General features: G+C 37.7%; 4 protein-coding genes and 1 non-coding gene across 5 annotated transcripts; 4 read left to right on the top strand and 1 right to left on the bottom strand.

The window, feature by feature from the left end:
* Positions 1-12,857: 12,857 nt before the first annotated feature.
* Positions 12,858-19,023, top strand: LOC116110196 (pyruvate kinase 1, cytosolic). The gene is made up of 16 exons (XM_031396414.1): positions 12,858-13,066; positions 13,155-13,251; positions 13,445-13,542; positions 13,639-13,794; positions 14,147-14,224; positions 14,415-14,546; positions 14,675-14,755; positions 14,883-14,954; positions 15,074-15,163; positions 15,575-15,719; positions 15,929-16,017; positions 17,003-17,098; positions 17,235-17,302; positions 17,463-17,562; positions 18,234-18,293; positions 18,524-19,023. Exons 1-16 carry the CDS (start codon positions 12,998-13,000, stop codon positions 18,674-18,676), a joined length of 1,584 nt encoding a protein of 527 aa, XP_031252274.1. The 5' UTR covers positions 12,858-12,997; the 3' UTR covers positions 18,677-19,023.
* Positions 19,024-27,924: 8,901 nt separating this feature from the next.
* TRNAR-UCU lies at positions 27,925-27,996 on the top strand. Its single transcript has one exon. It is a non-coding gene; the product is annotated as a tRNA-Arg (tRNA).
* Positions 27,997-28,220: 224 nt separating this feature from the next.
* On the bottom strand, positions 28,221-30,162 carry LOC116110197 (lateral signaling target protein 2 homolog). The gene is made up of 2 exons (XM_031396415.1): positions 30,015-30,162; positions 28,221-29,854 (listed from the first exon to the last, which is right to left on the bottom strand). The coding sequence occupies exon 2, from the start codon at positions 29,850-29,852 to the stop codon at positions 28,428-28,430; it is 1,425 nt and encodes a 474-aa protein (XP_031252275.1). The 5' UTR covers positions 29,853-29,854; positions 30,015-30,162; the 3' UTR covers positions 28,221-28,427.
* A 1,575-nt stretch (positions 30,163-31,737) lies between these two features.
* Positions 31,738-33,524, top strand: LOC116110174 (pyruvate kinase-like). Its single transcript, XM_031396396.1, has 3 exons — positions 31,738-31,855; positions 32,008-32,160; positions 33,304-33,524. The coding sequence occupies exons 1-3, from the start codon at positions 31,738-31,740 to the stop codon at positions 33,522-33,524; spliced, it is 492 nt and encodes a 163-aa protein (XP_031252256.1).
* A 31,051-nt stretch (positions 33,525-64,575) lies between these two features.
* Positions 64,576-65,127, top strand: LOC116110173. The gene has a single exon (XM_031396395.1). It carries the CDS (start codon positions 64,576-64,578, stop codon positions 65,125-65,127), a length of 552 nt encoding a protein of 183 aa, XP_031252255.1.
* Positions 65,128-72,089: the final 6,962 nt, after the last annotated feature.

The following is a 72,089-nucleotide window of genomic DNA, read 5'->3' as shown; positions in this document are numbered from 1 at the left end:
CGAGCAAATGTCAAGTTTGGTGAAGAACTTTGCTCCCCCAAGTTGATCAAACAAGTCAGAAATATGAGGAATGAGATACTTGTTTTTTATGGTTACCTTATTGAGAGCTTGATAATCTATGCACATCCGTAGACTTCCATCCTTCTTCTTTTGAAACAAGACCGGTGCTCCATATGGCACCTTGGACGGTTAGATATAGCCTGCATCTATTAAGTCTTTTAGTTGCTTCAGGAGTTTCTCTAATTTCGGCTTCGCCATTCGCTGAGGAGCTTTGGTGGGTGGTGTAGCTCCTTGCTTTAGCTCAATTTTGTGATCCAACTTCTTCCTAGGTAGAAGCTTCCTTAGAAGCTCTTTTGGCATGATGTCGACATACTCCTCTAAGACAACTTGATTTTCCCCCAAACTTTAACTGATATGGGATCATGATCTCTCTTTAGGGTGGCCAAAAACGTAGCCTCGCCCTTCTTCACACCTTTGGTGACTTGCATTGCTAACAAAGGACTGTGATTCAACTTGCACCGTTGCTTGTTGTCTTACCATATCCACCATGCACTAAGTCGTCCCTTCAAAGAGACATAACTTGTTCTCGGATGGAAAGGCCACAGCCTTAACCTTATTTAAGAAATCAATACCAAGAATCATATCATAATCATCCATAGGAATGATGGAGAAGTTTACCTAACTGCTAAACTTGCCTATGCGTAGCATGACTCCTTAAACCACGCCAAATGATGGTCTAGCCTTAGAATTCACCATCTTGAGCCATCCTCCTTCCTTAGAAGCCTTGACCTCAAGTCTCCTAGCTTCTCCCTCTAAAAGGAAATTGTGTGTCTTCATAGTATCGACCAACGAACGAACCCCTATCCTATTCACGAAGGCATCCACGAATGTAAGCCCTTTTGCTTGGGCCTTTGGTTCCTCCATTAGCTTTTAAAGCATTAAGTATTTGAAGAGAGCTTACTCGTGCCTCTTTTTGTTGATGCTCATAGGTGTCTACCATCACATTGAGAGGACTTATTTTCGAGCATTCACAAACATAGTGTGATCCTCCACAAAAGAAACACTTGATATGCTCATTTTTCTTATCGATTTGCTTCCATTTTCCTTGATATTCTTACAGTTTTGAGGTAGAGGCTTTACCTTCGACTTTCTTTTCTCCCCTACCGGATCCTTTGTTGTTTTTCTTCCATTTGTTGTAGGAATCATCCTGCCTCATAACCTCAACAATGGATTCAGCAGCAACCACGGCTAAAGAGAAATTCAGGACATTGTGGTGTTTTAATTTGGTTTTGATCCATGGTGATAAACAGCTCATGAAGTTGAAAAACTTGTCATCCTTAATCATGTTAGGAACTTCAAAAATAAGGCTGGTGAAGGCGTTGACATACTCCTTCAACGTGCCTTTGTGTCGAAGATAACGAAGTTTCTCTTTCGCTTCAAAAGTAGCTTTTTCGGGATAAACTGTAACTTAATATCATTTTTAAAACCACTCCAACTATTAAGGTGAACATACCTTTCTTTATTTCTTGGCTCCTTCATCTCTACCACAGGAGTGCATCGTCGATCAAGTGCATCGAAGCCGTAAAATTTTTGACGTCGTCATCTTCTACCCTCAAATGCTTGAGATACTACTCTATATTCTACAAGAATGTGTCTAGCTCCTTGGCATCTCTCTTCCCACTTGAAGGATTTGGGTTTAGGAGCATCGGCTTTAGGTGCTTTGAATATAAGATGGCATTAGTTCACCACTGCCTCCTTTCAGAGTTTCCAATTGCCACGAATCTCATTCACTTTCTCCCGCATAACCCCAAACTTAAAGAAGACTTTCTCAAGATTGGCATACATTTCCTTTAAAATGGAAATCTTAAGTTAAGTAAGAGTAAGGGACAACTCACCTTTAAACATATCTTTTGCTTCGTCGAGGTCCTCCTTTGTTACTGTACTCTCGCCCACATGAACTTGAATATCCTCAATGGCTCTTTCTAGTCTTGGGAGTTTCTCTTCCAAGGAATTAGCATGTGCCTCAAGAGTATTGGTGTCTTCAATCCGTGTTTGGCTCTTGCTTCTCTTTTTGGTGGATGGTTCTTGTGGTGGGACTTCCTCTCGACCACGGTATGGATCTCCAATTTCTGACATGATGACTTGCAGAACTTCGGCTTTGATATCATATAGAGTTTAATTGAAAAACTTGTGCGGCACTAATAACTCAAATTCACGTGATGGGTGAGTACTAGTTCAGCCTAACTCAAGCGGAAACCTTAAATCACAAATATGACATTTTCGAGCTAAGCTGAGCCGAGTTTTTGGCTTAACGAGCTCGACTTATGAAATGGGAGGGTGAAACGAGTTTAAGCCGAGCCGAGTCGCTGATTTCTTGGCTCGGCTCGACTCGTTGAAGGGAGAGGGATAATTCAAACCTGGCTCACGAGCCGAGTTCGAGTCGGCTCGGTTAAGGCTCGTTTGACCAAATTCATTAATTTATTTAACTCAAGCTAAACCTTTTTTAATTTTTTGGCTCTATTCACCAGCACCCAAATCAGCAAAATAGTAGAGAGCAACCCAAACAGAAGACCCAAAAGAACAAGGATATACAATCTTTTGTACAAGCCACCACCTAGCCAAGATAAACAATCCTAAGGAAGTCACAAAGCACCCCAAAGCAGCAAAGAAACCAGCAGCAAGGTGCCTAAACGAGAGGCATAAAAAAGACCCATATGAGGAGCAGATCTGCAGCTTGCTAGAAAAAAAAATAGCAGCCCTATAAAAGGAGTAAGTTTGCAGCTCACGAGAAATGCAGCAAAACAAGCTGCTGCACAAACAAAAACATCAGTAGCCCCAAAAAAGCAGATCACAATACACTTCTTTCTTGAACAATCTCTTCACTTTCTTTCAAAACTAACTCTTTAAACTCTTTCCAAAAAGAAAAAAAAAATGGCAATCTTTACCTTTAACACTAGAAATATAACCTTATTTATATCTTGTTTCTTGATTTTTTCTCTCTTTCCGAGCTCTTTGTTTATTTTCTTCAATCCATGATCTTCTCAGGTCAAGAGGGTTGCCTCTTGGTCTTCTTCCTATGGAAGTGAAGTCGTATTCACATTCTGAAAATGGGATGCTCGAGGTCGTTCTTGAAATGCTCAGCCAAATATGAGAACAAGGTTTTCTTCGAAAGTGTTGTTAAAGCTAATCTCAACTATGGCAGTCTCAACAGAGTCGTGGGTTTGTCTCAAGAATAACTCTTCCTTTGGCTTTCAACCTTTAGGCATTTAGGGATTTCAAGTTTGAGGCATTTAGAGATTTTGATTGCAAGGGCCTTTTTTCGGGTTTTACTAATTGTTACATTGGGGGTGATTGTTATATTTACAAAGGTTTAGTAATTAAAATAACATTTTAGTCCCCTATAGTTTTTGACATCTACTAAAATAACTTTGCTTATGCGAGCCAATTTAGGCTCACGAGCCGAGCCACATGCTAATCGAACTCGAGTAGCTCGGCTCGGCTAATATAATGAGTTGAGCCAAGCTGGCTCTCGAGTAGCTCGGCTCGGCTAATAGCCCTAATCACAAAAAGCAAGAGAGAAATGTAGAGAAAAAGTATAAAATTCTATGTATTGAGAATCTTTACAAGATTGTGATGAATGATTTACAAGTGAGATGAATGGCCTTATTTATAGGCTAATGCCCCTTAGTTGGCATAGTAGTTGGCATATAGCTTGCAATGAAGCTTCCATGCAATGTGTAAAAGAAATTTTGGGCTTTTTGGGCCAATTAGGCCTTGTCTTTCAAGCGGCCCGTGACATTAGGCTGCCATGATGCAGTTCCAAGCCCAAGCCCAGGCCCTTCTGCAGACCCAGGCATGTCTTATAACCCTTACACCGACACTGTACAAAAAAAGTCATTTTTGATCATCATACTCCAACACCACCAGTGTCGGTATAAGCCAGATTGCGAAAACATTGGACTCAAGTTAAAATGACACCATCAGTGTATTTTATTAAATACGATGTTAGCCTCCTGCCATTTTAACTCTACATAATTTTGAACCATCAAGTTGTCAAACAACAATTTGTTGACGTCGTGACTTAGATACGACATCGGTATCATGTTGGTGTTTGTTAAGAGAAACAACAAGCCTTTGTGTCGTTTGAGGTTTACAACAACAGCCTGAGGTCATTTTAACTCTATGTAATTGCGAACTACCAGGCTCTTAGATGACAATTTGTTAATGTTAGCTCTTATAAATGACACCATGTTCATGTCGGGGTATCTTATAGGAATATTTCAATTTATTCTGAATTCCTCAAAAGTGACAATATAAGCATGTCGTTTTACACCTCTTATTATTTAGATACCATTACTCAACTGTGATAATTTTGTTGCATCATTTTATATCCTCTTAATTAGAAAACAAAAACACAAAATTCATGAAAGAGCATGCCCATGTATTATTTTATTTCATTTTCAAATCTTTTTATTCTATTTTTTTTCATTATAATATGAAGAAAATGTATTTTTTCCTTTACTTAGTAAAACATATATTAGACAAAAAATATCAAAGGTTTGCTAAATACAAAGGATAAAGTATTACTATTGGATCTCAATTGTTATTGTTGTCAAACCCTAGGGGTAATTATGTAATTTTATATTTTCTGTCTACATTAATCTTTCAATTCGAGACAAAATCAGGACAAAAATGGACTATTATTTGGATGCACTTGTCATACCAAGATATTTTAAGTCTGAGTTTAATATATCGAATAGAAGAAAAAAAGAACAAAGTTAAATATCTTATTTTGCATAATATCATTAAAGATATTTTAGTCATTAATGTTTTCAAAATTAGATCCAAAGTATGCTTTTAGTAATAAAAAAATAATTGTAGCTTTTGTGTCTCTTGGCAATAGTAGGCTTAAAGCAAAGATAATAGTTATCAATACGAGATTTCTCACCAAATATGGAATTCCTGAAATGTCCTCTGATATTGTTGATTTTGGGTTGACTAGTGCGGTGGGTAGAATCTGGGACTTTAATATTTGCTATAAAGTCCAGATGACCCTGCGATTAGAACAGTAGAGGTCAAGGGTAGGCCTGCAATCGAACCGAACATGAACGAACAGGTTCGTTCGAAAATCGTTCGATAAGTATGTTCGATTGTTCGTGTTCGTGTTCGTGTTCGTGTTCGTGTTCGTATTCGAACGAACACATGATGTGTGTTCGTGTTCGTTCGATTAACAAAAAGCTCGTTCGTGTTCGTTCCACTAACTTGTTCGACTAACTCGTTCGACTAACTTGTTCATTCAACTAACTCGTTCGATAATTCATTCGATAATTTGTAAATACCTGTTCGACTAACTTGTTCGATAATTTGTAAATACATGTTCGAATAACTCGTTCAATAACTTATAAATACATGTTCGAATAAAAAATGTACACTAACTTTCCAATTCATGCTCTAAAAAACAAATATGTAACAATTTATAATTCATACCCATTTAATTCAATATTTGAAAATAAACCAACTCTTTATCTATATTTATATTTTAAACAAATCAATAAAAACTCACTAAATTAAAATAACTAATCATCATAAATAATAAAACTTCAAAACAAATTAAACAGAACAATAAATCGTTCAAAACAAATTTAGTTCCATATCAAACATGACACAAACAAAAGGAATTTGTTTACATATATATATTTATTATCATTACATAAATTATCCTAAATATTTTAAATATTTACATATATATTTTGTATCAACACTCATAAATTTATAGTGGAATAAAAGTCTATTGTAATATATGATCAATACATATGTGTGATTAATTTGTTGTATATATATATTTTGTATCAACACCCATAAATTCATAGTGAAATGATGGCCTATTATAATATATGATCAATACATATGTGTGATTAATTTGTTATATATAATTGTTAATTGTGTATATACAAAATTATTATCATACATATATTAATCATAGGTTAAATATGTTATGAAATTACCAAAATTATAGGTTATCATATATTTATTATCATTACATGAATTATCATAAATATTTTAAATGTTTACATATATATTTTATATCAACACCCATAAATTTATAGTGGAATGTAAATCTATTGTAATATATGATCAATATATATGTGTGATTAATTATATATATATATATATATATATTATCTTTACTGTCTACATATTTATTCTGTACCAACACCTATAAATTCATAGTGATATGAGAGTTTATTGTAATAAATGATCAATACAAATGTGTGATTAATTTAGGTTTAATTAAACTATTATATTATTAAATTTGGTATGCTATACATCACTTGATTATACAATATGTTATGTTTATCAATTTACCATACTATATTTATTATTTATTAATTGAAATGCTATCTTATAATATTTAATTATTGATTACATTTAGAAAAATATGAAGCTATTATGTTATTGGATTTACTATATTATATATCACTTGATTATACAATTTATTATGTTATTAAATTTGTCACGCTATGTATCATAATAATTTATTACTTTTTAATTAAAATTCTATATACTTATATATTTAATTATTGATGACATTTGGAAAAAAAAATTCAAACATATTATATATATAAGAAAAACAAAAGCATCATAATATTTTATTATTGATTACCATTAAAAAAAATTCATCTAAACTAAATCAAACATAATATAAAAATGAAAAAAAAAATTTTAATTATAATAATGCATAACATATTTTTCGAACATAAACGAACGAACAATCGAACGGATGGATTAGTCGAACGTATAGTGTTCGCGAACATAATCGAACGAACAACCCCTGTTCGAACTCGATCGAACATATTATCGAACAACTATCGAACTGTTCGCGAATATTATTGAACAGTAATCGAACGAACAACGAACGTTCACGAATTGTTTGGTTCGTTTGCAGCCCTAGTCAAGGGTGCGTCCACAAGTTTGTGAGTGTTGATACTTTGACACTCAAGTTAGCGGAGTAAAACATCAATAGCAAATTATAAGTGAATAGCTCGATTAGGATGGATTAGAATATGAATAAACCTATTGAGGGATGCTCCTTATATAATGATGAGGAGATTGTCTTAGATTTAGTTTCCTCCTTAGTATAGGAGTCCTTATATGGTGGGATAATAGGATATCTCTATTTTATGATAGAATCCAATAAATATTTGGTCACGATCTTTCTTTTGATTCTTGCCCCTTTTAATATGATATATCTCATTATAATGACTATTATAATATTTTGGGAATATATATTAATTTAGGTTGATGTTTGGAATACTCTGACATTGATATGACCAATTTGTCGTTGCTAAATTCTAGCACTATAGAAATATAATACCTACTCAGCATTTTCTATGAACAGAAGAATGTGGTATGAAAATATGAATTATTTGTATTGGATGAAATATTTATTGTTCTTATTGTTTTTATAAAATTTACTGTTATATAATTAAATTTTTTATTTTCGTAATTATGTTAATGTCATTTTTGACAAATTGGTGGCAAATATCTAAGATGAAGATGTTGATGAAGTAAATTTATGTTATTCACACATGTAAAAACTATAACTTCAATTTTGTTTAAAGTAATAAATTTATACTTGGGCTTAGGCTTGGGCTTACAAAACAGCGGGTCCACATCTTGGAAATAGACCCTTCTTGTGTCTGGGCTCGGGCTTGAGTCTTAGGATTGAACCCAAGACCAGGTTTTTATATAAAAAAATATATTTAAAATTTTTTTTATTAATATATATATATGTTTTATAACCTTAGTTTTTTAACTTCTGCTATTAACCTATTAACCAAATAAAATCTTTGCTTAATTATTTCTATCATAGTTATCTAATACTTAATTATTTCAATTACATTTATATCGTACTAAATTATATCCTACTTAATCATTTATAACCATAATTATATAATTTCCTTTCTTTTCAATTTTAGGGAAGAAGAGTTGAAATTTTGATATTTAGGCTATTAAGTATTAAACCGTAATTCTGTTCATAATATATTATGCTTAACTTTTTATAACATTTATATTGTGCTTAATTATTTCAATCTCAATTATATCCTACTAAATTATATTCTTAATTCTTGTACTATAATTATTTTTTTTTTCCTTTCACTGTTCGAGAAAAAGGTTTAAAAAATTGGTAGTTAGGCATTTAATAATTTATAAAATTGGAAATTGGAAATGATAATATGATTGAATAATATATATAACTTATCTAGTATATATATAATTTTAAAAAAGTGTACCGTTTTTATTTTCTTTTAAATAAAAATTCCAATAGTTCTGGGACCCATACCATACAGGTCTTGGTCAGACGGGGTCATTTCTCAAACATGTATCTGGTTCATCGTACAAGTCTTACTCGGGCCGTTAAGAGTTATTTCTTACAATAAAGCTATCGGACATTAGGGCTCCTTTGATTCACAATTTTGTGTTTTTTTTGAGAAATTTTTTTTGAAAAAAGTTAATAAAAAAATTAAATTGGGTGGGTATTACGATGTAGGATTTATAAATTGTAAGATACCCCCTATGTTTATTTTTTTACAAAACACCCCTTATAATAAAACATTAAAAGTTAACAAAAATACCCCCAATCCACCCTCAAATACGGACAGTCGGCCACCACCACCGGAGGGTGGCCGAAGTCGCCGTAACAAAAACATTAAAAATATTTAGGGGTATTTAATTGAATTAATAAATTTAAGAGGTTTAAAAAATATTGAATAAAGTTGAATAATATTGTGAGTTTTTTGGTATTTTACTGTTTAACTTTTTTGGGAATACTAAAAGTAGTATTCCCAAAATCCAACCAAACGAAGCCTAGTATTTTTGCACCGAAAATATGTTATGGCCTACGTGTCCTTTCACTCACACTAGTAATTCAGACGCATTATTAAATATTTTTCTAATAAATCGTTGTCCATCAATTATGAACAATCGTTCACTTACATAGACTCCCGTCCATATTATATGGATGAGATCTATTACTACGGATGAATATCCCTATTTAAAGGACGCTCGTCCATAAGTAAAATAGAATAAATTTTTTTATAAAAATTAGGAACAGTCGTTCATCCGTTATGGATAACCATCCCTTTATTTTGGACAGATGTCCGCAAATAAGAGATGTCCATCCTTAACCAAAATATGAAAAAAAAACTTTGGAAATAGCCATCTATAAATTTTAGACGCTCATCCCTTATGTTTAGACACCCATAAGAAATAGACGACCGTACATTATTTTGGTTTTAAAACAAAAGAAAAACTTTGTAAGGCCGTCCTTTAACCGTGGCCGGGCCCGTCCATTATTTTGGTTTTAAAAACAGAAGAAAAACTGTGAACCAAAGAAGCTATTTCACCGTTTCCAGTTCAGCTTGCTTCTTCTTCGCTTTTGATAATTTAACCTCCTTTAGAAGCATTTGCTTCTCATTTGTATCCAATTTAGAACCAAAGAAGCTATTTTACCGTTTCCAGTTCTGTTTGATCAACATACTGTCCTTGCACCAACTTATTCAGGATCGGTGTATATGCAGTGAGTGCGAGAAACCATGCATGCGAGGCTACAAAGTAGTACTTTGGTATCTCAAGCTCATCAGCGATCTTAAAAGATTCAGCTCTGAAGAGGTCAAAAATCATCGCAGTTGGGAGAGATTTCAAAGTAGATATTGCTGCACGTAAAGCTGATTTGCTTTCATGGATCATGATTGCAAGTATGGTGACGAGCACGGTATCAGGGCCTAGGAGGTGCGAGATATCTGGCGGCGGAATTTCGATAAGTTGACAAAGTTTTGGACTCATGGCAGCTTGGATCATCTTTGATTCTGCGACTGATGTTTGAGAAGCAACAAAGATTGTTACTTCAAAGTTGTGAAGGGTGACAAGGCGTTTTCTAGGTTCCAGAACAGGGATGAGGTGCCCCAAACCGAGATTTGATATTAGAACTGCATGTGGCTTTGAGATGGAGGTCTCCATGGCTCAAAGTTTAAGGATTCACTGGAGCTGGAGCTAAATTCTTTACCAAGGAAGGATACAATTATTATGGACCTTCAGCTAAATTTGTGTGGTACATATGTAAGAAAATATTAAATGATAAGAGTCAGGTTTTTGTATTATTCAGAGCTAAACATGAAAAAAGTTAAGAAAATACTATTTAAAATGAGAGACCTTCCTGATTCTTTTCATAAGGACGGCAGTTCGTCCACACTCGATGGACTGCCGTCCTTATGAAAAGAATCAGGAAGGTCTCTCAGTTTCCTTCAATCTTTCATTCAACTCCGAAATAGCTTCATCTTTCTGTTTCTCAAACACCCTCAATTCATTAATAAGAGCTCCAATATGTTGCTGGAGCTTCTTCCTCTCATTAAAAGAATCAGGAAGGTCTCGAAACAGGAAAAGAAAATCACTTGAAAATCTTCTTGATTCCAACTCACGTAGGAAGAAGAAGGACGTTACAAAGAGACGGTCTGGCTTTGGTTTTAGAAGTCAAAACTCTCACTAAGATAATCTCTTACTTGTTCTTGCTTCTGAGCAGAATCCACTTTTCATAATACATGGGATTGACTAAAGATAAGGTTTTGAAATTGGTGGATCTTTCACGTGTCTCTGGATCGCAGAAGAATTGAGAGAAGCTGCAAAGCAAGAAGCTCAAGGTCATTCTATTGAGATTTGGAAGCACAAACTGCTTTTATTGAACTTGTGTCGAACCAACGGCAACTTGAAGCATAATTGGGCCGAGCACTTAGGCAAGTTGAAGCTGCGAAACAAGAGCTTGGTTCAGTCTTGGTGCTGAAGGACGATCTTGTTGGCTCAAAAACTATCAATGGAAATTCTAAAGATGCGCAAGGATTTGGACCAGAAAGATAAGGTTTTGTCAGCAATGCTGAGGAAATCTAAAGTGGATACAAATGAGAAGCAAATGCTTCTAAAGGAGGTTAAATTATCAAAAGCAAAGAAGAAGCAAGCCGAACTGGAAATGGTAAAATAGCTTCTTTGGTTCACAGTTTTTCTTCTGTTTTTAAAACCAAAATAATAGACGGGCGTCCTTTCATTTAGGACGCCCGTCCACAATATATGGACGGTGATCCAAAGTTTTTCTTTTGTTTTAAAACCAAAATAATGGATGAGTGCCCATTCCTTACGGACGTCTGCCCAAACGTAAGGGATTACCGTCCAAAATTTATGGACAGCTGTCCCCAAAGATTTTTTTTTTTTTTTTATTTTCATATTTTGGTTAAGGACGGGCGTCCCTTATTTGCAGGCCCCTGTCCAAAATGAAGAGACGATCGTCCATAACGGATGAACGACTGTCCCTAATTTTTATAAAAAAAATTTATACCATTTTACTTATGGACGGGCATCCTTTAAATGGGGACGCCCGTCCGTAGTAAATGGACCCCCGTCCATATAATATGGATGGAAGTCCATGTAAGTGAACAACCGTCTATAATTGATGGACGATGGTTCATTAGAAAAATATTTAATAACGCGTCTAGATTGCTGGTGTGAGTCAGGGGACACGTAGGTCGGTACACATTTTCGGTGCAAAAATGCCGGTGTCCATAGCTTTATTGTATTTCTTAAGTATGTATTGGATTTTGAATTTTAATATACCAATCCAGATCCGAGTGTAAGGGGGTGTTTGTCTAAGCTTATAAGCTAGTCAAACTAGCTTAAAAGCTCTAAAATTAAGCTGACCTGTTTGTTTATAACTTTTTTGAGCTTATAAGTTGAGCTTATAAGCCAAAAAAAATAAGTTGGGGGGAGGTACATTTTTTCTTTTTTTTTGCTTATAAGCTAGTTTGACCAAGTATATTATCACATTATCCTTGTTTAATTTTAAAATTCCATAGTATACCCTTATTTAACGTAGTACATTTTTTAGTCATTTTATAATAAAATGTACTTATAAGCCACATTTTATCAAACACATCAATTACTTATCAGTCACTTATAAGTATTTTAACCAAATACGTAATTGTTTAAAATTTCAAATGCTTATAAGCTAAAATTAGCTTGTACTTATAAGCTAATTTTTATAAGCTAAGACAAACACCTCTTAAATCCACATAGATCTACGGACTATGAGACTCAGATTTTTGCTAAGTCTAAAAATAATAAAATAAACAAAATTTCTAAAATAACAAGTTGATGAATGACCAAAATTCAACTCTAAACCAAGGGCCAGGCCGTGCCTCAACTCAATTGTCAATTCTATTGCCTTGGCATTTCAACGTAGGCAAATACTTGTTCTCCCTCCAAGTTCAACCTTTGGCAATCCCGAAGGGCCGAATCAAAACGACAGCCCATGGTATTTATTCTAAGTAGTGGACCAACCTTTACATAGGCGCTCACGGTCTCAGTTTCCTTTCCTTTTTACTTTTTATTTTTTTCATTTTCGTGGGGCGGAGACACTTTCCGCTTTGGCAATCGAACAAACAACCACCCCTTCTCCACGTTGAAAGTTGAAACTGCACCAAACTACACACCCCAAAGCACGTGTTTTTTTATTTTATTTTAAAAATCCCCCACCCCCCACCTCACTCTGTTAACGCTTCACACTTACTCGCTCCTCTGAATCAACCACACATTCACCTTCCTGTCACGCGCTACACATGCGCTTGGTTTTAACCTACCCCTTCCCCACGAAACTCACACTCCAAACCTCGGCGCCGCATGGTTGTTGATGTGTCGCGAGCCGTTAGATTTCCTCCCTGCTTGCCACGTGTACTTTAAAAAATCTGATTTCGAAAAATTGAAAATTGAAAAAATCATAATACGGTACTAATTAAAATTAAAAATTGTATCAGCCGAGTGGGAAATAAAAGTAGAATATAAGTGCAAGCATATCTTAAGGTCACGCTTTAACATCGAACAAAAACAATCAAAGCCTTCTTCTTCTTCGTCGTCGATTGATTCACGCGAAAGTCTGCGTTTGGTATTCTCTGAAAAGATGCATTCAAGTCACTTGCTTCTGGAAGAGCCGATTCGGATGGCTTCAATCTTGGAGCCATCCAAGGCCGTAAGTGATATGTATCTGGATTCGTTTCTTTTCTGTGATTTTTGTTTTGATTTTCGATCTAATATGAAATTCTGTATTCTTTTCGCAGAGTTTTTTCCCTGCAATGACGAAGATTGTAGGAACACTTGGCCCTAAATCTCGATCTGTTGATGTTATATCCGGTTGCCTCAAAGCAGGAATGTCTGGTACGTTCTGGAGTCCCTTTCTAAGTTTTACAAATCAAAAGATTGTGTTTTTTTTCTTTTTAATGTAGTTTGTTGCGAGTGTTACAGTTACAAGTTGTGACGTATATTGTTATCAGAACTTGTTAAATGTTTCATTATTTTTGGTAGTTTCTGGTGTTTGTTTTTTAGTGAGTGAGGTTTATGGTATTCGCAGTGGCTAGGTTTGATTTTTCGTGGGGTAATCCTGAGTACCATCAAGACACTTTGGAGAATCTGAAGGCTGCTGTCAAGAGCACTAAGAAGCTTTGTGCTGTATGTTTGAGATTATCGAAACAGTGGTTCTTATTGTTAGTCTGTTATGTAAGCAAGTACCGTTGCGAATACGACAATTTGTTGTTTGGGTTTCAGGTTATGCTGGATACTGTGGGTCCGGAGTTGCAGGTTATCAATAAAAGTGAGAAGCCTATTTCACTTAAGGCTGATGCTTCTGTTGTTCTCACTCCTGATCAAGGACAAGAAGCCTCTTCACAATTGTTGCCCATCAATTTCGATGGACTTTCTAAGGTTCCACATTTTTTGTGTTTAATGTTACATTCATATTGTACAATGTTGTGATTTATACTTGCAACATTCTACTTCACATTTATGATATCATATTTATTATGATTTTATATTGAATTTACTCATTAATGCTCCGCATGGCAAGTGCCCTGTTGCTTTCTCAAAGCAGAATGTTTGTTGCAATTTCTTTAAACATGCGGGTTATATTATTGAGAAAACGTATGTGGATGGATAGCAACGACACGGAACTTTGAAACTGTCTGTTTTTTTGACTTTGTTGATGGATTTTCTAGTTGCATGCTCTGTTTATGTGCCATGAATGGGACAATTAAAATCTTTTACTTGGTTTTTACAGGCAGTTAAGAAGGGAGACACCATTTTCATCGGTCAATACTTGTTCACTGGAAGAGAGACTACCTCTGTATGGCTGGAGGTAAGAAAAATAGAACCCAGATGGCTATGGACCTTGGAGTAGGCCTTTTTTGTTTCAATTTAAAAGTTCTCTTTGGAATTCAGTATGTCGTATTGAGTCAACTTTTACTGGTGAAAGTTTTTCTACAATAATTTTCGGAAAACTTGTGATTGCTTATGTTGACTCATAAGTTTCAATTTGTGTTGAGCAGGTTTCTGAAGTGAAAGGGGATGATGTAGTTTGTGTGATAAAGAACACTGCAACTTTGGCTGGTTCATTATTAACTTTGCATGCCTCTCAAATTATTATTGAATTGCCAACCCTCTCTGATAAAGACAAGGAGGTAAATCCTGGTTTCTGTTTATAAGATCTAGTGGTTGATGTAATATGCTTAGGGAATTTTCTCTCTTGAGTATAATGTTTGGCTTGCTGCACAAGCTTGTTAATTTGGTGCTTCTCCTTATGGTTCAGGTTATTAGTTCTTGGGGAGTTCAAAACAAAATTGACTTCCTCTCCTTGTCATATACCCGCCATGCTGAAGATGTGCGCCAGGTAATCTGTTTAAACTGTTCTGCTATTATATTATTTATTTATTTCTAAAATTGATGAGTTTGCTGCATTTTTCTTATTTCTACTTTCTTTATCTGAATGATTTTTAATTCTTTATGTTCTTATGCAGGCTAGGGAGTATCTTTCAAAGTTGGGTGATCTCTATCAAACTCAAATTTTTGCAAAGATTGAAAATATAGAGGTTTGTGGGGCATACTGTTTGATTATAAGATTGACTTAGTTTTCTGGATGACTTATGATTAGCTACTTTAGTTCAGTTTAGTTTGAGTTATGTTTCTGTATTTATGTTGTCATTTCTAGGGTTTGACTCATTTTGATGAGATCCTTCAAGAAGCAGATGGTATTATTCTTTCCCGTGGAAATTTGGGTATAGATCTCCCACCCGAGAAGGTCCATTTCTTATCTTGACTGAAAAATGAAGTGTTAAGTCTTAAACTTCCTATATGGTGGTTTCCAAGGTGTATTAGTAAATTTGCTTTAAGATCCCCCGAAGTTGCATTTATCCGGAGGGTCGATCATTTCATTTAGATTCTAAGCACTGTAGATAGAAATCAAATCTATTTAGAGTGGGAAACAAAAATGCCCTAATTTTTTTTCTTTTATTATTTTTGAAGTACTCATTAGACATCCATTTAGATTGTCCTGTAGTGAAGAGGGGTTTTGAAATTGGTCATTCTAATAGCAAGACATCTAAAAGTTTTGTGGACATGAATTATAAACAAGTGAGAGATGGTCTTTTGCAAGTCATATCTTGTGTGTCTGGTAGATCTCACTGGCAACAGATCTCTGTGTACTTTGTAGGTGTTCTTATTTCAAAAAGCTGCCCTTTACAAGTGTAACATGGCTGGAAAGCCTGCAGTTGTTACTCGTGTTGTGGACAGTATGACTGACAACCTAAGGCCTACTCGTGCAGAAGCCACTGATGTTGCAAATGCAGTATTGGACGGTGCGTTGGTATCTTTTAACTCAATCTTGTTACTTTAAAATCTTTTAAAATTTTGTAACTCCATTACATTCATATCAAATATTATGGATACTCTTCAATTTTATTGTTGATTTGGTATTCAATGTATCTGATTTTCTGCCAAACTGTTTACAAGAACAATGCAGGAAATCAGTACCTTATTCTAAGTCCTATTTTTTTTATACATGCAGGGAGTGATGCAATTCTTCTTGGTGCTGAGACTCTACGTGGCTTGTATCCGGTTGAAACCATTTCAATTGTTGGTAAAATTTGTGCTGAGGTAAATAATCATAACTCAGGATGGAAACTCCTAAGATAAAATTTCAATTATGAACTTGTGATTGCCTCTTAATAAATTGAATGCTTGACTTTAACATCTGGAATGTGCTTGGTATGAGTGGTTCTATAGTCATGATGAGCTGGTAAATCTTTTGTACATTTTCTTGTTTGGTTGGCTGATGTACATTTTTGCATGGTAGAGATGGAAGTGTTCTTCAAACAATTGGTTTATTTGTTCCTGAAATTATACCCCATAGATGCTTTATGATCATACTAAACATTTTTTATATTTTTCTTTCTCCAATGAGCACATGAATAACCTTTGCCTTGTTTCCAATATTAGATCTCTCTTGTATGGAGTCCTTCCTTTATGCGGCAAATCAACAGCCTTTGCCTTGTTTTCAATGAAAGAGAGAGATAGAGAGAACCACTTGGTTTACAGTAATTTTATGCTCTTCCGTTTACATCATACAACTTTTAGACTGACCTGTTGGACTCTGTTCACCAGATCAACATGGAAACAATTTCAGTTATTGCACTTCAAGGAATCAATCCAATATGTGATGCTGTTGATGTCATAACCATAAGTGCTGTGAATCGTTTATTGTTTCCATCTGTAAAACTGTGTAAAATTCTTGAAATTTTTTGTGTGGATGCTTCATGCTTATATTTCAATTTTCGCACTTCAAGGAATCAAACCAATAAATGATGCTGCTGATGCCATAACCATAGGAGCTGTGAATCGTTTATTGTTTCTATCTGTAAACTGTAGGTAATTTATTATATTTTGTGTGGATACTTCATGCTTATATTTGTATCTCCTATGCTGCAGCATTTACGTTGATTTACTTTGCTGGGCTTGACATAAAAATACACACTAATATTACATATGTGGTGGAATTTGTAGTATAAATAGTAGAATTTATCTTTCTGTTTTCCTTTGTGTGTTCCATGTAATGTTTGACCTTTTCTTATAATGCATACAGGCAGAGAAGGTTTTCAATCAAGACCTATATTTTAAGAAGACTGTCAAATATGTTGGAGAGCCAATGACGCACTTAGAATCTATTGCTTCCTCAGCGGTATTCACTCTTTGGCTGTTCTTTAAGTATATGCTTTAATTTTTTATATTTTATGTTTCTATGACTCCAATCCCGGTTGAGAATTGAAGTAGTTGGATATTTCAAAATGTGTTCTTATAGGTCAATTTTTCTGTAGGTAAGGGCAGCCATTAAGGTCAAGGCATCTGTTATTATATGCTTCACTTCGTTAGGAAGAGCTGCAAGGTACTCTTTTTCAATATGCAGGCTGAGGTTCAGGGCCATCAAATGCTTGATTGATTCTATAATTATTTATTTATTTATTTATTATTATTATATATATTTTTTTTGCGGCTTTTCATATTTTTTTCTGCAATGTTCGTAATACATTAAACATGTAATGCAGGTTGATTGCCAAGTATAGGCCAACAATGCCAGTTCTATCAGTTGTAATTCCCAGGCTTAAAACAAATCAACTAAAATGGAGCTTTAGTGGAGCGTTTGAGGTATTTCCTTTATAGTTCATTCAATGCATGACCTTCATTTATTAGTTCTACAGTTCAGAGAAGAACTTTTTGTTTCACCTATAATCCTTTTGATTTATTTGAATAATTGGTTTTCCTATGGAGATTTTGATACAGTAAGGAATCTCTTCCAATTATTGCAGTGTCCTATATCAAATTTTTTCAAAAATATGTTTTTCTTAACTTGCATTTAGAGGTAATATAACCGTTCAAGGCTTGGTGGATGGACTTGATATCTGATAACCTGTGTGACTTCTATGTCAATATTTGAATGTGTAATTTGCTGATAGAATCTGTTTCAAATTTTTAGAGCTTAAAGAGTTAATGAATCTTTGTTGTTATTGCCATTTTACCTTCTATCATATTGTCAGATCAAATGCTCCGTTTATCCTGTAATCTTCCGTAATATATGTTGGGAAAGTCATTTTACATTAAGATTTCTAGGTTCACTAAATTGAGGATTCTTAACTGTTAATCTTTCATGTACATTATTTGAGGTTTACTTATTGATTTTCCTGGAAACTATTGTTCTATTGAAGGAGGTGTTATTTATTCATCTTTTCCTTTTATTATTTTATGGTAGAACTTTCGTGGTCTATTAGTCTCTTAGTATTCAAGCTGATATATGCTTATAGTTTACCCTTAACTTTCAGGCAAGACAATCTCTCATTGTGAGAGGCCTCTTCCCCATGCTTGCTGATCCACGACATCCAGTAAGTTCTGTTTCTTTTATCCTTTGTTTTTCAAGCTGTATTCTTTGTTAAATTATAACTCGTCGGGGTTCAAAGTTATTAATTGGATTCTGTTATTTCTTTCTTCAATTTCATTTTTTTATTTTAAGTGGCAGGCTTTGATATTCCTGTATATTTCTATTTCTTGAAAAAATTCCTTTATATAGTGTTTTTCTTGAAATCTGATATCATATAAATAATGGACATTGCAGGCTGAGTCTACAAGTGCAACAAATGAGTCTGTCTTAAAGGTTGCCCTTGACCACGGAAAGGCTTCAGGAGTTATAAAATCGCATGACCGAGTTGTTGTTTGCCAAAAAGTTGGGGATGCATCTGTTGTTAAGATTATCGAACTTGAAGATTAAAATATGCGTTGTACCCTCATAACGTGGTATTTTTGTTTCTCCAAATTTTTTGAAAGCGATGGTGGTAGACTATGTTGGTAGCACCTGTGAGGTATATCTCCAGGTTTGGAGTCAAGTTTATGATGGAAATGTATTGAGAAAATACACTGGTGATTATCAAACTTTGTTCGCTGTGATAGTTGCGGAAGATTTCTCCGCAACTCCCAATTTTAGGTTCAAATATTGGAAGTGATATTTGCAAAATGATTCCATAAGTTTGTTTTGTTGGTATTTATACCAAAGCACATGGTTTTCATGTGGGATAATTAGTTGATTTACTCTATTGCAAAGCTCAACTTCATCCTTAATCCCCTCGCAGGACTTGAAAAATTATGTTCGGTTGGTTATGTTCTTATATTGTTCAGAAGGTGAAGAATGTCATTTCATTTAATTACTTTGTACACTTTTGAAGTCTTAGATCTTTTGAATGTAATTGTCAATGTTTTAATAATCGACCCGGGCTGAAATCTGGTAAAGTTGTCGGGTCTTGGGTTGACCGGTTTGATCAGTTGATAAAACCTTTAAAATTTAACAAATACACTCTTAAAAATTTGTTAAGTTCTATAGGTTTGGAATTTAGCAAACACACCCCAAATACAAATCGATCGACGACTAACGACACTTCAAATGCAATCCTAATAATCCTTTAATCCATTCCTTAGAAAATTTACCCAAGATTGGGTTGAATTCAGTTCGATTTTAATCAAGTCTCATAGACATCGGCGTTGATATTCTAGGCTAGATCTCATCGACGTCGAAGTCGACAACCCTCCCCGTCACCCCAAAAGGCCAAAAATACTCCTTTCTTCCTCTCGACCAAAACCCACCTTATCCCACATTCGTTAGCCTCGCTAATCGTCGGCAAAAGCCAGTTGTTGTCACTTTTTTTTTTTTATTTCTGGTTGATTCACTCATTGGAAATCAATTCCATTGCCACCATTGCACTCATTGACACTTTCTCTTCAAAAGTTCCAACATCTCAGCTTTCAATTGTTCATCGATCATCATCCCAAATTTTAGAGTTTTAAGTGAATAGAGAAATTGTTAACCTGACCTAGTGAAGCTCTCAGGTCCTAGTTAAACCGGCCGGGCTGGGTCGGGTTTTAAAATGGTGGTAATTGTGGAGACAAAATAGTTCACCAGTTTGCTCAAAGCATGATTTGTTAACTACGCATATTTTCTTGTTGCCTGTACCTCTGATGTAATAGGATTAGCAATTATTTCTTAGTTTAAAAGCATCATATTGACGATAAATGACATTTATTTAAAATTAAATTTAAAGTATAGATATGATAGTATTCTTCCTATTAATTGTGACCTCATGTCTGATGATAATGACCTAAGAGGCAGTGAAATATCAATTACTTCTTGTAATTTTAGTGGAGCTATTTAGTAATAACTCAGGAAGGATAAAGTAAACAGAGTAAATAACAAGGACCAAAGTGAAAAATTGAGAGATGTGACTGATATAGCATAAACTCTCGAATATTTGGATTTGCTTTCACTTTCAATTAATAACTATCCTTACTCAAGAAAAACCCTATAGGTAAAAACCTAGTAAAGAAATACAATTGTAACATGAAGTTGAACGTGCTTCATACTGTCTCATCAAAAATCTTGTTAGGAAAACCCAGTGGGACAAAACCTGATAAAGGAAAAAAGAGTACAGTGCACATATGTCCAGTACAATTTACTTGTCTAAAAACTCCTTCTAATCGTTGCTCTTCTTGATCAATGCTCCCCCTCATAATGGTAGAATTAATTTTGTAACTTATTGAGCCATCGCATACTATTGCTATACACTAACTTTTCAAATGTTGATGTCGGTAAAGCCTTAGTGAATAAATCTACAAGATTATCACTGGAGCGTATTTGTTTGACATCAATCTTACGACTTTGCTAGAGTTCTTGAGTGTAAATTTTTTTTGGTGAAATATGCTTGGTTCTGTCTTGTTAGCCATACACATTCTCAACTGGCTTCATGAAGCGCAAAAATCTTAGAGTGGTTGGAGGAAGTAGCAACCAATGTCTGTTTTATAGAGTTGTAACGCCCACATGGAGGTACGTAATTTAATTTATGTTCTTATTCCTTTAGTTGATTTTTGCTAAGGTTATTTTAAGGAAAATGTGAAGAAAATGCCTTAAACTTGCATTAAGGGTAAAATGGTCTTTTCACTCAAAATTAGTTGAAATTGTGGGGAGTGAAAAGAGATAGAATTTCATGGAGAATGCAATAAAAATGAGGGCATTATGAAAATTGACTAAAGGACATAGATAGAATTTTAAAGAAAGTGCAAGGGCAAAATGTGAAACTATATATAATTTTTATGTTATATCAAATTGAAGAGTGAAACCCTAGCCACTCTTACCCATATGCACGCCACTTTCACCTCCATATTCTCTCAAATTCTTCAATTCTTCTTCAAAGGAAATTCAAAGGTTTTGGGTGTTTTTGAGTGGATTTTCAATCTTAAGCTTCTATAGGTAAGATCCTTGCACTAAGAAGTGAATTTTAGTTTTTAAAGTGTTGATTTTAATGGTTTATGCTCATAGGATTTAAGATGAAGAGAGTTTGATCAAAGGAGATTCTTCAAGGGTTGAATTTGCGCATATCAAAGGTAAGTAAATCCTACCTTAAGTGTGATTTAAGTTATGTTGTATAGAGAATTTTCTTTGTGCATATATATATGTGTTATATGTGGAATTGTTGATGGATTTGGTATTGAATAATAATTAGAACCTATCCATGAGAAGTTGGGTTGGTGTATGTGATACTTGATGAATGTTTGGTTGAGATTTGGAAGAGTTGAAGTGAAAATTTTGAAGTGTGTATTTTGGGCAGATTTGGAGTTAATTATGGAGGAGTTTATTCCAAATTTTTGGTGGTCTAAAATAGAGATAGAAGTGTAGCCAAATTAGTGTTGATTTATGCAGATGAATTGTTTGATGAAATGCCAAGGAGAAGTGCATGTATGAGTATGATTATGTGTTACCTTGGGATGTGTTTGTAGATGGTAGAGAATGACATGTTTGCATTCCATAATGCATAATTGCATTTAAATATGTAAATTTAGAAAGAATTATAAGCATGAAACCATCTACATGCATATATATATTCATAAGAGCATGAAAAAGCCCTAAAATATGTTAAAGAGAAAATAGAAATAAATGAGAATATTAAAGGTATTCAAATCTGAAATTTTACCTAAAGAAGTGTAAAAAGATAAAAAGAAGAGAAGGTTGTTGCGATGGGGATCCCGTGAGTGACATAGTCCCACATGCACGCCGCCTTTAGTGAGCGGCCTCAGAATTCAGAAAAAAAGAATTGTACAGTCCGTTAGAAGTGCATGTGGATGAGGATTGTACCCAGAATTAGAGAATTCACTCACACGGCCAAGGCTCCAAATCCATGCCTCAACCGAGTCCGATCGGCAAGAATAGAAAGAAATAATAGAAAAGAAAGAAAGAATAGAAAAGAAAGAAAGAATAGAAAAGAAAGAAAGGATAGAAAGAAAGACTGGAAAAGAAAGAAAGAAATAAAGAAAAAGAAACAGAAAAACAGAATAAGAAAAATAGAAAAGAAAATGCATAATTTATGCATTTGTGCATTTGCATCATGAATATGCATAATACCATGCTCATTATCATGGGTAGTGAAAAATTTAGAAAACAGAGAGAAAAACAGAGAAAGAATAGAGAAAGAACAAAGAGAAGAACAGAGAAAGAATAGAGAAAGAACAGAGAGAAGAACAGGGAAAGAATAGAGAATAATCGGGAAATGTGATGTAAGGAAAGAAAATTCGGAATTTTTAGCAACGGAGAGAGAAGGGTAGCATAGCGGGTTTACTTACTTAGCAATTAGTGCTCACTCCGTTGTTTTTAATGTTTTTGCAGGTAATAGGTGAGTTGCGGTCGCACGAAACATCACGCAGTGGACGGGTTGGGCTACACTGTCACGTTGCTATTTTGAGTATATTTGTATATAAAGAAAAATTAAATATGGGCCCATACTTTGTTACTCATATATGTGTATTTTCTTATATATGTTGTTAATGAGTTTTATTAATTATTTTACGAGTATACTAGCTAGAAAGAAAGCATTACAAGAGCGCCATGATATTGTAGTACCATTATGAGTGAAAATATATCCCATCTGTGAGTGAGCTTTGTGAGGATTAGAAAGGTATCCAACATTTGTATAGCCAACTAATTTAGGATCATTAACAGATTTCATTGGATAAAACAATCCCAAACTTTTGTTTCACTGAGGTAACAAAAGACTTGTTTGTAGGGCTGCAAACGAACCGAACAGTTCGCGAACAATTCGATGTTCGTTTGATAACTGTTCGACACTGTTCGCGAATAAACTGTTCACGAACAGTTTGATGTTCGTTCGATAATATGTTTGATCAAGTTCGAACATGGGCTGTTTGTTCGATTATGTTCGCGACCAATCTGTTCGATTGTTCGTTCGTTTATGTTCGAAAAACATGGTATGCATTATTATAATTTATATATTTTTTTTTCTTTTTTATATTATATTTGATTTAGTTTGGATGAATTTTTTTTTTATGGTAATCAATAATAAAATATTATGATACTTTTGTTTTTCTTATATATATATAATATGTTTGGATTTTAATTTTCCAAATGTCATCAATAATTAAATATATAAGTATACAACATTTTAATTAAAAACTAATAAATTATTATGATACATAGCATGACAAATTTAGTAATATAATAGATTGTATAATCAAGTGATATATAATATAGTAAATCCAATAACATAATTGCTTCATATTTTTTCAAATGTAATCAATAATTAAATATTATAAGATAGCATTTCAATTAATAAATAATAAATATAATATGGTAAATTGATGAACATAACATATTGTATAATCAAGTGATGTATAGCATAACAAATTTAATAATATAATAGTTTAGTTAAATATAGTATGGTAAATTGATGAGCATAACATATTGTATAATTAAGTGATGTATAACATGACAAATTTAATAATTTAATAGTTTAATTAAATATAATATGACAAATTTATGAACATAACATATTGTATAATCAAGTGATATATATCATGACAAATTTAATAACATAATAGCTTAATTAAATCTAAATTAATCACACACTTGTATTGATCATATATTACAATAAACTCTCGTACCACTATGAATTTATAGGTGTTGATACAAAATATATATGTAGACAGTTATTCGAACGAGTTGTTGTATATTTTTTATTCGAATAGGTATTTACAAGTTATTGAACGAGTTATTCGAACATGTATTTACAAGTTATTGAACGAGTTATTCGAACAGGTATTTACAAGTTATTGAACGAGTTATTCGAACAAGTATTTACGAGTTAGTCGAACGAACACGAACAGACCTTTTGTTAATCAAACGAACACGAACAGTCATCCTATGTTCATTCGAGTTCGAACACGAAATTGAACAATCGAGCATGCTTATCGAATGAGTTTCGAACGGGGCTGTTCGTTCGTGTTCGGTTTGATTACAGGCTTACTTGTTTGATCCCATTCCAATGTCGGCGAGTTGGTGCAGAGCTAAATCTTGCCAACAGATTCACTGCAAATGCTATGTCGGGTCTTGTAAATTGTGTCAAATATAATAATACACCTACTGCATTTAGATACGGTACTGCAGGACCAAGTACTTTTCATCATCTTCTTTAGGATGAAATGGATCATTTTTAGGAACAAGAGATCGAACAACCATTGGGGTACTCAAGGGGTGAGATTTATCTATATTAAATTGCTTTAAGATCTTTTCAGTATAATTTAATTGATGGAGCAAACTCCATTTGAACAATGCTTGATCTGCAGACCGAGGCAATACTTTGTTTTCCCAAGATCTTTCATTTCAAATTCTCTTTTTAAGTACTCAACAACTTTTGTGACCTCTTTAGGAGTCTGCAAGAAACCTTGAGCCACTAGTTTGACCTTATACCTAGAAATCTTATTTTTCTCATTTCGTTTCTATGTGAATACCTACTTGTATCCTACGGGTTTCACATTTTCAGACATTTGGATTATATGTTCAAATACATTACGTTTTGCTAAGGAAGTTAATTCTGCTTGAATTGTCTCTTCCCATTTTGGCCGATCATGTCTTTGTCGACATTCATCAATAGAACGTGGCTCAAACTCATCATTCATAATTTTAGTAGCTACTGCGCATTGGAATATGTTATCGACAATAGTTGTCTCACGATTCCAGCTTTCTCTAGAGTGGGCATAGTTTTTAGAAATTTCTTCATTTCTATGTTCTTGTATTCCTTTAGAGATTTCTTCTTCTTTAGGGACTATTAACTCTTTTGGAGTTAGTTTAGAAAATGTGGAATTGTCAATTATTCCAGTATTGTCAATGTTGGCACCTATTTGATTATGTGCCTTTCATTTCCTAGGAATAGTATCCTTGGCTCCAACAGGCCTACCACGCTTCTGGTGTGTAACAGATGAATTGATCGCTGCCCGCATGGATTATTCATTAGTAACATCAATCCTTGCTGGCGTATTGACAACATGAATGTATGATCTCTTTACTTTTGCTACATCTGTAAATGCATCAGGCATTTGGTTAGCAATATTTTGCAAATGTGTTATTCTTTGCACTTCAATTTCAGATTGAGATGTGTGAAGATCTAAATGAGGCATATAATTCCCTTTCCAGGAAAGTTTAGGCCTTACTTCAGGAGGCTTTACTTTTTTCTCTAAAGATGGAAATGTTGTCTTGTCAAGATGGCAATCCGCAAAATGTGGGTAAACAAATCGCCCGTCAGGGGCTCAAGATATCTGATGATAAATGGTGAGTCATAGCCAACATATATTCCCAAACGAAGTTGGGGTCCCATTTTGATGCGTTGAGGGGGTGCAATTAGAATTTACACAACATAACCAGAAGTTCTTAAATGGGATATATTAGGCTGATGTCCAAATACAAGCTGTATTGGAGAGTATTGATGATATGCAATAGGTTTAGATCAATTAACGCCGCAGCATGTAAAACAACATTAGCTCATGCAGAAGTCGGTAATTGCGTACGTAATAGTAAAGTTCTTGCAATTAATTGGATATGCTTTATAAATAACTCTGCCATACCATTCTGGGTATGTACATGTGGTACTGGGTGCTCAACATTAATTCCCATTGTTATACAATAATCATCAAATGTCTGAGGTAAACTCACCAACATTCTCTAGACAGATTGCTTTAATTGGGTAATCTGGAAAGTGTGCCCGTAATTTGATAATTTGTGCCAATAATCTAACAAAGGCAACATTACGGGTAAATAGTAGACAAACATGTTTCAACCCAATGCCGAAGCATCAATCAGTACTATAAAGTAGCAGAAATGTCCACTTGGTGGATGAATAGGTCTACATATGTCCCCTTGAATTCTTTGTAAAAATGATGGGGATTCTACGCCAACTTTAGTGATGGATGGCTTAAGTGCCAATTTGCCTTGTGAGCAAGCAATACAAGCACTCTCATCAGGTGATAGAATCATCAGGTTCTTTAATAGATGCCCATGTGAGTTTTCTATGATCCTACGCATCATAGTAGATCCTGGGTGACTAAGACGATCGTGCCAAATTTTAAAAAGTTCAGGATCAGTGAACTTCTGGTTTATAACTGCATAGACTTCAACATTCTTAAAAAAATGTGTAATATAACCCTTATGAGAAAGCAGGGAGTTTCTCTAGTATATGCTTCTAGCATGAAATATTAGCAGTGATGCATAGAAACTCTCTATCCTTTTCACTTAAAGTTTCAATGTGGTATCCATTAAGTCGTATATCTTTGAAACTAAGCAAATTTCTTCTGGATTTGCTAGAATATAAAGCATCATTGATACTTAATTTAATTCTGCTTGGTAACACAAGTTTTTTTCTTCCGAAGCCCTTAATAATGTTTGTAGATACTGATATGGTATTTATTTTAGTCTTAGTAAAGGTCAAACCTGAGAAATATTTTATATCCCAAAAGATGGTATGCGTTGTTGCATAATCTACTATACAAATGTCTCCACCATTACTGAATATCGATGTCTCAGTTCGAAGTCCATCCTTAAAAAAAAAAATTTACATTAGTAATGATGTTTATAGAACTTCATCTTCATGATATGGAACTTCAGGTCTAATATTTGTCTCTGTTTTACAAACTTCATGTTTGTAATTGGTATTTAGAACTTCAAGTTCTAAAACGATATTTATTTATGGAATTTCAAGTTCGTTTATCAAATATAATATGGAAGTATAATTGTTAACATTAGTTATCGAAAATATAATAAAAAAATATCTAACCATAAAGATTATATGTAACAAGAATAAATAGATTTGACCATGAAGACAGTATTCAACAATAATAGTAAATAGGTTTGACCATGAAGACGGTATATAACAATAATAAATAATCCAGCCATGAAGGCGATATTTGACGATAATAAATAAATCCAACCATGAAAGAATAATAATAAATAGATCCAGCCATAAAGACAGAATTTGATAATAATATGTAAATCCAACCATAAAGGCGGAATTAGCAATAATGAGTAGATTCGACCATAAAGACGGAATTTAGCAATAATAAATAAACCAGACTATGGAAGCGAAATTTAACAATAATAAATAAATCCGAACATAGAGGTGGAATTTAACAATAATAAATAAATCTGACAATGGAGGTAGAATTTAACTGTAATAAATAAATCTAGTCATAAAAACGAAAACAAGGATTAAAAAACACTTGTAGGATTGAAAATACGTACTTTCAATAGGCATGCACCGTTATACTTGTTAAGCTCTTCGTGCTGATAACGTGTTGTAATTTTAGTGGTGCTATTTAGTAATAACTCAGGAAGGATAAAGTAAACAGAGTAAATAACTAAGATCAAAGTGAGAGAATGAGAGATTGAGTGATATAAGGATAAACTCTCAAATATTTGAATTTGCTTTCAATTTCAATTGATAATTGAATTAAAGGGAATGGGGGGTAATTAAAATTTTTATCTTTATTAAAATTATTATATACTTTTGAAAAAAAAAATATCTGATTAAAATATTAAAAACATTTTGATAAGGGGCTTCGTGTTCCAAATTGCAATGTTAGTATTTTTTATTTAAAATAGAATAAATATTTAAGCATCTTACATATGACAAAAGATGGGCGCCTGTGGCCTATGGATAAGGCGTCTGACTTCTAATCAGACGATTGTGGGTTCGAGTCCCACCAGGCGTGCCATAACTTTGATATTTCATGTTACTTTTATTTCGCTCCTCGCCTGAAAGTATAAGGTCCAAGATGTATCTCCACCTCTTCTTTGTAAATTGCCTCAAAGATTTCAAAACTTGTCTACTTGACCATTTCCTCGTTTTACTAATGCTAAACCATTATAATGCCCACGTCAAAATAAGTACATGACTTTGGGATTGATTTAATGCTCAATACAACATTTACTCTCTAAAATTTCCTTTCTTAAACACAAAATTTACCTTTACAATCAGCCTTTTCTCTAGCCTAAATGAACACTAAAATATTTATTAGAAAGTGAACGTACTTGATTCATATATAAGTACAAAATTTAATACACAAAGATTTGAGAAAACAAAAAATAAAACCACCATTTTATCTGTTATAACCTATGTAATGTGATCTATATATTGTACACTTTAAGCAGTAATGGAAGATGGGTCACTCCTCTTGTTTGATGAGTGTTGTTGTTGATGATGATGATGGTGATCAAGCAACTCAAGCTCCTTCTGCCTAAGAACAAGCACCATTCTGTCGTTCTCAAGCTGCCTTCGCTCGTTGTTAAGCTTTGCTTTCTCCATTTCCCTCTCCTTCTTCGAGCTGAACTTCACCCACTTTAACCTTTGCTTCTCAAGCTCAAAAGCTTGGTATCGATAACTCACTTGCTGCTCCTCCAATTGCAATAACCTCATCTTCATCCACTGCTTCTTCTCCCATGCACTCTTAGCTCCATCTTGAATCACACTCATTACTTCACCATTCAATTGCTGCATTAATGGTGACAAGGTAGCAGAGAAAACGCCTTTTCTTGCCCTTTTTCGAGATGGTTTCTCATCGTTGTCATCATCATCTTCTTGCCCATGCCCATTTTGGCCTCTTGAATTTCCTTCTATCGCTTCATCATCATCATCGTCGTCATCCTCATCATCGGTGTCATCCTCCTCATAATCCTCTTCTTCACTTCCCACTTTTACCATTTTTGATCCTTCCATTCCCATTCTACTCGAATTAGCCCCACCATGGGCATTTTCCGATGAATGCAAGCACCGTTGTTGTGATTGTTGATGCTGGACCTGAGACGGATCCGTTGTTACCTCTGGTGAGTGATTGCCACTAGTAGCTCCATTAGTACCACTAACATGACCACAACTATTATGATACGCACACATTTCCCTGAAAAACAAATGTTTCGAATTAAGTAACTTCTTAACCTCCTCCTTCATTTTCGGCGACAAATCCATAGTATCCAGTAAACTCTGATTCTCCACAACACGGCAAGCAGTTCCCTTACCAAGTATTTCATTAACCCTTTTGTACCTCTTATTCAAGTCATTAAATTTATCCTCACATTGTTGTGGAGACACATAAAACCCTTTCTCCATCATTGCCCTCGAAACTGATTTCCACTTCCCTTTCTTTTGAAGTAAAGCACCCGCCTTTTTCTTATCATTCCCTTCGGATCCGGCTTCATCACCAATATAAAAAACAGCCATTATAAGAAGCCTAACCATGCTATCAGTCCACTTCATTCTCTGCCAAGGAGATGCCTTTCTCTTGCCATCTCCAGCATTGTCATCCGGGGCAAATCCAAGTTCATCTTCATCACTGAGAGGCGAAAGTTGCTGTTTTGGCTTGGGGTTAAACAAGGAAGCATGTTGTTTCGCCAATTGGTGGGATTGGGATTGTGAGTGGTGGTGGTGGTGATCAGTGTCATGCTGGTGAGAATGAGAATAAGCAGCAAGCATTTGAGATTGATTATGTAAATTGTGAGGGTTTTGAGGGTTTTGAATTTGAGGATTTTGAGGGTTTTGTTGAGGGTGTAAAGACATTTCTAGGCCCAACATTCCTGAAGCAATACCAGAAAACAACCCAACATTTAAACCATTTGGTTCCATCAAACTAAAACACAACTAATTCAACAAAAACTTCAGCTTTACCATCAAATTCTAATCATAATAACAATGAAATTCTAAAAAACAATAGGCAGAGATGGAAACAAAACATACCCAAGGAAAGCAACAGGAACAGGAAGAGGAAGATTAAAGCAGAAAATAACTTATTGTGGAAGATTTGAAAGGGAGAAAGAAGTGTTAAAAAGAGTAATAAAGATGGAACAGGTCGGTAGAAAATATATACAAAGAGCGTAGCAGCTGGTTTTGGTTAGGCAGGTTTTAGTTTGGGAAGAAAAAAAACTGCCCATGGTTTTGGTTTTAGTTTTTGGATGTAAACCCACAGGTTTTGTGAAAACAAAGGGACTCCCTTTAATATTTTTATCATTCCTATTTCCTACAGTCACTTTAGACTGCAACCACTTTCTTGAGTGTGGTCAATACTTTATTTTTCTAATAATTTACGCTTACTTATGAATTTATTAACTATTTTAATAATTTTTATAAATATAAAATATAATACAAATATTATAAATATAATACGGATATCATATATAATTTTAACAAAAATGATTAAAAAAGTTAATAAAACATTACTCTTACTTTTTGACTCATTTCTTTTACTGTAATTTAATTTTTTTTTTTAATTATATGATATTTACAATACAAAATTAGGTTATTAGTTCTCGGGGAACACAAAACAAAATTGACTTCCTCTCCTTGTCATACACCCGTCATGCAGAAGATTTGCGCCAGGTAATTTGTCTAAACTTTTCTGCTATTATATTATTTATTTCTAAAATTGATGAATTTGCTGCATTTTTCTTATTTTTAGTGTCGTATTCATATTTTTATTTCTTTATGTTCTTATGTTGGGTGACCTCTATCATACTCAGAGAAAATATAGAGGTTAGTGGGCCATACTGTTTCATTATAAGATTGACCAAGTTTCTTTGGATGATTTATGATTATCTATTGCAGTTCAGTTTGAGTTATGTTTCTGTCTTTATGTTTACATTTCTAGGGTTTGACTCATTTTGATGAGATCCTTCAAGAAGCAGATGGTATTATTCTTTCCCGTGGAAATTTGGGTATAGATCTCCTACCCGAGAAGGTCTGTTTCTTATCTTGACTGAAGAATCACTGCTCAAGTGCGAATTCTTAAACTTCCTATATGATGGTTTCTAAGATGTATTACTACATTTGCTTTAAGATGCCCCAAAGTTGCATTTGTCTAACTCTTCCACCACCATGTTGGATTTTGTAAATTAATATAATTTTCACCCCTTAAACATAGATGATGTCTTAGTATACTTACAAAAATAGCACATGACATCTGAGTTTAACATTTATGTTTGAACTGTCATGAAGAAGTTTCCAAGATCTTATATTTTGCTTTTAGTAGCAAATGCTTCAATGCTAAAAACATTTTAAAAAGCACAGTAATTTTTTGCCATTTATCTAGAGGGCGATCACTTTATTTAGATTCTAAGCACTGCAGATAGAAGTTAAGTCCATTTAGAGGGGAAAAGAAATATGCACTAATTTTTATTTTCTTTTATTATTTTTGAAATACCCATTAGACATCCATTTAGATTGTTCAGTAATGGAGACAGGTTTTGAAATTGTTTATTCTAATTGCAAGACATCTAAAAGTTTTGTGGACATGAATTTTAACAAGGGATGGATGGTGTTTTGCAAGTCATATCTTGTGTGTTTGGTGGATCTCACTGGCAACGGATCTCTGTGTACTTTGCAGGTGTTCTTATTTCAAAAGGCTGCTCTTCGCAAGTCCAACATGGCTGGAAAGCCTGCAGTTGTTACTTGTTGTGTGGACTGTATGACTGACAACCTAAGACCTACCCGTGCAAAAGCCACTGGTGTTGCAAATGCAGTATTGGATGGGACGCTGGTAACTCTTAACTCAAAACTTGTTGCTCTGAACCCTTTAAAATTTTGTGAAATTTACATTTATGTGCAATATATTATGGATACTCTTCAATTTATTTTTGATCTTGTATTCAAGGTATCTGATTCTCTGCCAAACCATTTACAAGAATGACCCATTATTAAGTACCTTATTCTCAGTCCTATTTCTTTATACATGCAGGGATTGATGCAATTCTTCTTGGTGCTGAGGCTGTACGTGACTCTTACCCTGTTGAAACTATCTCAATCATTGGTAAAATTTGTGCTGAGATAAATAATTTGGACATAACTCATATGTTCATTAAGTTGGCAACTTTATTTCAGGGTGGAAGCTGTAAATATGAAATTTGAATTATGAATTTGTTCTGACTCTTAATAAATTGAATGCTTGACTTTGACATCTGGAGTGTGCTTGGTGTAAATGGTTCTATAGTCATGACGAGCTGGTACATCTTTTGTACTGTTTCATGTTTGGTTAATTGACATCCATTTTTGCAAGGTTGAGATGGAAGTGTTCTTCATAGAATTGGTTTATTTGTTCCTGAACTTGTACCCCTTTAGATGCTTTATGATCACACTAAGCATTTTCTATATTTTTTTTCTCCAATGAACACATGAATAACCTTTGCATTGTTTTAAATATTACCACTCTCTTGTATGGAGGCCTTCCTTTATACGACAAATGAACAGCCTATGCCCACTTGGCTTCCAATGATTTTCTGTAACCAACAAAAAATCCATGTGTGCTGTTCCATACTTCCATTTACATCATACAAGTTTTTAGACTTACCTGTTAGACTTTGTTCACCATATCAATATGAAAACAATTTCAAGTATCTCACTTCAAGGAATCAAAACAACATTATGCTGCTGCTGATGCTATAACCATAAATGCTGTGAATCATTTATTGTTTTCATCTATAAAACTGACTTTAGATTATTCATGAAATTTTGTGTGGATACTTCATGCTTATATATATGATTTTCTGTAACCAATAAAAATAGCCATTTCTGTTCTTCTCATCCATACAAGTTTTTAGACTCACCTGTTGACTTTGTTCACCAGATCAATAGGAAACACATTTCAATTATTACACTTCAAGGAATCAAAACAATATTATGAGGCTGCTGATTGCTGACGCTATAACCATAAATGTTGTGTGATGGAACCAACCCAAGTAACTCAGTTACTAATGCATTCAGTCACCATTTTAGGCCCACATCAACCAAGAACAGAAAGAGCATGAATGTCTTGTTTAAAATGGATATTTGGATTGATATTCAGTAGTTCATTCATGAATCAAACAAAAAGGAAAATCTGACTAAAACAGAAAAAAAGAAAGAAGCCAGGCTGATCTTCGAGGGTCACTCCTCCCCACAATTCCCAACAATATTCTCAATGCCTTCCCCCTGTTGGTTCCCCTTTTATTCCTTTATTTGTCATGCTAGCTGTGTTGTTGTTCCACCTGTCAAACAGATTCATCCACGCTGTTGTGCTGCTGCCTTACTTGTTATGCTGCTGCTCCAGCTGTCCTGTATTACTCTCTTCTCTCTTTGCCCCTTACGTTTTACCCCTTGACTATTGGTGGTCCTCATTACCCTCCCAAGGAGTGCCACCTTGTCCTCAAGGTGGAAAGAAGGGAATTGGTGGCATATGGCAGCATAGTCCTCCCATGTATTGTCACAATGGGAAAGTGATTTCCACTTGATTAGGATTTCGTACTCACCATTCAGGAGGCGTCGTTTACGTAGAGCCTGTGAGTTCGACTTGCAAGACCAGGTCACTGGTGAGTACAGTGGAAGGGCTGGGTAGTCATAGGGCAGCGGTGGCTCGTTTCAGTTGCAGCACATGAAAGACATCATGTATCCGGGCTGTGGGGGTAATTTGAGCGATACGCAACCTGACCCACTTTGGCCGTAATGGAAGGGTCCTAGTAACGGGGGCTGAGCTTTTCATTGACTCGCCTTGCGAGGGAGCGAGACGTAAGGCTGAAGTTTCAGGTAGACAGAGTCCCCTACGGAAAATTGAACTTCCCGACGTTTCCATCGCATATTGTTTCATGTGTTCTTGGGCCCTATTAGGTTCAGTTTAATTCTTCTAAGATGGAATTGCGGTCTGTTAGTTGCTGGTCTACGGCATCCACCACAGAAGAGTGCTCACTATATTTTAAAGAATGGGAGGGTCGCGACCATAGAGAGCCTTGAACGGAGTCTTCCTGAAGAGCGGCTGTAAGTGGTGTTAAACCAGTACTCTGCCCAGGCTACCCATTGGGGCCATTGATGCGGTTGATGCCCTGCAAACAGCGGAGGTAAGTTTCGACACAACGGTTGACAACCTCCGTTTGACCATCCGTTTGAGGATGGTAGCGGTACTCATGTGGAGTTAGTTCCTGATTGTTTAAACAATTCCCCCCAGAATAACTCATGAAAATTCGGTCACGGTCGGAGACAATAGTGCGGGGAAAGCCATGTAAACGACAATTTCTGTAAGGAACAGGTTGGCCACTTCTTGAGCTGTGAAAGGGTGACACAAGAAAAAAGTGGCTATACTTCGTAAGGCGATCCACCACAACCAGGATGGTGTCCAGCCTGTGAGCCTTAGGAAGGCCCCCGATAAATCCTGGACACGTCTTCCCAAACCTGAGAGGGATAGTTAGAGGTTGTAGGAGGCCAGCCGGTTGCAGTGCATCATATTTGTTTTGTTGGCAAACTGAGCAGGCCTTACACAAAAGCCTGGATATCCTGTCTCATTCCCTCCCAGTAAACTACTTGCGCTAGCCGCTTGTAAGTACGGAAATAACCAGAATGGCCCCCCGGGGGAAGAGTGAATTCCCGCAAATTTGCTGCACTTGGGACAGGATCTGGCAGCACCAAACGATCATCATAGTAAAGTAGGGAACCCACTACCTGAATTGCAATGGCTGGATAATCGACGATCAGATCTTGATAAATTTTCTGCAGCTTGCTGTCACGTGGATGGCTCTACCCACTCTTCTTTTTTTGCGAAATAACAGATTGAAATGGCTGTACACTCAACCGCCATCACGTCGGGATAAGGCATCTGCAGCTTTTTTTCTAACCCGGGTTTATACTGAATTTCATAGTTTAATCCGAGCAACCTGTATCCATTTTGTTGTTCTTCACCTTGTAACCGCTGCTCATTCAATAGTGGAGGCTTCGCTGATCGGTTCTAATAATGAAACGGCGACCCAACAAGTAGTGGCGCCATTTTTGAACCGCAAGGACCACGGCCATCAATTCTCTCTCATAAACCGAACGAAGCCGCGAGCGAGGGAAAGCCCTTGACTTAGAAGGCCAAGGGTCTGCCTTCCTGCTTAGGACAGCCCCGATACCGTATCCTAAGCGTCTGTCTCAATGACAATGTTTTTGAAAAGTCCGGCATGGCGAGGACTGGAACAGTAGTCATTACCTGTTGCAATTCTTCGAATGCCTTTTGTGCTACCTCAGACCACACAAAGAATCCTTACGGAGCAGATTTGTTAGGGTAAGGAATGGCCCCTAACCGTTGACGATTTCCGATAATATCCTGTCAAACCCGAAATCCACGAGTGCCTTTACATCCTTCGGAACAGGCCATTTTAATATGCAATCTACCTTGGAAGGGTCAACGGCAACTCCTTGCCTGAAATAATGTGGCCTAAGTATCCCAACTTACATTGCCCGAAAGTGCATTTTTTCTTGTTAACCACCAACTGGTGGTCGAGTAGAACCTGAAATGTGAGTCTCAAATGTGGCGAGTGTGCTTCTGAGTTATTACTGTACAACCATATGTCGTCAAAACCAATGAACTTACGTAGTATGTTTTGAAAATGTTGTTCATGAGAGCTTGGAAGGTGGACGGCGCATTCGATATCGAAGGGCATTACTAGAACTCGTAGTGCCCTTCGTGTGTGCGGAAGGCTGTCTTATGAGTATCTTCCTCCCGGACACGAATTTGGTGTATCCCGATTTAAGGTCGAGCTTTGAGAATATCGTGGCCCCGCCTAACTCGTCAAATAACTCGTCCACTGTCGGTATCGGAAACTTATCGGTATGGTGACTTTGTTGAGTGCTCGGTAATCGACGCAGAAACGCCATCCTCCGTCTTTCTTTTTAACCAAAAGTACTGGGCTGGAAAGGGACTGATACTTGGCTTGTATTCCGGAAACAACATTTCCTGTACAATCCGCTCTATCTCATTCTTCTGATAATATGGGTACCGATAGGGTCTGATATTGGGACTGGAGCTGCCTGTTCGAGCCTGATGCGGGATCACAAGTCGTGCCGGTGGCAGTCCCGGTAGCGGTTCAAATAAGACTTGGTATTCCCTCAATAGTGCACCCCAATCACCCTCATCCGTTACTTCTTCATGCTCATGCGCCTGCAAATATTAATTTCCAACAAATAGCCAGGCCCTTCATACTGGATCATTTTTAAATCCTTTTCATGACAACTTGGTTCTGCTCAAGAGGGGTCCCCAATCAACATGATAATTTTTCCAGACTGGTTGAATTTCATTACTGATTTTTTCCATCAGTGGTAATTTCTCCCAGTGTCTCTAACCATGCAACCCCCAAAATCACATCCGCACTATCATATCGAAGGGGTAGAAGTGTTGGCACTACTGAAATACCTTGCAGCTGTAACTTCACCGCGCGCATTCGCCTTGACAGCTTACCCTGTACCCATCACCAACTCTGACTCCAAACTTTTTAGTAGAGGTTATAGGGATTTGAGCTCATCCACTACCTGTCGGTTGATGAAATTGTGAGACGCCCCGCTGTCAATTAAACCCACCACATTTCTTCCCGCAATTTCCCCTTTTACTTCAAGTTTTTTGGCCCACTATACCTTCCACGGAACTGATGGAAAGCTCCATTGTGCCTAACGCATCCTCTTCCCCTTTGAGTTCCTCTACCGATAGCTCATTCACCTCCTCAGGATCTTCATCTTCCAACAATAGAACTTGTACCTGCTTATCCCACATCTATGACCCGGAGAATACTTCGCGTCACAACGATAGCATAAACCCCTCTCCGTTTGCGTTGGATCTCGCTTCCGTCATTCGCTTGAGGAACTCACGTCGGCCTGAATCTGGGCGAAAATTGACTGCCATGGCGAGTTGGTGCTGGAGTGGGTTTCGTTTGGGTTGCGTCGAACAGGTGGTTGTGGGTTTAGTGGGTTGATGAGTGTTGACTTGGGTCAATAGCTTTTTGTTTTTGTAGCTTCCATCATGTCGAGTTGACTGGGCGTAAGACTTTGTGCCAAAAAGAGATGAATTCCACTTAGTTACACGCGCAATCCAAATTTGAATTCCTCCACAGTTTTATTCCTTTCCTCCACACGCTGGGCCAATTGGGCCACATTAATTAGTGAATTGGTTGTTGGATGAGATTGGGCTGTTGGAGTTTGATTTCAGCTTTTACTTCAGGCCTAAGCCCATTCAGAAATGCAGCAGTGAGCACCTCTTCTTTTTCATTTGTCTAAAGCTCAACTTCTTCAATTTTCGGCGATAACCAGAATCGTGCCTGTTTGCTTGTGGCCATCAGCAGCTCCAAGGGACTCACTTCTTGGGTCCCGCTAAACCTTTGGGAGAGAGCTATTTTAAACTCCTGCCAACTACTGACTTAACCTGGTTTCCATCCATTGATACCAATGGAGGGCTTCTCCCTCCATGCATAATGCATGGGCTGCCACCCTATGTTCTTCAGCTATCAAGTTGAAAGTGAAGTAACGTTCCACCTTAAATATCCTCCATACGTCTTCACCGGAAAAGATGGGTAACTCCAACTTTCTCCCTTCCATTCACGATGATGCCATCTTCCCACCCCTTGTTTCCAGTTTCTCCGGATGGGTCACCTTCAAAGTTTTCCCTTCCCGGGCACTCCTTGGTTTCCTATATCTCATGTTCATTGTGCTCAACCCTGCCACGACTTGAGTTTCCGAAATTTCTCCTTCGTTCCTCCTCTTCTTCATCTTTTTTTCGCATCCAATTTTGCATATCGATTAAATCTCCTCATGGTGTTCACCTTTCAGTAACTTTAGCTACATCCTTCTCAACGTTCTCTATTCTATTATCCATCCTTGTTCCACCCATGCCCTGAATCAAGCTTGGCTCTGATACCAATTTGATGGAACCAACCCAAGTAACTCAGTTACTAATGCATTCAACCATTTTAGGCCACAATCAACCAAGAACAGAAAGAGGCAGTGAATGTCTTGTTTAAAATGGATATTTGGATTGATATTCAGTAGTTCATTACAGTGAATCAAACAAAAGGAAAATTACTAAAACAGAAAGAAAGAAGCCAGGCTGATCTTCGAGGGTCAGCTCCTCCCCACAATTCCCAACAATATTCTCAATGCCTTCCCCCTCTGTTGGTTCCCCTTTTATTCCTTTATTTGTCAGCTAGCTTGTTGTTGTTCCACCTGTCAAACAGATTCATTCACGCTTGTTGTGCGGCTGCCTTACTTGTTATGCGCTGCTCTCCAGCTGTCCTGTATTACTCTTCCTTCTTGCCCTCTACGTTATACCACTTGACTATTGGTGGTCCTCATTGTGAATCGTTTATTGTTTTCATCTATAAACTGACTGTAGATTATTCATGAATTTTGTGTGGATATATTTAGGGTGGTTTACTTGTTGGGCTTGACATAAAACTACACAGTAATATTACATATGTTGTGGAATTTGTAGTATAAATAATAGATATCTTTTTGTTTTCTTCTTTGTGCTTTATGTAATGTTTTGACCTTTTTCTTAAAAATGCATACAGGCAGAGAAGGTTTTCAATCAAGACATATGTTTTAAGAAGACTGTCAAGCATGTTGGAGAGCCAATGATGCACTAAGAATCTATTGATTCCTCAGCATTATTCCCTTTTGGCTGTTTTTTATATGCTCTAATTGTTTCTATTATATGTTTCTGCAATTCAATCCTGGTTGAGAGTTGGAGTTGTTGGATACTTCAAAATGTTTTCTTATAGTCCAATTTTCTATTCTTCTCTAGGTAAGGGCAGCCATTAAGGTCAAGGAATCTGTTATTATATGCTTCACTTGTTAGGAAAGCTGCAAGGTACTCTTTTTCAATATGCATGCTGGATTAAGGCCTCAACTGCTTTTCTTGATTCTAACTTTTTTTGCAGCTTTCATATTTATTTTGTCTACAGCATGTAATGCAGGTTGATTGAATATAGCCAACAATGCCAGTTCTGTCAGTTGTTATTCCCCAGCTTAAAACAAATCACCTAAAATGGAGCTTAGTGGAGCCTTTGAGGTAAATCCTTTATAGTTCATTGAAAGCATGGCCTTCATTTATAGTTCTGCAATTCAGAAAAAAGCTTTTTTGTTTGACCTATATCCTTTTGATTTATTCGAATAATTGGCTTTTTATTATGGAGATGTTATACCATAAAGAATCTCTTCCAATTATTACAGTGATCTACGTCAGATGTTTTCAAAAAATATTTTTCTTTACTTGCATTTAGCGTTAATATAACCCTTCAAGGCTTGGTGGATGGAATGAATCTGATAACCTGCATCTGAATTTAAACATCCATGTTATTATTTGCATGTGTAATTTGCTGATAGAATCTGTTTCAAATTCTAGATCTTAAGGAGTTTATGATCTTTGTTGTTATTGCCATTTTACCTTCTATTTATTATTAGTTAATGCTCAGTTTAATCCTGTAATCTTCCATATATATTGTGGTAAAGCCATTTTTTTCTATATTAGCAAGTCATTCTGGATCATTACATTAAGATTTATAGTTTACCAAACTGAGGATTCTTGACTCGTAATCTTTCATGTACATTAATAATTTGAGGTTTACTTGTTAATTTTTGTGGAAACTATTGTTCTACTGAAGGAAGTGTTATGTATTCATCTGTTCCCTTCATTTTATCGTAGAACTTTCGTGGTCTATTAGTCTTGTAGTATTCAAGCTGATTGATAATATGCTTATAGTTTACCCTAAAATTTCAGGCAAGACAATCTCTCATTGTGAGAAGCCTCTTCCCCATGCTAGCTGATCCACGACATCCAGTAAGTTCTGTTTTTTTTATCCTTCACTTCGTTATTACTCTTTTTCCTTTCTGGGGGGCAGTGGGGCTTACAACATCCATGTTTCCATATGGTGGGAAGTGGATGTCCCTTTCATGATCATAAATGAGCGCTCCCTAATTTACACCATTATTTTTCCTTTTTGTTTCTTGTTATATATATGGCGTGTGTGTTCATGCCTTCCTGTTCTGGTTGTCAGCTCGCTTGATCATCACTCTCAATAAGTTGTCAATTCATCGACAGAGCTAGGTCTATCTTGTGGTTAAGCAATTCTCATATGGGCTTAACATGAATGTCTATATCTAGGCCCAATAGGTGGTGAAACTGAACTCATGCTGTATTCTTTGTTAAATTATAACTCGTCTGGGTTCAAAGTTCATACTTAGATTCTGTCTTTTTCGAGTTTTGTGTTGACCCTTGTCCGAGTTGCAATCTGTGGCAGTCTCCTCGGTGGACTGTAATCTTGCCAGAAGTTAATTTGTCATGTTACACACCACAGCAATTTCCTGTAAAGATAATTTATGTGCACAGAAAATGATATTATTGATGTCATATTTGTCTCTGGCAAACTATTGTTTCTGTTATATCCTTCTTCAGTTTCATTTTTTTTTATTTGTAGCAACGGGCGTTAATATTCCTCTATATTTTATTTCTTAAGAAGAATTCGTATATCTATAGTGTTTTTCTTGAAAACTGATATCATACTAATCGACTTTGCAGGCTGAGTCCACAAGTGCGACAAATGAGTGTCTTAAAGGTTGCTCTTGATCATGGAATGACTTCAGGAAGATTAAGTGGTATTTGTCCTAGCTTATAAGTTCTAAAATCAAGTTGATTGTTTGTTTATAACTTTTTTGGGAAAAAGCTAGGGGAACTATTTTTTTCTTTTTGCTTATAAGCTACTTTGATCATATATATATACAGTAAAACCTTTCTATAGTCATAATGGTGGGACTAACTAATTTTATTACTATAAAGAGGTTATAACTTAATGGAAGTGTACTTACAAAAATTATAGTTTTGATTTCTTATTTTTTAATTCATGTTTTAGTAGTACAGTATTAGGATTTCAATTTATATTTTAGCAGTATTAGGATTTCAATTCAGCCTTTTAATTGCTTACTTTTGAAATGGATAGAAGACCATGTCTTGGAACCAACAAAGATAAGTGTTATTAATGGAACTATAAATACAGTTGATGCATGGTCAATTGATATGAAGTCACATATAATTGCCAATGGTTTTAAGCATTGCAAAATTAGGACCTCCGATTTTGATGAATTGCAAGTTACAAATGAAGTGGATGAGGAAAATAAAAGATTCATTGCAAAATTGAGTGATCAGATTCGACAATTTCACAACACTAATTGAATGAATATTAATGTTTTTCTCGATCATTCAAATGAGCAACAAATCGTGTATGCTTTAATCGAAGAAGAAATCATTGTTACAATTAGACAAGAAGATAAATTAAATAATCTTAAGGATGATAGTACGGAAATACAAAAAGTTTCGTGTTATAAAACTCTAAACATGTTTGAGAAGCTAAAATTATTTTGGTTTCAACAAAAAAGTGGCCATGTTAGCAAGTTATTACATACTAGTAAGGTAAAAGATGTGATAACAATTCTAAAATATAAATCATTGTTTCAAACAACTTTAGATAAATATTTTATTTCATCTTAAACCTTTAATGTAACATAATATATTTTTTGGTAATATACAGATAATTATTATTATGTGAAGGCAACTTTCTTTAAGACGGGAATTAGAAAAATTATAACTTATTACAATGTGAAGTTTATTCTTATTTATGACTATCTCAAATTGAGACCATAATTTTTTATGACTATATAGAGTTTATTCCTATAGAGAGTATTACTATAGAGAGGTTTTATTGTATATATTATTACGTTACTCCTATTTAATTTTAAAATTTCATCATATAACTTATTTTTATATTTCAAATAATTCACGCTTCTATCACTATTTATTGCATTAATTTATAATAAAATATTTATCTATAAAGTATTTGTTTATTTAATTCTAAAATTAAATTATATTGTAATATGCTTAAATATATTTTGATAATATTATAGTAAAAAATTGAGTTAATATAATTTATTATTTTATAAAATAATGTAGTACTCTTTTTAGTCATTTTAATAATAAAATATACTTATAAGTCATATTTTATTAAACGCGTTAATTATTTATCAGTCATTTATAATGATTTTAATTAAACATGTAATTGCTTAAATTTCAAATGAAGTAGTGGTGAACCCAACATATCGTTGAGGGGGGGGCTTTCTTTGCATTGTTTGCCAAACAACTAGTGAAAACTTTTAAAAATCACTCATTCTTAAGTAAAGAAAATAAAACAATATCAAAAACCTGAAAGAAAAAAACGCAATAATACAATACTTTCTTACTTAATAAATATATGGGAAGTAAAATTTTGAGTGAATGTGTTGAATAAACCTTGAGCAAAACATTCTTTTTTATTTTTATTTTTTATTTTTGGCTTCCAAAGATTATAGTATAAATTTTGATGACTTTAATCAGACATATTCTAAGCTAAAATTAACCAAATTAAACTTAGATCAAGTCAATAGTGCGTTGACTTTTAATATGAATTAATAAAAAAATGGGGAATTTTCTTGATATAAACATAGACAATAACTCAAATTTCTTTAATAATTTGGTGCAATTGAACGGTGACGTTTGAAATGTAGGAAAGTGGTGGGTGAAAGGTGAAAAATAACGTCTTTTAAAATATAGTTAAAGTTTTAATTTGGGAAAACAAGAACATTCTTAGACATAAAATAAATTCATAAGATCAATGTATTTTTCTCTCAAATTAGAATAAAAAACCTCCAAAAAACAAGTATGATTCAATTCTAAAATAAACTAAATTGAAATAAACAATACACATACCTAAAACTGATAAAATAGAAAACAAGGTTAACTGTGGCACCTTGGTAGTGAAAGCTTCAACAATTTCAGTTTTCAAAATTTTTAAGAGGAATAGCATACGAAAGAGAAAGAGAGGATTAGAGAGTAAGTAATTTTGGGGATAAAATCATAAAAAATAGGTGGAGCTGTGGAGAAGAAGAGTGGAGAGAGTTTTAAACTTTTAATATGATGTGGGCTTGGAATATATATATTAATAGCAAGTTTTTTTTTTTGTGGGTTCGATTATATGTATAATAGTTTTCACTTTTAAAAAATCTGAAGGTAGACTTGAGTATATATATGAATAGAAATTTTTTGTAGGCCTATATATTAATAATTTTTTTTTTTTTAAAGGTCTAACTTCAAAGGGATTAGATCCGCTCCTGCTTATAATCTTGAATTAACCTACAAGTATTAGTTGCTTATTAACTAATTTTCATAAACTCGGTAAAACAGGCTTCAAAGCTGAAAATTACTTGCTGTGGAAGATTGGAAAGGGAGAAAGAAGGGTTAGAAAGAGTGATAAAGAAGGAACAGGAAGGTAGAAACCATAAAGTATAAACAAAGAGCTTAGCAGCCGGTTTTGGTTAGACAGGTTTTTGTTTGGGAAGAAAGGAAACTGCCCATGGTTTTTGTTTTGGGTTTAGTTTTGGGATGCAAAACCCACAAGTTTTGTGAAAACAACGGGACTCCCTCCTTATTTTTATCATTGTTAACATCCCATTACGTCGCTTAAACTGCAACCATTTCCAATGCTTGATTTTTTCACCTCATTTTTTTATACTATACTTTTAAAGTTTATTTATAAGTAATTCTTAATAATTAAAGCCTGCCATTGGCGTAGATTGGACTCTAGGTACGATAATCCAATGAGCAAGCGCAGAGACTAACATGATATTATGAATAATTTTTTAATTAAAAACTTTTAATAATAGTTATGTGTTTTAGTGATTTTATTGAATAAAAAGGTAAATGTCAAAATGAGTGAAAAGTATAAATATGGACACAAAATAAATAGTATCAAAATTGTGGATAATGTTGGATCGATCTATTATTAGGTTTTACTAGTAAAGAAATAGATCGATTAACTATAAGTACAATCTTATTTATCTCAATGTAACATAACACTAAGATAAAATTTTGAGACTTGTTTCACTTAAAAATCTAACACATTTATTTAATGTTTAAGATCTAAAGTCACAAAGTGGCACTTAATGTTGCCAACTTAGAAACGTTGAACACTTTCAAGGGAGATTTTATGGTTGAAAATTTTGTGTAAATTATGTAAGTTAAAAGAATTTTTTTCTTTAAATTAGAATATTTATATTTGAAATTAGGTTTAGGATGGAAAGCCTCATTTTTTTAACACAAATTTTGAACTTTTAGATTAATGCATTTGAATGATTGAGATTGTATTTTCAAAAGTGCATTAACTATGCAAATTGTATTGAATTTTAACCATCAAAAGTACTTTGATCCAATGACTTATACATTGACATATTTTGTGTCAAAAATATAGATCTTCCCCTTAAAATTATGTTCACTATGAAAAAAAATAGGGATCTATATTTGATAAGGAAATAATGTTTTTATATCAATCAAACTACCATTCTTTATTTTTAGTGTTCTTTATTTTAAAATATTATGGAGTGAAATTTAAATTGCAAAATCATATATTCTAACTCACAAATATTTCATTAATCGGTATTCTATATCTTTTCTTGAAGAAATAATTAATGACATTAAGGATATAAATTATGAGACGAAGAAAATCTAAGAGCTATTATTTTTCATTAAAAAAAATGGGAATAGAAATAAACTCACAACCACTTTTAAATTTCCCTTTTTTTCTTTTACTTTAGCATAATATAAAAAGAAAAAATGAATGTGATATTTTAGTTGAAAGCATGAACATGAAGATGGTTTTGAAGCAAACAATTATTGTGAGGACGACAAATTTGATGAAAAAGTTTCCATTGAGGTTGAAACAAGTTGACTAAAGTCAAAAAGTGATAACATTAGCGTATGTTTTGGATTTGGTTGTTTTATGACCAAGAAATGTTCTTTGCAATTTTAGGGCCCATTGATTTCATTTCATTCATCTTTTACCTACACTTTTTAAATATTAATATTATAATCAAGAGTTAATTGTTCGTTTCATCCAAAACTTTTTCTTAATAATTTTGTTTATAGTTCAACTTCAACAATTCTAAGATAGTTTAGCTTATGATTTGAAAAACAAGTTTCAAACACTAAAATATAATTCAAGAATTTGAGTTACCTTCAGTATTTTTAATATAAAAATATAATTGATATAATATATAAAAGTTGTTTTTAAAGTATAGAAACTTGGGAAAAAAATGTATTTTCTTAAATAAATTTGTTTCACTATGGTTTCTCTTATTCATCAAATATTACAAACATTATTTTTTGGTTCCACTACTAGCCTAGAGATATTACAATCTAATGGATATGGGAAGGAAGTTGGAGGTAGTTATTTCTTTTGCCACCTCATCACTCTTAAACCATTCAATTGTAATGGATTGACACTGAATATTTGTGTAAACAGTTTTAAGTAAAAAATTTAGGTTGCAAATCCTGAAAAATGCTTGAGTTTGGAGTATACTTCGATATTTCGACGATAACTTGAGTTATAGACCTCGGATTTAGATAATTCTTGAACCATTTAAAATTTGACTCAAATGACTACAATTCACATGTTTACAACTTCATCAGATTCAGAAATTTTGGTGCTCAAAAGTGGAAATCTTTCCGACCATGACATGGATTTTGTATGCCGCGGTATTATGCTCTTGTGTCTGAAAGGCCAACTCATGGAACAACGCTTGCTGAGGCATGGATTCTATATTCCACGACAGAACACCTCCTGGAATTCATGAAGGCAAAGGCATGCCGAGGCATGGACGTAAAGTGCTAATTCTACATGAATTCTACCAAAAGCTTATCCAAGTTTTTCTATTCCAATTTGTATAGGATTACTACAATCACACTCCAACAACCCTAACACTATAAAATAATATCTTTAAGGGGGTGTTTGGTTGGGGGGTATTGGAGATTACTAGGGTTAAATCATTTTATATTACTTGATTACCATGTTTGGTTGTCAAGTAATATAAGATACCAGTAATCTTCAAATACCAATAGTGATTACTATTGGTAATATTTGAGGTAATCTGATTACTTCAATTTTCTTAGGTATTATAAGATTACCAGGATTATCTTTTTTTGTTACAATTCTATCCCTTATTAATAAAATTTTAGGACAATAATGCCCTTATTTTTATGAATATGGCTTTTACTATTTCACCATCAATTAATTAACTTTTTGGACAAAATGACCCTTAAATTCAAAACAAATTACAGCCCACCCAAGCCACCGCCCCCAGCCACCAGCCGTCGTCTGCCGCCGGTAACCACTGCCGCGGCCAGTCGTCATTGCCGTCGGAACGGTGCACTGAAGGTTGAAAATGGCCGCAATGCACCGATATGGCCATTTCATGCCAGATATCTGGCCAGAAATGGCCATACAGCGCACGAAGGCCATTTCTTACCTTCTGTACGTTGTTAGGTTGCCGGCGGCCTGCGGTGGTTGCCGGCGACCAGAAGTGGCTGGGTTGGTGGGGGTGCTTTATTGATTTTTCAAACTTTTATTATGAGATTGTTTTTGCTAAATTTTTAAATGTAGGGGGCTTAAATAGTCCAAATAATAATAATATTAAAAAATAATATAATAATAATATTTAATTAGAGGACAATTCAGTAATTTAAATAACATACCCATCAATTTATTCTTCCCAACCAAACATATTAATATAACATACCCACCAATTAACTAAACACATTTTCCTAAAGATTCTCAATAATCTTCAAAGTAATCTATCTTTCCAGTAATCCAACATTCCCTGAACCAAGCGCCCCCTAAGTATTTTTAGGGAGAGTGAAAATGAACAGAACAAAAAAATACACAATAATTTAGAGAGAAAGAGAGATTTAAAGGAGGACTGGAGTAGAAATTGGAGAGGAGCCATCACTCATTTGATCATCCAAGTGTTCCTAAGTTTTTCTTCTCCTTCTTATTATTATTATTTTTTTATCATAAATACAATGATTGTTTTATTATTTTCCATGAGTAACTAATTCTTTTATGATTGATAGTGATTTCAAAACCCTAGACATGTTTTATAGTTAATAGAATAGTTGCACTTTTCTAAATTCTGAATTCCTCTTGATTATGTGTTATATTCTCTGTGATGAATGCCTTAATAGATTTACTTTAATTGTTTAAGTGCGCAATTAAATAGTTAGGTTAATCAATTATTACCAATTTAGGTTGTTTAGTATGTAATCGCTTTTCTAATCTAAATAACTAGTGGTAAATTGTTCGCTGCTTGCTGGCAATAAGAGTTCACACTCAAGATAACTAAATCGATCTTATAAGTTTAGCCTTGATTCACTATGTTTCTCGTTGCTTAATGCTTTTATTAGATTAAATCTAAAAAGCTTATTCTAAGTTGTCTAATAAATAGGGAATTGGGTTAAGAGCTTGTTTAATCTAACAACACAAAAAGGAGAGATTGAATTTATCGAGCTTGTGATATCTTCTGAGATGATGTAATCAAGAGGGTAGGAAGTTAGAAAGTATTTCTATTAATTTGCGTTACATTTTTAGTGGTGGCAAATGATCCTTCAATCCAATTGATCTCATGTTCTCTCAAGTTTAAATTTAATTTGTTTTTCTTTAATTAGTTGTTTTTAATTAAGTAGTTTTAGTTTCTTTCTAATTCATCCAAAACCTCCTGTTTAAGTAGGTAATTAGTTAATTAGAAAAGTCTTACGCCGAAAAGACCCTTACTTGCTTAATATTATAAACAAAATTGCTATAGATTTTAAGTGGGGTAAAATTAGGTGTTGCATTTGCATGCATTAGCAATGCTGCCTAACTTGGTTCAATCAATGACGACAATTATATCATGATATTGCTCTACTATAAGCCTATAGGATGATGGCAATGGTGTAGTCTGATTCGATTTGGAATCAACATAGTGAGCTTTGGAAGGGAAGCTTGAGTTTCCCCCTTTGTTTCCATGAGAAGTGACCCTTTTTAATTTTAAAAAAACATCAATGGTGTTGACTCCTAATGTGTTTTGATATGCTAAAAATTAATCAAAAGAATGTTTAAAGAACTAACAAATGTGTTAAGATATGACATAAGTCATAACCAAAATGAAAAATGCAGTTTTCTAGGTGGAACAACTGTTCACGCAGATGGAATGCATGTTCCAATTAGTTATTTCTGAAAAATAACTCACAATCAAGCCGTTCCGACTTGGATTGACATCATTCCTTGATGCCATTCATAATTCTGTCCAAAATGAAGCAATCATCCAATTAAGCTAAAATTCACATCTAAAAGAAATGACCAAACCGAATAACCATTCGGTCAAGTTGTTCCAAGCACATCTGAAGACTTATTTGAAGAAGTTGACACACATTTGCCAGCTGGACATTCTTTGCAATCTAAAAATGAAACGATCAAGCAGAATGACTGTTCTTCCAGCCCGTTCCACATGAACGACATAGTTCCATCACATTGTTCATGGTTTTGGAATCTTGACACTTTTTGCGATCTGAGGAGGAATGCCCATTCCATAAGAGGAATGCCTGTTCCACATCAAGTCAAGGTTTTGGACGTAGAAGATTTTGAGCTCAAGTCAAGGTTGTGGAAACTTTAAGTCAAATAAGAATGACCTCAACGAACGCTCGTTCCCAAAGTTGATCAAGCAATTCCAAGAAGGAACGACATCATTCCAAGAAGTCATTTAAAGTTTAGAAATTTCTGGTCTTTAAGAGATCCAAGATGGAATGCCCATTCGCGATAAGGGAATGCTCATTCACGATAGGGAAATGCTCGTTCGCGATAGGGGAACACTATTCCAAGTAGGAAACGATCATTCCAAACCTAAAATTCAAAGAAAATTGATCGTTAGTGTCAGGAATGCCCGTTCTCGATGTTGGAACACCTGTTCCTCTAGGTTCTACAGTTTTGCAGAAAGCTACCGAATGCATTAAATGAATCAATGACTCTAATTTATTTCAAGGGTTGGTGAAGACTTAAATTGAGAGGTTTATTGCCAAAAAAAAAAAAAAAAAAAAAAAAAAAAAAAAAAAAAAAAAAAAAAAAAAAAAAAAAAAAAAAAAAAAAAACTTTGAAAAAGAAAGAGAATAGTGCAACAATCATCAATCAATCTTGCCAACCTTAGAGCTCAATCCTAATCAAAAATTACTCTCTCATTTGTATTAAAAAAAAAACTCATATCCTTAGAGAGGAACTTGAATGTGTATTAGCCTAGCTTAAAGGCAATCATTCACAAAAGCATTTGATTCATCTTTGTGGGCGAAATCTTGTATAACTAAAGGTGAAATCTTGTCAAACTATTGTAGAAACGAAATCCTGTGAAAACTATTGTATTGGCAAAATCTAAGTCTAATAGAACTTCAAGGAGGTTGTCTTTGTTGTGTAAATTTTAAATGTACTCGCAAGCGCACGAGTCTATTGGGGTATAGAAATGTAAGCAACGAGGTCGAACCCACAAGGACTGCTAAGCCTAGAAAGTTTATTATATTCTTAGAAAATTATATTTTCAGTCTAGCTCAAAACAAATAAAAGATTTAATGAAATTTAAAATAATGAAATTGAAGAGACAATGTAAAATAACAAAAGTACTGTGGAAAAAGAACTCAAGGGATTGAAACTAACAAGGTTTTAGAATCTACCATTGTCTAACTTAGCAAATTATCTAATTAACAAATTAATTCCCAAGAATTAGAGTGACAAATCGAAATCAATCTATACCATCTCATGGATAAAATAATTAAGCCCAATTTAACAAATCTAATATTGGTTCTTCTTTGCTTAATTAGTTGTGTACCTAAGTATTAATTGTATCGATTTAGTAAAAAAAACAAAGAATAAAAGGAAAAGAAAACAAAGAATAAAAGGAATCACAATTATTCTTTAAAGGACCAAGCATAGATAAATTAAATCAATATTCTAACTATAAAAATACTTGATATATATAATGAAAGGAAATATAATTCAGATATCTATACAAGCAAAACCAAAATTTTTGAAAAAAAAATAAAAGGGAATTAATCTATTAAAAAGAGAATTACCTCATCAAACAAGGTTTCATCCTAAACCTTAGTACAAGAACATTAGAAACACATGGTTGGGATTAAAGAGTCAAAGGAAGATTGAGCCCATCATAGACACTATTATTTCTTCTTCAAGCCGCTGGTCTTCCATCTCAAGCCGCTAGTCTCCTCTTTTTAATTCCTTTCCCCCAATTTTTTAAAGAAGCATGTTAATGTGGTGGGCTATTAAAGAAGATTGGCCTTTGTTTTGCAAGCATGATGGGCTAGACCAAGACATGTCAATCCACTTTATATCAAATTCTTGTTTATATTTGGGCCCTCTTAATGGGCTTTCAACCCATTTAACTTTTTTTTGAAGGTTTCTTTGTAAGTGCTTTGACCTTGACCATACCCTTCTCATGAATGATTATCCCAAATCATTTGATAAAACATCCAACAATGCTATCCATGTCCAAGTTTGATAACCTAAAGAAATCAAAGGTAAAGAAACAAAATGTAGACGTAAAAATCTACCTGTACAGAAGGGGGTCTGATCCCGTGAGGTTGAGGCCACTAGCGATCTGCTGCACCTGCACACGTAGAGAAACAAATGCGTGAAGCGAACGGAAAACACCAGGGTGGTGTTTGCCATAGGCACTCCGACGCTCAAGTCAGCAAGGCTGAAAAAGGCTATTATAGTGAGGGCTAGGGAGTAGAGAGGTTACCAGAAGTCTAGTCGGGGACTGTGACTACGGCGATGATGTGAAGCTCTCAAGTAGGAGCTTCGGGTGTGAAGGTGTAATGTAATCTCATCCCTCTTGTGAGAGGGCTGGCCTCTATTTATATAGTGACTGTCCGGTCTCCCAGTCCTGGTGGGAGTAAGAGTCCTAGTGTGACTCTAATACAAACCCTAGAGGAATTAGGGCGGTGGTGAGCTGTCTTACCAGTGTTCGAATAGGAAGGTGATCCCGAACAGGAAAGTAACCTCAAGTAGGAAAGTGACCTGAACAGGAAGGTGACTTTGAATAGGAGATTGATCTAGAATAGGAAAGTGATCTGTAGGTGTCGTGGGCTCTGGACTTGCTCATAGGTCCAGGAAGTGAACTGGGATTTGGAGGCCCGGACCCGATGGTTTGGGCTGACTATATCTCATATTAAATGGGCCTAATCCGGATGGGGCCACATCGGGATTGGGCCTGGTCTCTTCCTCATTTAGTCCCGTTCTCCTATTTGGGCCAACGATGATTTTTGGCCCCAACAGTTTGCCCCCTACTCTATGAGTTAAGTTTTTCTTAAGTTAGAGAGTAGGAAGCGATCGAGGCATGCTCGGTCTCCCTTCTTGGACGGCCGATTGTCGGCATAGCTAACCAGTTTGATGTAGGTGATTCGTAGTTAAGGGTCGCTCAATATCAAAGTTGATTCGGAATGTGCAATCTCCCCAAGAGGGTGTGCTCGATCGGTATGAAAGGTCAAAAGGACTAAGATAATGAGAATTCTGGGGCTCACGTGCTCGTTCGGTGTGTCCTACCGACTGGATAAGTGAACTAAAATCCCATGACAGGGGTATCCGCTCGACATGCTGGGTCGAATGAGTTGGAGACGATGTTAAATTAAAGGTTCATTCGGTTGGGGTACTCGAGTGATCGAGTGGGATGGAATCGGCTCGGCCGGCTTATTGGACTGTAAGACTTGCGCTTGTGATTCCACGACGTTCTTTACTGGATGCCAAAGGGCCAAACAAAATGTGCAAACATTTGACCCATGGCTGCCCACTCGTCCGCTATAGAAGGCCGAATGGGCAAGGCACCTTCGCTTGATCGCCTCGAGGGTGACCAAGTGCTAGACTGCTCCTAGCCAATCGCCCCGATTGGGAGAATCTCCTTGATGTGAAGCATGGGAGTGTCGGCTTCGTTGTGGGAGCCGACCTGTTGTAATGTGTTGGCTCGGTCGAGTAGGAAGGGTGATTGAATCTTTAGACAGGTTAAGTCTGTGTGTTGATCGGTGGCGTGGGGTGGGGTAAGTGGTGATAGTCAAAGTTTGAAAAGATGGGATCGGTCGGTGGCATAGGGAGAGTGATGATCCAATACTTGGTTCTTGGGGAGTGAGGATGGTGGAGTTCAGTTGGTCGGTCGATCGGCTGGGTAGAGTGGAGATCCAATACTTGGTTCGTGGGGAGTGAGGATGGTAAAGTTGAGTCAGTCGGTCGGTCGGGTAGAGTAGACATCTAATACTTGGTTCCTGGGGAGTGAGGATGGTGGAGTTGAGTTGGTTAGTCGGTCGGGTAGAGTGGAGATCCAATACTTGGTTCATGGGGAGTGAGGATGGTGGAGTTGAGTTGGTCGTTCGGTCGGGTTGAGTGGAGATCCAATACTTGGTTCCTGGGGAGTGAGGATGGTGAAGTTGAGTCGGTCGGTCGGTCGGTCGGGTAGAGTGGACATCCCATACTTTGTTCTTAGGGAGTGAGGATGGTGGAGTTGAGTCGGTCGGTTGGTCGGGTAGAGTGGAGATCCAATACTTGGTTCCTGGGGAGTGAGGATGGTGAAGTTGGGTCAGTTGGTCAGTCAAGTAGAGTGGACATCCAATACTTGGTTCCTGGGAAGTGAGGATGGTGGAGTTAAGTCGGTCGGTCGGTCAGGTAGAGTGGAGGTCCAATACTTGGTTCCAGGGGAGTGAGGATGGTGGAGTTGAGTTGTATGCTTGTGTTCTGATTTTGGTGCAGCCTAGTGGCTGAGTCGTGTGAACTCTCTGTTAGGTTGGGTCGATGACTTGTCGATTTTGAGGTGTAAGAACCCTTCATTTGGTCTGGCCGACTGAATGTGTAGCTTTATGAACCGGGCAGGGCCGATCGAAGGTGTGGATCCACGAATCGGGCAAGGCCGATCTGGAGATGAAACTGTGGATCGAGCAGGGTCGATTCGAAGGTGTAAATTCGTGGATCGGGCAGGGCCGATCCGAAAGCATAAATTCGTGGATCGGGTCGATCTGAAGGTGTAAATCCGTGGGTCAAGCAAGGTTGACCCAATAGTGTAAAAAATCCATAAATCGAGCAGGGTCGATCTGAAGATGCAAATTCGTGGATCGAGCAGGGTCGATCTGAAGGTGTAAATCCGTTGGATCTAGCAGGGTTGATCCGAAGGTGTAAATCCGTGAATCGAGCAAGGTCGACCGAAGGTGTAACAAACATTTGGTCGAGCAGGGTCGATCTGAATATGCAAATCCGTGGATCGAGCAGGGCCGATCCGAAGGTGTAATTACGTGGATCGAGTAGGGTCGATCCGAAGATGCAAATCCATGGATCGAGCAAGGTCGATCCGAAGGTGTAATAAACATCTTCAGATCGAGCAGGGTCGATTTGAAGATGTAAATCCATGGATCGAGTAAGGTCGATCCAAAGGTGTAATTATGTGGATCGAGTAGGGTCGATCTGAAGATGCAAATCCGTGGATCGAGCAGGGTCGATCCGAAGGTGTAATTACGTGGATCGAGTAGGGTAGATCCGAAGATGCAAATCCGTGGATCAAGCAAGGTCAATCCGAAGGTGTAATAAACATTTGATTGAGTAGGGTCTATCTGAAGATGTAAATCCGTGGATCGAGCAGGGTCGATCCGAAGGTGTGATTACGTGGATTGAGCAAGGTCGATCTGAAGGTGTAAATCCGTTGGATCGAGTAGGGTCGATCCGAAGGTGTAAATTTGTGGATTGAGTAGGGTCGATCCGAAGGTGTAACAAATATTTGATCGAGCAGGGTCTATCCGAAGGTGTAACAAATATTTGATCGAGCAGGGTCGATCTGAAGATGCAAATCCGTGGATTGAGCAAGGCCGATCCGAAGGTGTAATTATGTGGATCGAGCAGGGTCGATCCGAAGATGTAATTACGTGGATCGAGTAGGGTCGATCCGAAGGTGCAAATCCGTGGATCGAGCAAGGTCGATCCGAAGGTGCAAATCCGTGGATCGAGCAAGGTCGATCCGAAGGTAGGGGTGAGCGGTTCCGGGTACCCTGCACTTTTCCGGGGAACCGGAACCAGAACCGCACAGTACAGGTTCCCAAAAAAAGGAACCGGAACCGGAACCGGAACCGCACAGTACAAGTTCTTCAATTCAAGGAACCGGAACCTAAAATGCAGGTTCCGGTTCCTTTCCAGGGTACCCTGTAAAAAATCAATTACCCCCCTATTAGTTTAAAAAATAACAAAAACACCTTATAAGTTTACAAATACACCCCTAACAAATTTTCGTTATTCATTCATTTGTGTCCAATGTAACTCATAACATGAAATCTCTAAGCAATGCTTGAATTCAATCAATTCATCACAATTCACATAAAATTCGTCAATCAAAACCAAAACACAAACAATTATTCATCACAATTCACATAAAATAACTTCACCAAAATCATTTAAACAAACAACAATTCTTAATACTAATTACTAACATTGCCATTTGCCAGGGGTCTATTTGATAAGTTAATAAATTATTAATGTTTATAAATTTATTAATTTAATGTTATAATTGGTTAATTGGGTATTTATAATATACCAAATATAATTTAGTAAATTTAATATTAGAAACAAGTAATGTTATAATTAAATAAGTGATCATACTACAATGTAAATTGTAATGTTATAATTAATTAAGTNCGCAGAATGACTGTCTTTGATGTACCATTGCATTTGTACTTTGCATAAGTGCATTAGTGAGCATGAGCCGTTCATACGCATTATTTATGCACTTAAGAAGTAGCTTGAGAAATAGTAGAGAATGTGAGTATAAGCTACTTTAAGAGTAAAGAGAGAGAAAGAGAGAATGAGCACTAGAGAACAAAGAGAAAGTAGTCCTAAACAAAAGAGAATAGAGTAGGTTGTGGGATGGGGAACCCGTGAGTTATGGGTAGAGTATTCCTGCATGTACGCCGCATTGAGAGAGCGGCATGAGTATGAGAAAGAGAAGTGGTATAGCCCGTGAGAGTGCATGCGGATGAGGGCTATACCCGAGTACCCGAGAGAGAGATTATATACTCACATGGCCAAGGGTTCCGAATCCATGCATAACCGAGTCCGATGGCTAGAATGAGTAGAAGTCACGTAGAGTAGGAGTGAGTCTCGGCCGTGCCTCTGGTAAGATGAGGTCGTGACTACTAAAAAGAATTAGTAGAAAAGAGTTATGAGAGAGAGAGGTATAAGAGAGAGAGTAAATGAGAATTGTAAGGAAAGAATTAGAGAGAGATAGTTACGGAGATAGATGCGTAGAGGATTTACTTACTGAGCATTATTTGTGCTCACCCCATTTTTTTTTCATGTTTTGCAGGATCTAGGTGAGGACACAGTCGGATGGACGTCAGCAAGCGAAGGGGAATGGCTACACTGTCCATCTTATTTTTGATGTTTTGTACATGTTACAATGTTTGTGAAAAGAATATTTATGTACATATATATGTTTAATGAAAGAAAAATTTGGGCCCAACTATTTATGTTATTTTACATGTGTTTTCTTTATGTGCATATTTTATGAGTATTTGAATAGAATGGAGTTATTACATGAATAATGCTTTATTGAATTCAGGCCATGAGATCGACTGTCTATGAAGGCAGTGGATGGGCCTACTCATCCTTTTTAAATAAAAAATAAAAAGACAACAAATATTTAGATTGATTTCACCTAAAAGTAGTAGCATGTGGGATGGATTGCATTCCAACTGTTGCTAATGTCTTTGCCTTTGGGAGTTTGGAGCAGGTAGGTACCCTTCCCTGCTTCTTTGGTGACCTTGTAGGGCCTACAATCGATCTGAGCTTTGGCCTTCTATCATTCTGCATTCAGTCATACCTAGCGTGAATTGCCTGATTCATCTCATTTTCCTCCCACCTTATTTGAATCGTTGCTCTGGCCAAGGCGTCTTCCATCGTGGTGCAGCCTAGCTTTGTTAGTTCTTTGTATAGTTCACTATCCGGGAGGAGACCTTTTTTAAAGGTGTCTACGGCTATCTCAGGGTTACAGGAAGGGATGGAAATCTTCTCTTTATTGAATCTGCTGACATACTCTCTTAGTGGCTCTCCCCTCCTCTGGTATACTCTGTATAGATCAGCCGACAGCTTCTCGAGTTTCTTGCTGCTGGCGAACTGCTCCACAAAGGTGTCAGTGAGCTGAGCGAATGAGTCGATGAAACCGTTTGGGAGATTTGTGTACCATTGGAGTGCTAGACCGGATAAGCTTGAACCAAAACTCTTGCACATGCAGGCTTCCCTTAGCGCTCGGGGTTTTGAGATAGTGAATATCCGCTGCTTGTATGAGGCTATGTGATCATCTGGGTCGGTTGTGCCGTCGTAGGGTTTCATGCTAGGAATAGTAAACTTCTGGGCCATATCGACTAGGGTGATCTCGTCCATAACGGGTGAATCCGCATAACAGTGAGGCCTGCTCTTCTTGGTCAGGACCGGCATTCATGGGATACGCCTCATCACTGCCTCTACATCAGCCAGCCTCTTGGCCAGTACCTGTTCCATAGGAGAGAGGGATACCATTAGGTCATCCTGTTTGACTCGGTCAACCATTGCATTCGTCCTTGGCATATTCCGTTGGGTCATCCCGCGCGGTGTAGTCTGGTGGATCATTCCTTCGTGCACACCCTGGTAGCCCGGATCTCTGTTCATTCCCTTCGGTCGGATGACTCCCATGGTAACTGATCTGGTGTTTCGCCCTACATGAATGGTCAAGGGGGTTGTTTGATATTCGTTCAGTCTGTCAGGATGGGTGAGCTCGAGTGTTATAGTTTGGTTGGGTTGGCTGTTCAACCCGTGAGGTTGAGCCGAGCCAAGCCAAATGGTATTTATGCAGGGATGGTTGACTAGTGGTGAGGCTGGATGGTAAGAATGGGTTGGTCTTGCAGGTGTGGGCTCTTTGTCTCTTGGACATCTTGATCTTGAGACTGGGGTGGATCGGCTGAATGGGGTTCTGTTGGCAGATCCTTTCCTCCATGAGTCAGGATCAAGTCGTCAACCATCAATGAACTTAATAGACGTGGCCTTTTACTAGAGGTCGAGGGTCTGTGCTCTGGTGTTTGGAGAGGTTGCATGGATGGAACTGGGGCACGGAATCGATTAGGAGGTATCTGGCAAGGCAGAAGCTTCGAATCATAGAACTAACTCACCTTCTCTTTAAGAGACTGGTTTTCGGCCCTGATGGACGCGTTTTCGCTTCGGAGTGCATTGTTCTCGGCTTCCAATGCCACCATCTTGTCTGAATTTTGTTGCATGAGAGCAATCAGAGCCTCTAGTCTAGCCTCAAGGCCGGAGTTAGCGTTGTCCAAAGGGTCAGCCATGGAAAATTCCTTTATGTAGCAAAGTTTGTTGAGCTGAATGATTGCTAGAGGCCCCACAGTAGGCGTTAAACTGTAGACATAAAAATCTACCTGTACAAAAGGGGGGTCTGATCCCGTGAGGTTGAGGCCACTAGCGATCCGTTGCACCTACACACGTAAAGAAACAAGCATGAAGCGAACGAAAAACACCAGGGTGGTGTTTGCCGTAGGCACTCCGACGCTCAAGTCAGCAAGGCTGAAAAAGGCTAGTATAATAAGGGCTAGGGAGTAGAGACATTACCGGAAGTTTAGTCGGGGACTGTGACTACGGCAGTGATGTGAAGTTCTCAAGTAGGGGCTTCGGGTGTGAAGGTGTAATGTAATCTAATCTGCCTTGTGAGAGGGTTGGCCTCTGCTTATATAGTGACTGTCTGATTGAGTTGAGTCGTGCGAATCGGCGGTGGTGTCTGGTGAGTGGAGATCCAATACTTTGTTCCTAGGGAATAAGGGGTGGAGTGAGTCGGTCAGTCAGGTGGAGTGGAGATCCAATCTTGGTTCCTGGGGAGTGAGGATGGTGGAGTTGAGTCGGCCTGTCGGTAGAGTAGAGATCCAATACTTTGTCCTAGGGAGTGAGATGGTGGAGTTGAGTCGGCGGTCAGTAGGGTTGACTGGAGATCCAATACTTGTTCCTAGGAGTGAAGAGGTGAGTTAAGGTGCGTTGGTTGGTCGGTCGGTCAGGTAGAGTGGACATCCAATACCTGGTTCTTGGGGAGTGAAGATGGTGGAGTTGAGTCGTATGCTTGTGTTTCTGATTTTGGTGCAGCCTAGTGGCTGAGTCGTGTGAACTCTCTGTTGGTTGGGTCGATGACTTGTCGATTTTGAGGTGTAAGAACCCTTCACTCGGTCTGGCCTGAATGTGTAGCTTCATGAACCGGGCAAGGCCGACGAGGTGTGGATCCACGAATCAAGCAAGGCCGATCTAGAGATTAAACTATGGATCGGCAGGGTCGATTCGAAGGTGTAAATTCGTGGATTGAGCAGGGCCGATCCGAAGATATAAATTCTTGGATCGAGTAGGGGTCGATCTGAAGTGTGTAAATCCGTGGGTCGAGCAGGGTCGACCCGAAGGTTAAAAAATCCGTAAATCGAGCAGGGTCGATCTGAAGTGCAAATCCGGATCGGCAGGGTCGATCTAAAGGTGTAAATCTGTTGGATCGAGTAGGGTCGATCCAAAGGTGTAACAAACATTTGATAGAGCAGGGTCATCTGAAGGCAATCCGTGGATCGAGCAGGGCCAATCTGAAGGTGTATTACGTGGATCGAGCAAGGTCGATCCGAAGATGCAATCCGTGGATCGAGCAAGGTTGATCCGAAGGTGTAATCAACATTTGATCGAGCAAGGTCGATCTGAAGATGTAAATCCGTGGTCCGAGCAGGTCGATCCAAGGTGTATTACGTGGATCGAGTAGGGTCATCTGAAGATGCAAATCCGTGGATCAGCAGGGCCGATCTGAAGGTGTAATTATGTGGATTGAGTGGGTCGATCCAAATATGCAATCCGTGGAGAGCAAGGTCGATCGAAGGTGTAATAACATTTGATCAAGCAGGGTCGATCTGAGATATTAAATCCGTGGATCGACAGGGTCATCCGAAGGTGTGATTACTGGCGATAGGGGTCGATTTGAAGATGCAAATCCGTGTATCGAGCAGGTCGTCTGAAGGTGTAAATTCGTTGATCGGCAGGATCGATCCGAAGGTCTGTGGATCGAGCAGGGTTGAAAGTCTGGAAGAAATTGCGACGGGCCAAAATCCTTGGACATCGAGTAGGCCGATCCGAAGGTGTAATTACGTGGATCGAGCAGGGTCAATCTGAAGATGCAATACGTGGATCGAGCAAAGGTTGATCCGAAGGTGTAATAAACTTTGATCGAGCAGGGTCGATCTGAAGATGTAAATCCGTGGATCGAGCAGGGTCGATCAAGGTGTAATTACATGATTGAGTAGGGTTGATCTGAAGATGCAAATCTGTGGATCGAGCGGGGCTGATCCGAGGTGTAATTACATGTCGAGTAGGGTCGATCCAAGATGCAAATCCATGATCGAGCAGGGCTGATCCAAAGTGTGAAAGCTCATGAATCGGGCAGCTGATTCGAAGGTGTCAATTGCTGAATTGTAACGCCCCACTTGAGGTACGTCTTAAGATTTACTGTATTACTTAACATTCATGATCAGTTTCAATTAGTTTGTAGTTGTATTGGTTAAGTGTTTGCCTTGGTTTTGGTTGAGATTTGGTGAATTTTGGAAATCCAATCTTCGCCGGGCGAAGGAAATCTCACCGCAGCGATGAGGGCTACACCCACGGGTAGGTTCTGCCATGTTTTCGCCGGGGCGACGGAATGTTCTTTGCCCGCGGCGAAGAGCCTAAAAAAAAAAATTTCTTGAGTTTTCTAGAGAATTCTTCCTTTGGGGCATAATGACCTTTCTACCCCCAATTAGTAGGAAAAGTGAGGAGTAAAATAAAAAGAAATTTAGTAGAAAGGGTTGGTGATAAGGTGGTATTTGTAAAGAATCAAAGGATATAGATGGAATTTACAAGGAAGAGCAAGGGCAAAATGGGAAATGAGGTATAATATGATCTAAAAAGGATTAAGTGTAGAGAAAACCTTCATTTCCACCGCCATATCCATTCTCTAACTTCTCTCAATTCTCCATCCAATCTTCCAAGATTTCTAAGGAGCTTTTGGTAGATTTTTTTAGTAAAGATTTCATCTAAAGCATCCTAAGTAAGGATTTTGCTTTAGATATAGCTTTGCTTGTATTTGTATCTTGAAGCCTCATGGTTTTTGGGTTAAAGGTGTGAGGAAGAGACAAGGTACTAAGGAGAAGTATTGTGAACCTCTCCATTAAAGGTAAGTAAATCCAAACTAAATTGAGATTTAAGAATTTATTTGAGTAGAAATTGTATATGTTTGTATTATGCTTGCTGAGAATTGAATGTTATAGTATGTATATATGTTGATATGAATCTAATTGAGTTATAGAAGTGTTGTGATTGTATGATGATGAGTTGAGTTGATTGAAGTTGGGGGGAGTTATGAGCAAACCTTATGGGATGTGTTTTGCCTTGACAGGAAATTAGAGTGTATGAGAGAGTTTTCCTCGCATTTTGGATTATTAAAGAGAAGTAGAATTATAGATAGTGAGCTTTGGTATCACATGAGTTATTTGAGGAAATGCCTAAGTAAATCTGCCCTATCATAGCCGTGACTTTCTAAGTGCATTTTGGGTATTTTACGATTGAACTGGGCTGAGACCAAACATAAAATTGTAGCCCTGTTTATAAGCTTTAAAACGAGACCAAAACCGTTGTGATCCGATGTGTATAACGCAAGTTATGCCCTTTTTAGTGTAACCACGCAGAATGACTGTCTTTGATGTACCATTGCATTTGTACTTTGCATAAGTGCATTAGTGAGCATGAGCCGTTCATACGCATTATTTTGCACTTAAGAAGTAGCTGAGAAATAGTAGAGAATTTGAGTATAACTACTTTAAAGTAAAGAGAAGAAAGAGAGAATGAGCACTAAGAACAAAGAGAAAGTAGTCCTAAACAAAGAGAATAGAGTAGGTTGTGGGATGGGAACCCGTGAGTTATGGTAGAGTATTCCGGCATGTACGCCGCATTGAGAGAGCAGCATGAGTATGAGAAAGAGAAGTGTGTAGCCCGTGAGAGTGCATGCGGATGAGGCTATACCCGAGTACCCGAGAGAGAGTTATATACTCATATGGCCAAGGGTTCCGAATCCATGCATAACCGGTCCGATGGCTAGAATGAGTAGAAGTCACGTAGATGGGAGTGAGTCTCGGCCGTGCCTCCAGTAATGAGGTCGTGCTACTAAAGAGAGTTAGTAGAAAGAGTTATTAGAGAGAGAGGTATAAGAGAGAAGTAAATGAAATTGTAAGGAAAAAATTAGAGAGAGATAGTTACTTTATTGTTTATCTCTCCCTTTTGAAATAAAGAGTCGTTGCTGCATTTAATGCTCGTCTGAAAGCTGTAGTACCTAGAGGAGAGGTCGTTCCACCATCGCAAACAATCGTTCTTGACACCAATGCTCACTTTTCGATTAGGTCTAGGTTTTGGAATGATTGTTTCTTATTCTGAATGTGACGATTGTTTCTTATTCTAAATGTGACATTACCCTAGCGCGAGTGAGTGTTCCACCATGGTGAACGGTCGTTTGAGTTTTGTTCCTTAATTTCAAGAAATTCCAAAATCATGAACATTTTCTTTGACTGATGTCATTCCTCATGGAACGATCTTTGAATGATTCTTCAACGGTCGTTTGGGGATGTCGTTCAGGACTAATACTTGAATTCCAAAACTTGACTTTGAGCTTAAATCTTCTAAGTCAAAAATCTTGTCTTTGACTAGAGCGGTCATTCCACCACGACAAAGCGGCATTCCTTCTCAAATAGCATAAACTTGTCAAGATTCCAGAATCATGAATGACAATGGAACGATGTTGTTCTTTAGTCGTTCCTTATTAGGTGTGTGTGCTTTAGCCTTAAGTCTTCAAATATGGTTGGAACGAGTTGTGTTGTTTGGTCGTGCAGTTTGGAATGACTTGAGCACCTTTGGCATGAGGTTGGGCAGAGTCGTGAACGACGATGAGGAATGTTGACATTCCTTCTTGAGTTGCTTACTGGGGAACCAATTAAGGTATGAACGATGACATTCCTTTTGGAAAATATGCTATTTTGGTTTGGTTATGAATTATGTAAAAAAAATTGCATACCTGTTAGAGTTTTGTAGACGTAAAAATCTACCTATACAGAAGGGGGGTCTGATCCCGTGAGATTGAGGCCACTAGCGATCCGTTGCACCTGCACACGTAAAGAAACAAGCTTGAAGCAAACGGAAAACATCGGGGTGGTATTTGCCGTAGGCACTCCGACGCTCAAGTTAGCAAGGCTGAAAAAGGTTAGTATAGTGAGGGCTAGGGAGTAGAGACACTACCGGAAGTCTAGTCAGAGACTGTGACTACGACAGTGATGTGAAGCTCTCAAATAGGGGCTTCGAGTGTGAAGGTGTAATGTAATCTAATCTGCTTTGTAAGAGGGTTAGCCTCTGCTTATATAGTAACTGTCTGGTCTCCCAGTCCTGGTGGGAGTAGGAGTCCTAGTGTGACTCTGATACAAACCCTAGAGGAATTAGGGCGGTGGTGAGTTGTCTTACCAGTGTTCGAATAAGAAGGTGATCCCGAATAGGAAAGTAACCTCGAGTAGGAAAGTGACCTGAATAGGAAGGTGACCTCGAATAGATACTGATCTGGAATAGGAAAGTGATCTATGGGTGCCGTGGGCTTTGGACTTGCTCATAGGTCCAGGAAGTGAACTGGGATTTGGAGGCCCGGACCCGATCATTTGGGCCGATTGTATCTCGTATCAAATAGGCCTAATCCGGATGGGGCCATATCGGGATTGGGTCTGGTCTCTTCCTCATTCAATCCTGTTCTCCTATTTGGGCCAAGGACGATTTTTGGTCCTAACAATTTGCCCTCCACTCTCTGAGTTAAGTTTTTCTTAAGTCAGAGAGTAGGAAATGATCGAGGCGCGCTCGGTCTCCCTTCATAGACAGCTGATTGTCGGCGTAGTTGACCAATTAGATGTAGGTGATTCGTAGTCAAGGGTCGCTCGGTACCAAAGCTGATTCAGAATGTGCAATTACCCTAAGAGGGTGTGCCTGATCGGTGTGAAGGGTCGAAGGGACTGAGATAACGAGACTTTTGGGGCTCACATACTCGTTCGGTGTGTCCTGCCGACTAGAGAAGTGAACTGAAATCCCATGACAGGTGTATCCACTCAGCATGCTGGGTCGAATGAGTTGGAGACGATGTTAAATTAAAGGTTCATTCGGTTGGAGTACTCGGGTGATCGAGTGGGATGGAATCGGCTCGGCCAGCTTGTTGGACCGTAAGACTTGCGCTTGTGATTCCACGGCGCTCTTTATTGGATGCCAAAGGGTCAAAAAATGCACAAACATTTGACCCATGGCTGCCCACTCGTTCGTTATGGAAGACCGAATGGGCGAGGCCCCTTGGCTTGATCGCGTCGAGGGTGAACAAGTGCTAGACTGCTTCTAGCCAATCGCCCCGATTGGGAGAATCTCCTGGACGTGAAGCATGAGAGTGTCAGCTTCGTTACGGGAGCTGGCCTGTTACAATGTGCTAGCTCGGTTGAGTAGGAAGGGCAATTGAATCTTTAGACAGGTTAAGTCTGTATGTTTATCGGTGGCGTGGGGTGGGGTGAGTGGTGATAGTCAAAGTTTAAAAAGACCGAGTCGGTCAGTCGGTCGGTGGCATAGGGAGAGTGGTGATCCAATACTTGGTTCCTAGGGAGTGAGGATGGTGGAGTTTAGTCGGTCGGTTGAGTAGAGTAGAGATCCAATACTTGGTTCTTGGGGAGTGAGGATGGAGTTGAGTCGGTCGGTCGGTTGGTCGGGTAGAGTGGAGATCCAATACTTGGTTCATAGGGGAGAAGGATGGGGGAGTGGAGTCGGTCGGTCAGGTGGAGTGAGATCCAATCTTGGTTACTGGGGATGGAGATCGGAGGTGGAGTTGAGTCGGTCTGCGGTGGTAGAGTGGAGATCCAACTACTTTGTTCCTAGGGAGTAAGATGGTGGAGTTGAGGGTCGTCAGTCAGGTTGATGAGAGATCAATACTTGTTTCCTGGGAGTGAGTAGTGGGTTGAGTCGGTTGGTTGGTGGTTGGTCAGTCAGGTAGAGGGGACATCCAATACCGGTTCTTGGGGGAGAGTGAAGACAGGATGGTTGGTGGAGGTTGGGTGGTTGGATGATTGGATTGGATTGGGATTGGATTGGTGGATGTTTTTGTTGGTGGGGGACTGGTGGTTGGAGTGGAGTTTTGGAGTTTGTGGTGGCGTTCAGTGGAGGGAGTTTGGTTCGTGTGGTTTGTTGGAGTTTGGGTGGGGATTGGATGGATGGTTTGTTGGTTGGTGTTGGTGGAGTTTGGAGTGTTGGTTGGAGGTGGAGTTGTTGGTGGAGTGGGGAGTGTTTGGTTGGTGTTTATTGGATTGTTTTTGTGGAGTTGGTGGTGGTCTTGGATTGTTGTGGAGTGGATGGCGTGTGTGGTTGTGTTTGGGAGAGGCTGTTGGAGTTTTTGGTGGAGTGGATTGGATGGAGTTTTTGTGTCTGGGGCGGATTCTGGGAGTTGATTGGATGGTCGGGATTTTGGGTGCGGTGAGGCTTTGCTGTTTTGTTGGATGGGGCGGGTGACCAATGGTTTGGAGGGTGTGAGTTTGGGAGCTTGTGGTTTGGGTTGGATGTTGGGTCGGGTGGATGGATTGGATGTTGGTTGGTGGACTGGTGGATGGTGGGAAGTGGAGTGTTGGTTGTTTTGGGTGTGTTTGTGGAGTGGAGTTTTGGAGTCGGGCTGGTGGAGGTGGTATTTTGGTTTGTTGGAGTTGATTGGATTTTTGGCGTTGGAGGTGGATGGATGGAGGGTGGAGTTGGTGGAGTTGGGCAGGGGAAGGGGAGTTGTGGTTGGGAGCTTTTTTGTGGCGCTGGATGGAGTTTGGAGTGGGATGAATGGTTGGTGTGGAGTTTGGGTGGGTTGGCTTTTGGGTTTTGTTTGGAGTTGTGGTTGGAGGAGGGGTAAATGGTTTTTGGAGGTGTGTGGATGTGGTGGAGTGGATGGGAGTTTGGGGCTTTGTGGAAGTTGGATGGTGTGCGGGTGTTTGGTTTGGATTGGAGTTGATGGTTGGCTGGTGTGTGGGTTTTGTGTTGGTTTTTGGTGGGAGTTTGGGATGGAGTGATGTGGTTGGAGGTGAGTCATATGCTTTGTCTTGATTTTGGTGCAGCCTAGTGGCGAGTCGTGTGAACTCTCTTTGGGTTGGGTTGGGTGGGTCAATGACTTGTCGATTTTGAGGTGTAAGAACCCTTCACTCGGTCTGGCCAGACTGAATGTGTAGCTTCATGAACAGGGCAAGGCCGATCGAAGGTGTGGATCCATGAATCAGGCAAGGCCGATCAGAGATTAAACTATGGATCGAGCAGGGTCGATTCGAAGGTTAAATTCGTGGATTGAGCAGGGCCGATCCGAAGGTATAAATTCTGGATCGAGTAGGGTCGATCTGAAGTGTGTAAATCCGTGGTCGAGCAGGGTCGACCCGAAGGTGTAAAAAATCCGTAAATCGAGCAGAGGGTCGATCTGAAGAGCAAATCGTGGATCGAGCAGGGTCGATCTAAAGGTGGTAATCTGTTGGATGAAGTGGGTCGACTCTGAAGGTGTACAAACATTTGATCGAGCAGGGTCGATCTGAAGATGCAAATCCGTGGATCGAGCAGGGCCAATCCAAGGTGTAATTACGTGGATCGAGCAAGGTCGATCCGAAGATGCAAATCCGTGACGAGCAAGGTTGATCCGAAGGTTGTAATAAACATTGATCGAGCAAGGTCGATCTGAAGATGTAAATCCGTGGATCGAGCAGGGTCGATCCGAAGGTGTAATTACGTGGATCGAGTAGGGTCGATCTGAAGATGCAAATTCGTGGATCAAGCAGGGCCATCTGAAGGTGTAATTATGTGGATTGAGTAGGGTCGATCGAATATGCAAATCGTGGATCGACAAGGTCGATCCGAAGGTGTAATAAACATTTGATCAAGCAGGGTCGATATGAAGATGTAAATCGTGGATCGAGCAGGGTCAATCCGAAGGTGTGATTAGTGGATCAGGAGTAGGGTCGATTTGAAGATGCAAATCCGTGTATTGAGCAGGGTCGATCTGAAGGTGTAAATTTGTTGGATCGAGCAAGGGTCGATCCGAAGGTGTAAATCCGTGGATCGAGCAGGGTTGATCCGAAGGTGTAACAAACATTTGATCCCGTAGGGTCGATCTGAAGATGCAAATCCTTGGATCGAGTAGGGCCGATCCGAAGGTGTAATACGTGGATCGAGTAGGGTCAATCTAAGATGCAAATCCGTGGATCGGGCAAAGGTTGATCCGAAGGTGTAATAAAATTTGATCGAGCAGGGTCGATCTGAAGATGTAAATCCGTGGATCGAGCAGGGTCGATTTGAAGGTGTAATACATGGATTGAGTAGGGTTGATCTGAAGATGCAAATCTGTGGATCGAGCAGGGCTGATTCGAAGGTGTAATTACATGGATCGAGCAGGGTCGACCGAAGATGCAAATCCATGGATCGAGCAGGGCTGATTCGAAGTGTGAAAGCTCATGAATCGAGCAGGGCTGATTCGAAGGTGTCATTGCTGAATTGTAACGCCCCACTTGAGGTACGTACTAAGATTTACTGTATTACTTAACAGTTCATTGATTCAGTTTCAATTGAGTTTGTATGCTGTATTGGTTAAGTGTTTGCCTGGTTTGGGTGAGATTTGGTGAATTTTGGAAATCCAATCTTCGCCGGGGCGAAGGAGAATCTTCACCGCAGCGATGAGGTGCTACACCCACGGGTAGGTTCTGCCATGTTCGCCGGGGCGACGGAATGTTCTTTGCCGCGGCGAAGAGCCTAAAAAAAAATTTCTTGAGAATTCTCCTTTGGGGCATAATGACCTTTCTACCCCCAATTAGTAGGAAAAGTGAGGAGTAAAATGAAAGGAAAATTAGTAGGAATGTGTGGTGATAGGGTGTATTTGTAAAGAATCAAAGGATATAGATGGAATTTCCAAGGAAGAGCAAGGGCAAAAATCGGGAAATGATGAATAGAGCTAAAAAGGAATTAAGTGTAGAGAAAACCTTCATTCACCATTTCCACCGCCATATCACTTCTCTAACTTCTCTCAATCTCCATCCAATCTTCCAAGATTTCTAAGGAGCTTTTGGGTAGATTTTTTTAGTAAAGATTTCATCTAAAGCATCCTAAGGTAAGGATTCTTGCTTTAGATATAGCTTTGCTTGTATTTGTATCTTGAAGCCTATGGTTTATGGGTTAAAGGTGTAGAGAAGAGACAAGGTACTAAGGAGAAGTATTAGTGGAACCTCTCCATTAAAGGCAAGTAAATCCAAACTAAATGAGATTTAAGAATTTATTTGAGTAGAAATTGTATATGTGTGTATATGCTTGCTGAGAAATTGAGATGTTATAAGTATGTAATATGTTGATATGAATCTAATTGAGTTATGAGAAAGTGTTGTGATGTATGATGATGAGTGAGTTGATTGAGTTGGAGGGAGTTATGAGCAAACCCTATGGGAGTGTTTTGCCTTGACAGGAAATTAGAGTGTATGGAGAGCTTTCCTCTCATTTGGATTGATTAAAGAGAAGAGTAGAATTATAGATAAGTAGAGCTTTGGTTATGCACATGAGTTATTTGAGGAAATGCCTAAGTGAAATCTGCCCTATCATAGCCGGACTTTCTAAGTCAATTTTGGGATCTACGGATTTAAACTGGGCTGAGCCAAAAACATAAAAGTTGTAGCCCTGTTTATAAGCTTTAAAACGAGACTAAAACCGTTGTAATCCGATGTGTATAACGCAAGTTATGCCCTTTTTAGTGGACCTGCGCACGAATGACTGTCTTTGATGTACCATTGCATTTGTACTTTGCATAAGTGCATTAGTGAGCATGAGCCGTTCATACGCATTATATGCACTTAAGAAGTAGCTTGAGAAATAGTAGAGAATGTGAGTATAAGCTACTTTAAGAGTAAAGAGAGAGGAAAGAGAGAATGAGCACTAGAGAACAAAGAGAAAGTAGTCCTAAAAAAAGAGAATAGAGGGTGTGTGGATGGGGAACCCGTGAGTTATGGGTAGAGTATTCCTGCATGTACGCCGCATTGAGAGAGCGGCATGAGTATGAGAAAGAGAAGGGTATAGCCCGTGAGAGTGCATGCGGATGAGGGCTATCACCGAGTACCCGAGAGAGAGATTATATACTCACATGGCAAGGGTTCCGAATCCATGCATAACGAGTCCGATGGCAGAATGAGTAGAAGTCAGTAGAGTAGGAGTGAGTCTCGGCCGTGCCTATGGTAAGATGAGGTCGTGACTACTAAAAGAGATTAGTAGAAAAGAGTTATGAGAGAGAGAGGTATAAGGAGAGAGAGTAAATGAGAATTGTAAGGAAAGAATTAGAGAGAGATAGTTACGGAGATAGAGGTAGAGGATTTACTTAATGAGCATATTGTGCTCACCCATTTTTTTTCATGTTTTGCAGGATCTAGGTGAGGACACAGTCGGATGGACGTCAGCAAGCGAAGGGGAATGGCTACACTGTCCATCTTATTTTGATGTTTGTACATGTTACAATGTTTGTGAAAAGAATATTTATGTACATATATTGTTTAATGAAAGAAAAATTTGGGCCCAACTATTTATGTTATTTTACATGTGTTTTCTTTATGTGCATATTTTAGAGTATTTGAATAGAAGGAGTTATTACATGAATAATGCTTTATTGAATTCAGGCCATGAGATCGCGTCTAGAAGGCAGGGGATGGGCTACTACTCATCCTTTTAAATAAAAAAATAAAAAGACAAAAATATTTAGATGATTTCACCTAAAATTAGTGCATGTGGGATGGATGCATTCCAACTGTTGCTAATGTCTTTGCCTTTGGGAGTTTGGAGCAGGTAGGTACCCTTCCCTGCTCTTTGGTGACCTTGTAGGGCCTACAATCGATTGAGCTTTGGCTTCTATCATTCTGCATTCCGCATACCTAGCGTGAATTGCTGATTCATCTCATTTTCTCCCACCCTATTTGAATCGTTGCTCTGGCCAAGGCGTCTTCATCGGGGTGCAGCCTAGCTTGTTAGTTCTTGTAAGTTCACTATCCGGGAGGAGACCTTTTTAAAGGTGTCTACGGCTATCTCAGGGTTACAGGAAGGGATGGAAATCTTCTCTTATTGAATCTGCTGACATACTCTCTTAGTGGCTCTCCCTCCTCTGGTAACTCTGTATAGATCAGCCGACAGCTTCTAGTTTCTTGCTGCTGGCGAACTGCTCCACAAAGGTGTCAGTGAGCTGAGCGAATGAGTCGATGAAAAACGTTGGGAGATTGTGTACCACTGGAGTGCTATGACGGATAAGCTTGAACCAAAACTCTTGCACATGCAGGCTTCCCTTAGCGTCGGGGTTTTGAGACAGTGAATATCCGCTGCTTGTATGAGGCTATGTGATCATCTGGGTCGGTTGTGGCCGTCGTAGGGTTTCATGCTGGGAATAGTAAACTCTGGGCCATATCGACTAGGGTGATCGTCCATAACGGGGAATCCGCATAACAGTGAGGCCTGCTCTTCTGGTCAGGACCGGCATTCATGGGATACGCCTCATCACATGCCTCTACATCAGCCAGCCTTTGGCCCAGTTGTTCATAGGAGAGAGGGATACCATTAGGTCATCCTGTTTGACGGTCAACCATGCATTCGTCCTTGGCATATTCCGTTGGGTCATCCCGCGCGGTGTAGTCTGGTGGATCATTCCTTCGTGCACACCATGGTAGCCGGATCTCTGTTCATTCCTTCGGTCGGATGACTCCCATGGTAACTGATCTGGTGTTTCGCCCTACATGAGATGGTCAAGGGGTTGTTTGATATTCGTTCGGGTCTGTCAGGATGGGTGAGCTCGAGTGTTATAGTTTGGTTGGGTTGGTGTTCAACCCGTGAGGTGAGCCGAGCCAAGCCAATGGTATTATGCAGGGATGGTTGACTAGTGGTGAGGCTGGATGGTAAGAATGGGTTGGTCTTGCAGGTGTGGGCTCTTTGTCTCTTGGACATCTTGATCTTGAGACTGGGGTGGATCGGCTGAATGGGGTTGTTGGCAGATCCTTTCTCCATGAGTCAGGATCAAGTCGTCAACCATCAATGAACTTAATAGACGTGGCCTTTTACTAGAGGTCGAGGGTCTGTGCTCTGGGTTTGGAGAGGTTGCATGGATGGAACTGGGGCACGGATCGATTAGGAGGTATCTGGCAAGGCGAGAAGCTTCGAATCATAGAACTAACTCACCTTCTCTTAAGAGAAGGTTTTCGGCCCGATGGAAGCGCTTTCGCTTCAGAGTGCATTGTTCTCGGCTTCCAATGCCACCATCTTGTCTGAATTTTGTTGCATGAGAGCAATCAGAGCCTCTAGTCTAGCCTCAAGGCCGGAGGTAGCGTTGTTCCAAAGGGTCAGCCATGGAAAATTCCTTTATGTAGCAAAGTTTGTTGAGCTGAATGATTGCTAGAGGCACCACAGTAGGCGTTAAACTGTAGACATAAAAATCTACCTGTACAAAAGGGGGGTCTGATCCCGTGAGGTTGAGGCCACTAGCGATCCGTTGCACCTACACATGTAAAGAAACAAGCATGAAGCGAACGAAAAACACCGGGGTGGTGTTTGCTGTAGGCACTCCGATGCTCAAGTCAGCAAGGCTGAAAGAGGCTAGTATAATAAGGGCTAGGGAGTAGAGACATTACCAGAAGTCTAGTCGGGGACTATGACTACGGCAGTGATGTGAAGTTCTCAAGTAGGGGCTTCGGGTGTGAAGGTGTAATGTAATCTAATCTGCCTTGTGAGAGGGTTGGCCTCTGCTTATATAGTGACTGTCTGGTCTCCCAGTCCTGGTGGGAGTAAGAGTCCTAGTGTGACTCTGATACAAACCCTAAAGGAATTAGGGCGGTGGTGAGTTGTCTTACCAGTGTTCGAATAGGAAGGTGATCCCGAATAGGAAAGTAACCTCGAGTAGGAAAGTGACCTGGACAGGAAGGTGACCTCGAATAGGAGACTGATCTGAAATAGGAAAGTGATTTGTGGGTGTCGTGGGCTCTGGACTTGCTCATAGGTCCAGGAAGTGAACTGGGATTTGGAGGTCCGGACCCGATGGTTTGGGCCGACTGTATCTCGTATCAAATGGGCCTAATCTGGATAGGGCCGCATCGGGATTGGGTCTGGTCTCTTCCTCATTCAGTCTCGTTCTCCTATTTGGGCCAAGGACGATTTTTGGCCCTAACAAGTTTAACCAATCTTTTGATTAGTTTTGACACATCAAAACACATGAGGGCTTAACAAGTCACTCTTATCTTTTCCAAATTATCATATCTTTTTTCTCTACTGCAAGGTAAGATTGTTTCCTCTCTAGATTTGCTATAGGTCATTCATAATGTTTCTTTAATGCGATGTCTATTGGTTGATCTGCTGATAAATTTTTAACTCCACAATTTTCAAATTCATGTTCTAAATGCAATTGTACTAAAACAAGGTGTCATTTTATGTCTAACACTAGATACATTTTGTAATGTTGCAAGTCACAAACTTTGTTTTTTAGATTTCTTGTATTTATATTAAGAGATTTGCAATAAATTTAGAAAACTTCACATTTGGGTACTTGGGAGGAGTTTGGGGGAAAATATGACTAGCTTGTGATACCATTGGGAAAAAGTACTCAATCAATTCAAAACTTAAAAGTTCTGTTACTTACTAATAATTCATATTTCTGCTTTCAAACAAGAGTATATCTTATAGCCTTTGTGTGAGCACATACATTTACAAGTGAATCATATGTCAAGCATCAGTTCTCAAGCGACATAATCAGCTTTTTTATTTTTTATTTTTTTATTTTTATTTTTTTGTGGATAAGGTAAGAATTAAAAAAAAAATGAGACAAAATCAGTGTATAAAGATATAAGGGGCATACCCCAAGCAAAGACAAAAAGTCTCAATCAAAACATGGAAAAAAAAACCCACAAAAGCCAAGCTCCTCATAGAAAAAATGTCATATCAAACGCAGTTGTATCGAGATCTCATACTTGGGCGGTAAACCCAAAACTTGGCTTAAACT

Source organism: Pistacia vera, unplaced genomic scaffold (assembly GCF_008641045.1).
Source record: "Pistacia vera cultivar Batoury unplaced genomic scaffold, PisVer_v2 Contig598, whole genome shotgun sequence".
Classification (NCBI taxonomy): Eukaryota; Viridiplantae; Streptophyta; class Magnoliopsida; order Sapindales; family Anacardiaceae; genus Pistacia; species Pistacia vera.
Note: the sequence above shows the minus strand (reverse complement) of the source record. Positions and strands in the feature narration are given on the sequence as shown.

Coding starts and splice junctions, on each gene's coding strand:
- LOC116110196 (XM_031396414.1), top strand. CDS start 12,998: ATGCATTCAAGTCACTTGCTTCTGGAAGAGCCGATTCGGATGGCTTCA. Junction 14,955..15,073: donor CAAAGATTGAAAATATAGAG/GTTTGTGGGGCA, acceptor TGTCATTTCTAG/GGTTTGACTCATTTTGATGA. Junction 16,018..17,002: donor TTGGTAAAATTTGTGCTGAG/GTAAATAATCAT, acceptor TAATGCATACAG/GCAGAGAAGGTTTTCAATCA.
- LOC116110197 (XM_031396415.1), bottom strand. CDS start 29,852: ATGTTGGGCCTAGAAATGTCTTTACACCCTCAACAAAACCCTCAAAAT.
- LOC116110174 (XM_031396396.1), top strand. CDS start 31,738: ATGACTGACAACCTAAGACCTACCCGTGCAAAAGCCACTGGTGTTGCA. Junction 31,856..32,007: donor TCTGAACCCTTTAAAATTTT/GTGAAATTTACA, acceptor TTATACATGCAG/GGATTGATGCAATTCTTCTT. Junction 32,161..33,303: donor TTTATTTCAGGGTGGAAGCT/GTAAATATGAAA, acceptor CCTGTCAAACAG/ATTCATCCACGCTGTTGTGC.
- LOC116110173 (XM_031396395.1), top strand. CDS start 64,576: ATGGGGCGGGTGACCAATGGTTTGGAGGGTGTGAGTTTGGGAGCTTGT.